The sequence below is a fragment of the Hordeum vulgare genome, chromosome 5H (assembly GCF_904849725.1).
Source record: "Hordeum vulgare subsp. vulgare chromosome 5H, MorexV3_pseudomolecules_assembly, whole genome shotgun sequence".
NCBI lineage: Eukaryota > Viridiplantae > Streptophyta > Magnoliopsida > Poales > Poaceae > Hordeum > Hordeum vulgare.
The window spans coordinates 335,982,425-336,054,513 of NC_058522.1; the positions used below are offsets into that span (position 1 = coordinate 335,982,425).

The 72,089-nt window shown below is 43.7% G+C and overlaps 1 long non-coding RNA gene across 3 annotated transcripts; it reads right to left on the reverse strand.

Moving 5' to 3' along the window:
- Positions 1 to 10,775: 10,775 nt before the first annotated feature.
- Positions 10,776 to 12,971, reverse strand: LOC123398850. 3 transcript variants are annotated; one of them, XR_006610270.1, is made up of 6 exons: positions 12,768 to 12,971; positions 12,485 to 12,628; positions 11,914 to 12,083; positions 11,552 to 11,824; positions 11,390 to 11,482; positions 10,776 to 11,315 (listed from the first exon to the last, which is right to left on the reverse strand). It is a non-coding gene; the product is annotated as an uncharacterized LOC123398850 (long non-coding RNA). The 3 variants fall into 3 exon arrangements; XR_006610268.1 differs by having other exon boundaries at positions 11,390 to 11,824; XR_006610269.1 differs by having other exon boundaries at positions 11,390 to 11,824; positions 12,485 to 12,651.
- Between the last annotated feature and the right edge of the window lie 59,118 nt (positions 12,972 to 72,089).

The window sequence follows — 72,089 nt, forward strand, 5'->3', positions numbered from 1 at the left end:
CTATTTCTCAAATGAACGGACCTTATAGTCAAAACCATTAGCGACTCGTCTGAGTTCGGCATCCATAGACTCTGAATTAGCCTACAAGTTTAATACGAAACGATTGTTGCATTAGCCGCAAGTTAGACCAAGAAATGAAATGGTCCATTATTGATAATTACCGTTTGTTTGAACCAAGAGATGAAACCGGGATAGCCGCCTCCTGTCTTTGACAGAAGCTCATACTCTTCGATGGAATCATTTTCGATCACCGCTCCATCCGAGAATTTGGCGACGTAACGGCCGTTTGAAATATCCGGGAATAAGAGCAGTTCAAATGAATTAGAAGTTACGGGAAAATGTGCCGAGAACTCACTCGATGTACGGCCGCACTTTTGTTAGGTTGTTGAAGATATACAACGAAATGTTCCGCCATTCTTCGACATCCAACGTTATTGGTTTCGAAGCACCGGCTGGTGCGAGCTTCCCTTTGAATAGGCTGAGGTTGGACCCACCTTTTTTAGGGTCTGCATAATTGTGCCGAGGCTTCGGATTATGCAAATGATGATTTTTGGCTTTGTAGTGTGCTGTCACAAAGTTTGCCACCTCCTCAGTAATGAATGCCTCAGCCATCGATGCTTCAATTCTACGCTTATTTTTACATTTAGCTCGAAGGGTCTTCTGCATCCTCTCAGTTGCATAGCACTAACGATCTTGCACGGTCCCACCCAATCTTGCCTCGGTCGGTAGATGTAAAATCTAATGCTACGTTGGATTAAAGAAGCCCGGTGGAAAGATCTTCTCTAACTTGCACAACAACTCCGGTGCAAACTCCTCCATGTCTTCTACCACGCCAGGCGACAATTCTTTTGCACAAAGAACACGGAAGAAATAGCTCAGCTCCGCCAGTACTAGCCATTCATCCTCAGGAATAAAGCCACGTAACATCATCGACATTACCCGCTATAGCCATATGTGCCAATCATGACTCTTGAGACCAAAGATTTTAATTTTTCAAGACTCGCTCCCCTCTTTAGATTCGTTGCATACCCATCGGGGAACATCAAGTGCATTTTGACCCACAAGATAATTTCCGTCATAGCTGGCCTTCCAAGATTGAATTAGGCCTTTGGCTTCGACCACTTCTGCTTTCCTTTGCCTTCTCGCATGTTTTGTAACGGTTTATGACATAGTGTCTCTTGATCGACTCTAGACATAGTATTATCCTTTGTCTTCCCATCTATGTCGAACAATGTACCAAAAATAGCCTCTCCGGTATTCTTTTCAGTGTGCATCATGTCGATATTGTGTGCAAGAAGGAGGTCTTTGAAGTAAGGCAGATCCCAGAAGCATGGCTTGTGAGTCCAGGCGTGTTTTGAATTATACCCCTTGAAATACCCTGGACGCTCTGGATCAGGATCGAGGGCGTTTAACTGATCCAGGATCTGTTGGCCTGTCAACGCAGGTGGTGCCAAGTTTTTGACAACTTTACCTTTGGTAAAGTTCTTCTTGCCTTTTCTGAACTGATGATCAGGATCCAGGAACTGTCTATGCAAGTCAAAGCAAGAATACTTCCGACCCTCCTGCAACCAATGAAACTGAAGAGGTGACTTGCATTGGGGGCACGGGAACCTTCCATGCACACACCATCCAGAGAATAGCGCATACGCTCGCAAGTCATGCATAGAGTACATGTACCACACATGCATTTTGAAGTTTTCTTTTCTAGCGGCATCATATGTCTTGACCCCATTATCCCAAGCTTCTTCCAATTAATCCTTAAGCGCTTGCAGGTACACATTCATATTCTTCCCCAGATAATTGGGCCCTAGAATTATCAACGTCAGAAATATGTTCTTTCTTTGCATAATCTGCCCGGGGAGGAGATTGAGTGGAATGACAAATACAGGCCAACAACTGTATTGGGTTGCCGTCATGCCGAAGTGATTAAAACCATCCGTGGCGGCACAGACTCGAGGATTCCTTGGATCTGCCGCTTTATCCTGATGCAATCCATCGAAATGTTTCCACGCTTCCCCATACGATGTGTGTACCACCATCTTATTCCCATCCGCATCTAGTTCGGTTCTTTTGCCCAATTTGTACCATGTCATCTGGTTGGTTGTCTCTTCGACCATGAAAAGACGTTGAAGTCTTGGTACGATTGGCATGTACCGAAGAACACTAACTGCGATTTTGGTCTGCCTCTTCTCACCCATACCGTTGTTTACCACAAGATACCTGCAAGACTCGCAACTGGGACAATAGTCCAAGTGTGCATACTCCTTCCTAAATAAGACACATCCTTTCTCACATGCATCTATCTTCTCATAGGGCATCTTAAGTACACGAAGTATTTTGTCCGACTGGTACAGATTTGCAGGCATGACATGGCCTTTGGGTAGGAAGCGTCCAAATAGTGTCATCATCGCGTCGTAGCATTCTCTTCCCAAGTTTAACTGAGCCTTCAAAGCCATTACTTGTGCAATTGCATCTAGCTGACAGAGCTCAGTGTGCTCATGGAGAGGATGTTTTGAAGACTCCAACATTTCATAAAAGGCCTTTGCAGATTCCTCCATCTCATCTTCCAAATCCCGAGCATCATCAAAGTCTTGCACCATGTCTTCGATCCCGGTACCATGCTCGTCCGTGCGACGACGGACCACCTCAACTCTTGTGCGTTGTGCAGACTCACCATGAAATGTCCACACCGTATAATTAGGCTTAAAACTCCTCCTCTGCAGGTGTTTAATCATTATAGCCTCTGTCGTCTTTTTATAGTTGTCGCATCCAGGACAGGGGCAATAGTTTCTTTCCTAGCCATTTGTGAATGCGGCTTTCACAAATTCCTTTGTTTTTACAAACAATTGTTTCGTCATCTCTTTCTGACTAGGATGACCGGTATACATCCACGCACGATCACTCATCTTGCCTAGCTACTAAAGACAGAAGAAATATATTTATATATAATTTAGCATTTATATTCATCGGTTAATCAGGTTCGCCATTTTTATTACGTCCAGGCAACCTACACGCTAATATGTAAAGATAGGTCCTAATCCCACCCGAGTATGTGTAGATTGGGTTCGTTTTCCCATGCTCTGCTCCGGATCCAATGCAAAATTTCGGCAGCACCTCCCCGCTCTTCTCCTGATACACGTCTCCGCAATAAACAGAGAGGATGTGCATCCGGAGGCACAGACGAAATTCCGCATCAGATCCAGAGCACATCATAGGGAAAACGAACCCAATCTACACATACTCGGTCTGTCCATGGATAATGTTGGACAATTCGAAAGGATGGTGGTTATAAATATGCAAAGACATGCATATTTATAGATGTCGCCCTTTCGAACGGGAGACGCATACTGGTCACGCATACTGATAAATTAATTTAATTACCTAAATCTAGAAAGTTTCATCCGGAAACCGAGCCACAGTAAATGAAGGGGCGGGGAGGAGATGAAATTTGTACTGACCCACGAATGCAGGGGCGGAGCTCGTACAACGCACGGGGAGGTCTTCGCACAGCAGACCTCACAGCGACGAGACAACTATCACATGTAAATCCACCCGATCAACACAAATATTCTAATTATGTCATTTTAGAGGAAAACAAGTTAAGAATATAATATTCATGAGCTAACCAAGGTTTTTATGCCATTTTGTAGCTAAATGGGCTAATTATCTCATTGTTGGGGAAAATAAGGTAAGGAGAATAAAATAGTGGAGAAGAAAGAGGAGGAGGAGAAGAAGAAGAAGAAATAAAGAAGAAGGAGAAGGAGGAGGAGGAGAAGAAGGAGGAGGAGAAGGTATTCTTCTTCTCTTCTTCTTCTCTTCTTCTTCTCTTCTTCTTTTCTTCTTCTCCTTCTTATTTTTGTCTTCTCCTCCTCCTCTTCTTCTTCTTCTTCTTCTTCTCGTCCTCCTCTTCTCCTCTTCTCCTCCTCCTCCTCTTCTTCTTCTTCCTATTCTTTCTATTAAGCTAACTAACTAACTAAGCTAACTAACCAAGCTAACTAAACCTATCGCTAAACCTAGATAGCACTAAATAGAAAAAAAATAACAAAAACAGAATCTACCACTAAGTAACTAAAAAATAATCTAGCTACCACTAAATACCAAGCAATAAAAATCAACTTCTTCTTCTTTTTTCTCTTCTTCTCCTTCTTATTTTTTTCTTATTCTCTTCTTCTCTTCTTCTTTACTTCTTCTCCTCCTTATTTTTTTTCTTCTCTTCTTCTTCTTCTTCTTCTTCTTCTTCTTCTTCTTCTTCTTCTTCTTCTTCTTCTCCTTCTTATTTTTTTTCTTCTCCTCTTCTTCTTCTTCTTCTTCTTTTTCTTCTCCTCCTCCTCCTCCTACTCATCTTCTTCTTCTCCTCTTCTCGTCCTCCTCCTCCTCCTCTTCTCCTCTTCTCCTCCTCCACCTAACTAACCAAGTAAACTAACTAACCTAACTAATTTAACAAGCTACCACTAATTAACAAAACAAAATCTACCACTAAACTACCTACTATTAACAAAAATAATGCGAGTGCGGGGGGGTGTGGGGGCTCACCGGGAGGGGCGGCTGTGGCGGGGCCGGGGCTGTTGGGGGTGCGGGGCGGCGCCAGGGCGGCGGCGCGACGGTGGTGGGGCAGCGGCGGGACGGTGGTGGTGGTGCGACGGTGGCGGCGGGGGCGACAGGGGCGGCGGTGGGGGCCACAGGGGCGGCGGCGGGGGCGACAGGGGCAGCGGCACGACGGGGGCGGCGGCGCGGCGGTGGTGGCGGCGGCCGGTGGGCGTCGGGGATTGGGAGAGAGAGAGGGGCGCGCGGGGTGAGCCGTTACAGAGAGAGGGGCGGGGTGGGGGGAAGGAGCCGGTAACAGAGTTAGTTCTTTGTCGTCTGCCGGCGGACGGCAAAGAGTCTAGACTCTTTGTCGTCTGCCTCCGGACTCTTTGCCATCCGCTAGCAGACGGCAAAGAAGGGACTCCAGTTTGACCTAACCACCCCGCGGTCAGGTAGGCCCATATACATCTTTGCCGTCCGCTGTGAGACTCTTTGCCATCTGCTAGCTGACGACAAAGATGTCCCTGATGGCAAAAACACTCTATGCCATCAGCCAGTGCTTTGCCGTCTGCTTTGTTGAAGCTGACGGCAAAGACACTCTTTGCCATCAGCTAGCAGACGGCAAAGACTAGGCAGATGACAAAAAACTATTTTCAAGTAGTGATGAGGTTAACCATCACTTCGACTAGTGTGTAGCAGGGCGCAGGAAGTTGTTCCTGTGGCGCCTACACCAATTGAAGTGGAAGCTGATGATAGTGATCATTGAGCATCAGATCAAGTTACTACAGACCTCGTAGGTCGACAAGGTCGCGTACTACTACGGAGTGGTACGGTAACCCTGTCTTGGAGGTCATGTTGTTGACCAACAATGAACCTACGAGTTATGGAGAAGCAATGGTGGGCCCGGATTCCGACAAATGGCTGGAGGCCATGAAATCCGAGAGAGAATCCATGTATAAAACAAAGTGTAGACTTTGGAAGAACTGCTTGATGGTAGTAATACTATTAAGTAAAGATGGATCTTTAAAAGGAAGACACACGATGATGGTGATAAGTCACTATTAAGAAAAGCTCGACTTGTCGCAAAGATGTTTTCGACAAGATCAAAGAGTTGACTATGATGTGACTTTCTCACTCGTGGCGATGCTAAAAGTTTGTTGGAATTATCTTAGTAGTTTCTTCATTATTTGTGAAATATTGCACATAGGAAGTCAAAACATTTTTTCCTCGACGGTTTCCTTGAGGAAAGATTGTATGTGATACAATCAGAATGTTTTGTCGATCCTAAGGATACTAACAAGTATGCAAGCTCGAGCGATCCTTCAATGGACTGGTGCAAGCATCTCGGAGTTGGAATATAAACTTTGATAAGATGATCAAAGATTTTGGGTTTGTACAAGGTTTATGACAAACTTGTATTTCCAAAGAAGTGAGTGGGAGCACTATATAATTTCTGATAAGTATATGTTGTTGACATATTGTTGATCAGAAGTAATGTAGAATTTCTGTGAAGTATAAAAGGTTGTTTGCAAGGAGTTTTTCAAACGAATACCTGGATTGAGCTACTTGAACGTTGAGAATCAAGATCTATGGACATAGATCGAAACACTTAATAGAAGTTTCAACAAGATGCATGCCTTGACAAGTTTTTGAAGGAGTTCAAAATAGATCAGCAAAGAAGGAGTTCTTGACTGTGTTGTAAGGTGTGAATTTGAGTAAGACTCAAAACCCGACCACGGCAGAATAAAGGGAATAGACGAAGGTCGTGTTCTATGCCTTGGCTGTAGACTCTAAAGTATGCCATGTTGAGTACCGCACCTGATGTGTGCCTTGCAGCAAGTTTGTTAAGAGGTACAAAGAGTGATCCAGGATTGAATCACTGATCAGCGGTCAAAGTTATCCTTATTAACTAAATGTAGTAAGGAATTTTTCTCGATTATGGAGGTGGTTAAAGAGTTCGTCGTAAAGGGTTACGTCGATGCAAGCTTTGACACTAATCCGAATAACTATGAGTAGTGAAACGGATTCGTATAGTAGAGTAGATATTTGGAGTATTTCCGAATAGCACGTAGTAGTAGCATCTATAAGATGACATAAAGATTTGTAAAGCTCACTCGGATCTGAAAGGGTTCAGAACCGTCGACTAAAACCTCTCTCACAAGCAAGGCGTGATCAAACCCCAGAACTGTAAGGGTGTTGGATTCATTAGAATCACATAGTGATGTGGACTAGATTATTGACTCTAGTGCAAGTGGGAGACTATTGGAAATATGCCCTAGAGGCAATAATAAATTAGTTATTATTATATTTCTTTGTTCATGATAATCGTTTATTATCCATGCTATAATTGTATTGATTGGAAACACAATACTTGTGTGGATACATAGACAAAAACACTGTCCTTAGTAAGCCTCTAGTTGACTAGCTCGTTGATCAAAGATGGTCAAGGTTTCCTGACCATAGGCAAGTGTTGTTACTTGATAACGGGATCACATCATTAGGAGAATCATGTGATGGACAAGACCCAAACTATGAACATAGCATATTGATCGTGTCGTTTTATTGCTATAGTTTTCTGTGTGTCAAGTATTTGTTCCTATGACCATGGGATCATATAACTCACTGGCACCGGAGGAATACCTTGTGTGTATCAAACGTCACAACGTAACTGGGTGACTATAAAGATGCTCTACAGGTATCTCCGAAGGTGTCCGCTGAGTTAGTTGATACGTCTCAAACGTATCTATAATTTTTGATGGTTTCACGCTGTTATCTTGTCATCTTTGGATGTTTTATGTACCTTTTATATCTTTTTTGGGACTAACTTATTATTTCAGTGCCAAGTGCCAGTTCCTGTTTTTTCTGTATTTTTGCCTCTTTTCAGATCTGATTTTGGAACGGAGTCCAAACGGAATAAAATCCCCGAAATGATTTTTTCCTGAACAGAAGAAGATCAGGGGGTCTGTGGGCCAAGCCAGGACGGCTCCAGGGAGCCCACAAGCCCCCACTCCGCCACTAGGGGGGAGGCGGCGGTGGCAGGGCTTGTGGCCTTCCTGAGCGCCTCCTGACCTAGATCTTTGGCCTATATATTCCCTAAAATACAACAAAAAATCAGGGGATCCACGAAAATACTTTTCCGCCGCCGCAAGCTTCCGTTTTCGCGAGATCTCATCTGGAGACCCTTCCCGGTGCCCTGCCGGAGGGGACTTTGGAGTTGGAGGGTTTCTTCATCATCATCATCGCCCCTCCAATGACTCATGAATAGTTCACTTCAGACCTACGGGTCCGTAGTTAGTAGCTAGATGGCTTCTTCTCTCTCTTGGATCTTCAATACAAAGTTCTCCATGATCTTCATGGAGATCTATCCGATGTAATCTTCTTTGGCGGTGTGTTTGTCGAGATCCGATGAATTGTGGATTTGTGATCAGATTATCTATGATATATATTTGAGTCTTTTATGATTTCTTATATGCATCATTTGATATCCTTGTAAGTCTCTCCGAGTCTTGGGTTTTTTTTGGCCAACTAGATCTATCATTCTTGCAATGGGAGAAGTGCTTGGTTTTGGGTTCTTACCATGTGGTGACCTTTCCCAGTGACAGTAGGGGCAGCAAGGCACACATTGAGTAGTTGCCATCAAGGGTAACAAGATGGTCTGTGTCGTTGATATGAGATTGTCCATCTACATCATGTCATCTTGCTTAAGGCGTTACTCTGTTCTTTTGGACTTAATACACTAGATGCATGCTGGATAGCGGTCGACGTGTGGAGTAATAGTAGTAGATGCAGACAGTATCAGTCTACTTGTTTTGGACGTGATGCCTATAGATATAATCATTTCCATAGGTATCGTCACGGCTTTGCGCGGTTCTATCAATTGCTCGACAGTAATTTGTTCACCCACCGTCTACTTGCTTTCATGAGAGAAGCCACTAGTAAACACTACGGCCCCCGGGTCTATTCACATCTATCGTTTACACCTCCGCTTTTACTTTGCTTTATTACTTTGTTGCTTTCAGTTCTCACTTGGCGAACAATCTATAAGGGATTGACAACCCCTTCATAGCGTTGGGAGCAGGTTCTTTGTGTTTGTGCAGGCTCTTGTGATACTCCTTCACTTGATCGATACCTTGGTTCTCAAACTGAGGGAAATACTTACCATCGCTGCGCTACATCACCCTTTCCGCTTCGAGGGAACACCAACGCAAGGCTCCAAGGCCACGGGGGAAATCCTTTGCATATTTGCCTAGGAAGTCCCTTAAGGCGTAGCCGTAGCAGAAGGATTCCTGGTGCCGTCGACACACCTATTTCTAACGCCATTGAAAGGTCTTTTGTTGCAGTAGCACAGCTGACATCAGAAGTATTTCTGGCACCGTTGCTGGGGAGGAGAGATCAAGATCTATCCAAACTCATCTCCTGCATTTACTTTTTTCCAGTTGCCTCTCGTTTTCCTCTCCCCCACTTCACATTTGCCGTTTTCATTTGCCCTTCTCCTTTCCCGTTTTCTTTTGCCTTTGCCGTTTTCCTTTGCCGGTTCTCTTGCTTGCTTGTGTGCTTGTTTGTTTGTTGAAGTCATCATGGCTGAAAACACCAAACTTTACGACTTCTCAAGCACTAATAATAACTAGTCGTCAACCCGTGCATCGCACGGGCTAGCATGTTTATCATTGTGGATAACACATAAACTTTCATAGAATACATTTCATGTTTATATGTTTATCTATCTACATCAGTACTTATAGTAATGAATTTAGATCGATTGTAAAAACATCTGAGTTTGAATATAGTACTTTTGAGTACAAAGATTGACAAATTTATTCTTTTGAAAAACAACAATCATTTTATATTTTTATTTTTATTGAAATTAGCATTACATTCCTTAACTTACCACTTTGGTCGATAGCAGTTGATTTTAGAACTCATTCGAAAGCTCTTGAGGCAAATTGGATAAATAATTATCCTGATTTTTTAGTCATTTTCCTATGTAGTTAAATTATATTGGTCCTATATAATTTAATTATACACTTTCTTTAATTTGTAACACCTAATTTACTTATAAGAGCATTTATAGATCATTAAAGACTAATTTTTTTGATTATATTTCTTTACAGAGGGGAGAATATATTTATATTCCTCTACACACTAATGTGCGCATTCTTATGAGTGGCAGATTTTTTCATAGGGTCATCGGCGGGTACGGCGTCCGCGGTCAGCGTTGCGGTCCTGTCTAGTTCGCTCACCTGATTGGTCCATGAGAGTGGCTGCGCCGGTAGCTCTAGTTGACGACTTGACGGTGTGCATCAGTAACCTTTCATTGGTCATTTGTCGCAACTGCATTGCAACACTGGCTAGAGCGACGGCCATTCAACTGTTCCCCTTTTTCGTGTGCTACGTCGTCCCTGCTTAATATGCAATATGAGCGGATTTTCCACATCCAGCAACACCAACGGCGACTCTTATCCATGCATCAAACAAATGAGCCTATCTTATCCATCTACTATAGGCATCGGCAGCAAACACGTATGGCAACCAGGTGACTGTTTGCTATATTTGTTCAGTAAAATCCCCAGCATGTTCTCTCTATTGATTATTCACATCTTCTCTCTTTTGGTTATTTCATTCTTTCTCAGAAGTCTAATAGGTATGAATGTGCGCCGATCCTTTGTACTCCCTCCGTTCCTAAATATAAGTCTTTAAAGAGGTTTCACTAATGGACTACATACGGATGTATATAGACATAATTTAGGGTGTAGATTCACTCATTTTGTTCTATACGTAGACTCCTAGTGAAATATCTTAAAAGACTTATATTTAGGAACGGAGGGAGTATATATGAAAATTTGTATATATTTTTTCTCTAAATATCTCCATTTATTTGTATGCTTTGTTCAATTAATAGAGATTTAGATGGCATGCATAGCATGGTTACCAAATTACTTTTTCTAATATTTTATTTAGCAATTAGTTTCTTCTAATTTTGTAGTATTATTTGTGAAATCTGATCTGAATTCCTAGGTAATAAAGAAAGGTCATCTACACTACATATTTAGGTGATACATATTTAATTTATTCTAGTAATGATCAAATCTCTGAAAGGAAAATGGTTGATAGAAAGTGTGTGTTCTAACTATTTTCCATGAGGCAGCATACATAGATGCCTATGTTCGCATTGGATCTTTCTCACCTGTGATACATAGAAAGCCGTCACTTATGAAATTGCACTACTCAACTCTGAAACACACGCAAGCTAATAGTAAAAACATGAGCTCCTTTAAAAAAATAGATATGTTTAGCACGTATAGTCAAACATGTTTCAATCAAGTTTCCTTTGCCACATCTGGAGACACGGGATGCAGCCAGTACGTTTACTCAGCATCATCTCATTAGGCAGGGAGGCCTTCATCGACACATCAACTCAACTAACAGGCTAACACAGTCCGATCTTCTTTCACATCCGATCTGCAGTTTTTTTTATCGTGAATGCACTATATATACTCCTCTCGAGTCTCTAAAACGTCTTATATTGATGAACAGAGGGAGTACTATATATATATATTTCCATGGTTATCTCTGTAGTCGCACCTGTAGATGACAGTAAGTACTCTGCATGCACTTGATATATCAAATTATGTATAAAAACATTCCTAGAAATACTTACCCATTGTTAATACAAATACAAACCTTCCAGTTTTCTGACGGTAGTTGATGTTACTATGACAACATGGCCCAAAGAGTCTTCATCAATTTGGCCAACCTTACTACCGCATAGTCTAATGTTATTTTTTTGATCCCTGTATGTTCCAAGAGAAATACCTATTAGCACCCATGATAATTGTAGTTACCTAATTGCTTTTAGTGTACTCACTCAATTTGAAGCACAATATCTCGAATCTTTGAAATCCCAGGGTTGTTTTTGTTTCTTCAATATGGCCTATGTAACTTGCTATGCCAATGACATCTGCTAACTAAAGTGGTATTAATATGTGGAAAACATGGAAATTAATAATCGAAACAAATAGAATCATACCAGATAAGTAAATATTCTGGTCATCTCTTGTGGAAAGAACTTCAATACTACAAAACGTGAAGCTTTGTTTTGCCATTCTGGTATTTTTTAGACCTTTTATCTCTTGAATTTTTGTCGTGTGCAAGAAATGTAAAATCTTTTCACTTTCAACTGGACGGAAATTCATTGCAGATGTAACCTTAAATTTTGCAATCATGTAGACTAAACTTTCTTGGATCAATGGTCTGAACTTGTTAACCATATGTTTCATTACCTTGCCATGTATCATAGTGCCTGAAACATTATAGTGCAGTGAGAAGATGCATCAGTATTATAGTAACTATTAAAACTCACAATTGTGTGTTTATGTTGGAAAATCATACCTCTTCATCAAGTAGTATCATGTCAAGGCTAATAACTTCATTGTTGTTGAGGTTAATGGCATCCCATAGCCTAATTACTCTGACCTTGACTTTTCAACGATCCTTGTATTTGCTAATATCATGGAGCACATCGTATGCCATTGTTTTGAACGAAAACAGAAGAAGTTGACCTGTAAAAACACAATTTTGAAGATCGTGACTTTCTTAGTCTCTGGCAAATCGAAGGCTTCAGTCGGAAAGAAAGATTAGATATTGGTCATCATGAAATTTGCAAGCGATATGAAGTGCATAGCCTAAGAATTTTACTGAACTGAACCAACGAAATAAATAATCTCTCTAAAAACTGGGCGAGGAAGCAACAGAAAAAAATTGAATTGTATGCAAACACAATTTTGTCGATTAGTACTTTCTTAATCTTTGCCAAATCCAAGGTTTCACTTGAAAAGAAAAAAATTATCTTGCCCATCAAGTTCGTAAGCAGTAAGATGTGAATAGCCTAAAATTACCATTTAATCAATGAAACAAATAATCTCTGAAAAATTAAAATTGGGCAACGACGAAGCTTTTGTACCAAACAGGAGAAGGTTCACCAGCGACGATGTTCATGGCCGACAGGAGCCTCCTTGATGTTGAGACTGTTTGTGTTAGGCTGCAGTTAATATATAAGCTAGCTGTATGGGCCAGGTCGAGCTCCATTGCAATCTCCACAAAGTGTCTAGAGAGGGTACATGAGAAAATCTAGGAAGTGTCAAGAGAGCGTACGTGGGAAAATCATTAATCCAAACACAATTGAAAAGATAAGGTCGATTCAAATTTTACATCAGGAAAAAAATCAAAACAAATCAGTGACGAACCTGATCTATATCCCAACTTGGATGCTCCAATTTGAGAGAGATTCGGTTTCTTTTCCCAAGGGGGAGGAGGAGAGATTCCATGGAGTGAGCGCACCGGATTGATTCCCCAATTTCCTTGCTACAATTTGAGAAATATTGATTTCTTTTCTGTGGGGAGGAGGAGACCATGGGAGGAGGAGGAGAGACCGTGGGGAGGAGGGGAGACTATGGTGGCGTACGATTGGTTTACTTTACTTTTTTTTACTTAGAGAGTAAGACATAGAGAAGATAGATTTTTTGATTGATTTTGAGGGCAATTATTTTAGACAAGTTTGAGGTTATATACGTGGAGTAGATATATTGTACAACCGTGATAGCATGCATATGTACTCGGCAGTTGGGCTTTGTATTTGATTTATTTTGGTCCAAATGGTTGTCTTTTGGAGAGAATCACGTGATTAATCTACACCGTAATAATACGGTCCCATCAGATTAACGGTTGGTATTTTCTGATTAATATGGTAATTTTTTGGGAGTCTCTAATTAGTATAAGTAAGTATAGATGATTTTATTAGTACTCCGATTGCTCTCGCCACTAGTGCGGAATCGTATGAAATCAACGCAGCTCTGCTGAATCTTGTTACGAAAGAGCAATTCTCTGGCCTTCCTAATGAAGATGCCGCATCCCATCTCAATACCTTCATTGAGCTTTGTGATATGCAAAAAAAAAGAGATGTGGATAATGACGTGGTTAAGTTGAAACTTTTTTCCTTTCTCGTTGCGAGATCGCGCAAAAACTTGGTTTTCTTCTTTGCCTAGAAATAGTATCGATTCTTGGGATAAGTGCAAAGATGCTTACATATTCAAGTATTTTCCGCCAGCTAAGATCATCTCCTTACGTAACGATATCATGAATTTCAAGCAACTTGATCATGAACACGTTGCACAATCTTGGGAGAGGATGAAGCTTATGATTAGAAATTGTCCCTCTCATGGCTTGAGTTTGTGGATGATTATACAAATCTTTTACGCTGGCTTGAATTTCGCTTCTCGCAATATCTTGGACTCCGCCTCAGGTGGAACGTTCATGGAAATCACGTTAGGAGACGCTACAAAACTCCTAGACAATATCATGACCAACTACTCTCAGTGGCACACTGAAAGGTCGTCTGCTAGCAAAAAGGTGCACGCTATAGAAGAAATTAACTCGCTTAGTGCTAAGATGGACGAGTTGATGGATTTGGTTGCTCACTACAAGAAAACATACTTTAAGTAACACAATCATGTAACATATTGAAAAATGTGTTACAAGTGAAATTGTTGTAACACATCATTTTGTGTCCAACGAGAGGCAGTAACACAGACTATAAAATACCTCAAAATGTGTTACATCAATATTACAACTGTAACATATAATTATGTGTTGATCGAATGTGTTACATAGATTTTGATATGGTAACATATAAATATGTGTTACTCAAATTTGTTACGTGTTAGTACGACATAAGCATGGCTGATATATAGTGTTACATGCTCTATTATTTATAGGGGAACTAGAAAACCTAGAATCAACTTCATACATAGATCACAAATACCTTTGACACATAGGGCCCATGTGTCAATATGATTTTTTATAAATATGTTCTTATCTTGGTAAATAGTTTCGCATTCTTTGGTAATATCGTATGAAAAAACAATACAGTTTGGTTGGTAAATACCACACTATTTTTGGCACAGTTGCAGTGTATTGACCATATTTTTATGTGAACTTTAGGATGACTCGGTGACCATAAATGTGAAATGCACACTTTGAAATGATCATATGAAATTTAGTATTCGATGTCAATACTCACAAAAAGGAGTGGAATACCAACAACACACGAGAGCTTAAATTTGGGCACCGTTTTAATAACTCGACCAGCGGCCTGACCGGAAAAAAGAAGGAACCAAGGCCTCGTCCGGGTTTTTAAGGTGTGTCGGTCTTTCAACGAAAAAATGGAAGTTATTAAAAATTGTGTTTCTTCAATGAATTAAAAAAATCATGTGAAACTAGGAATCAGACCATTGACCTTGAACCGCCGCATGGCCAACGACCCAATACTAACTGGGTTCGATTTTTATGATCGGTCGAGGGTGAACTAGAAAGTCATGCAATTTTTCAAAAGAAAATTGCCTCAAAAAGTATTCAAAAGAAAAAATTGTCTTTTTTTTAAAGATCCAGCAGCTGGCTGGCTTATATTGAACGAAGCAGGTAGAAGGCGGGATTACAACAAGATGGGGTCGATCCAGAATGGATCAAGGAAAAATTAAGAAGAAGCGAAGAAGAAAAATGGATACATCATCCCCCGTAGGGAAACATCTACGTGACTACTCCCGTTGGTTGCCCGAAAGGGTGCACGAGGCAGGCCGCACCTGCCTGCCTCCAAAGCTCCATGGTTTCTTGTATAGAATTTGTTATATTGTTGACGGCAGCAGTCTTCCCTCTGAAAGTGCAGTCGTTTCGCTCCTTCCAGATTTGTGACAAGATAATCACAATCATAGTCCTAATGCCTTTCTTGTGCTCTGGCCTGGCTTTGCTTATCATCTGCACTATGATATCCTCTGTCGTGGTCATGTCGTTCCATGCCGCTAGGTTTAGCGAGTCGCAACCGTTTCTAGCCAACGAGAACGTCCATACCTCAAGTACCTTCGTACATTGCCAGAACAAGTGTGCGGCCGATTCCAGATTTCGGACGCAAAGCTGGCAAAAATACCCATTTGGCCAACCGCTCCTTTGCAAGCGGTCATTGCACCATAGCCTGTTCCTCAATAGCAGCCAGCAGAAAAGTTTTAGTCTAGTCGGTGCCCAAGAAGCCCAGATCAGCTTTCTAAAAGGTGTTGTTGTGTGTCCCTGGAACTGGGCCTTGTACGCTGAGCTGGCGGAGTATAGCCCTGACGCCTCGTGTATCCAAGAGATGGTGTCCCTGGAGTTTTCCTAGAGGTGAGGCCCCCTAGTTTGCAACCATCTATGCAGTCTAAGCGCCTCGGCCCATACGTGAGCATTGTCACCGTGGGCAAGGTCCGCTATCCATGTGTCATTATGAAGAACCTCTCTCACTGATCGGTTCTTTTTTCTGGAGTGTTTGTGCAGCGTTGGAAATTCCGTTTTAAGGTTTCCTGCTCCCATCCAGGAGCAGTGCCAGAAAGAAGCAGTCGCCCCATCTCCTAGTGTAACTGTCGTAGAGGTGTTGAAGAGGTTTCTATCACCGTCATCGCATGGCAGTTGCGTGCCAATCCATGGTCTGTCTGGGCTAGTCCAAGACAGCCATAGCCATCTCAGCCTAAGAGCCCTGCAGAATCTTTGCAACTCTAAAATCCCGAGGCCTCCATTGTCGACCGGCGAGCAAACCCCGGGCCAGCTGACCTTGCATTTACCCCCGGTGATTGGGTCATCTTGTGCCCAAAGGAAGCGCCGTCTAGCCTTATCTATGTCGTCTAAGAATTTCTTCGGTACTCGGAGCACAGCAAGGGCAAAGGTAGGCAGAGCGGTGAGGACGCTACGAACCAAGACCCGTCTGCCTGCAATGCTCATAAGCTTCCCCTTCCAGCCAGCCAGCCGGCCCCCTATCCTATCAAGAATGTATTGTATGTGCACCAAACAAAGTCTAGCTATCGTCAAAGGCAGGCCTAGGTACCGTACTGGGAAGCCTACTGTCTGTCCCCTGAAGTTTGCAAGGACGTCGCTGAGGTTGATGTGTTGCAGCGTATAGTAGAGACTGTCGACTTAGCGGGGTTTACGTGCAGGCCCGTGGCATGGCCGAAGTCCCGCAGTATCTGTAACAGGGCGTCGATCTCCCCCTTGTCAGGGTTGGCGAAGATGACCGCGTCGTCCGCGTAGAGGCTCACTCTCAACGTGATATCTCTCCCTGGCAGTGGCGCTAGGATCTCTAGCTGTGTTGCTTTCTGTAGTAGCCTATGCAGCGTGTCGACGACTATGATGAAAATGAGGGGCGATAGAGGATCCCCCTGCCTGAGCCCTCTTTTATGTCTGAACTTTCGGCCGACGAAGCCGTTAAGCATGACGGCGGATGATGTGGAGCTGAGGAGAAGAGCTATCCAATCCCGCCAACGCGAGGGAAAACCTAGACGCTGGAGGAGCTCGATCAAGTACTCCCAAGATACGTTGTTAAAAGCCCTGGCCATGTCGAGCTTGAACATCAGCGCGGGCCTCTTCTTTCGATGTAGCGAGCGTACTGCGTTTTGTACGTACAGGAAACTATCTTGCGTTGACTTGTCATATATCTCCCCAGGAGAGCCCACATGATCTGCCTTGCAAGGTCTCACATAGTGGCCGGGATGCTTAAAAAACGTGGTGGCTTGGGATGTGGGAGTTGCGACCCATATGCAGGTGTACCCAAAATAATAGATGGAAAAATCAATGTACTGATCATAACTGTGTTGGCTGGGCTCCTCAATTAGTTCTTTTTTTGTGCTCCTCAATTTGAAATCCAAATGTTGTTATATTAAATTAGAAGAAGAAAAATCAGAACCCCATTCCTTACTTTCATTTACATCAACAAATGTTCACATGGTGATGCATCGTAGCAATATTTCTTCTAGTTCAAATATAACACATGTTTGTGTTTTGAATATTATTGCAGATATTACAGATACCAGATTAGTCAATAAGAATTTAAATAATTTACATATTTAACCATGGTTAATGCCATTCTACCTGTATTTAAAAGATTCACTAAGGCGAATTTGAGAGTGTGGCGTGCTTTCGTACAAGGTCTGTATGTGTGTGTGTGTGTTTTCAAAGAAATAAAATAATATGCTATACAAAATAGTGTCGTCCCTAAAAATATCCTATTATCATGTTATATCGTGTTATAGTGTGCTATTAACAAGACATTGTACATTGATCAGTTTAGCAACACAATTCTTTATACTCTATAGCGCACTATTAGCGGTGGTATAGCATGCTTTTTTACCGTGCTTCCACAAAAAAATAGTGACTATCATTTTCAAATAATGCATTCAGCCCCTTGCGTTTGCGACGTGCCCAGGCTTTACAAAAGTGCTAGCTCCGCCACTGGTTCACATTGTTCATGTAAATTGTATTATCATTGTCATTGAATGCTAATATTGATCATAATATAGGCTGGTGCCAAAGTAGTTTTGAAGACTTCAACATATCCCAACAAGAGGAAAGTTGCGTATGGTACTATTCGTAGTACTGATCCAAGAACTAAGGCGTGTGGTATTGAGTTAGGTGCTGAATTTTCCCTTGTGCGCATAGATCAACCTTTGCTTGATAATGAGGAGTTGGTAAGGGAAGATTCTCATTGCAAGACAATTGGTGAAGCGTTTTCTTCAGGATACTTAATTGCATGGCCTTCAGCTTTTGTAAGTTAAAACTTCTCTTCAACATTTTGAAATCATATTTGTGTGCATTTAATCACATATATCTAACGTGCAATTTTCTTTTACAGATTCGAGAGAAGGATAATTGAGTTATGGTTGAATTCTCGGATGCGGAAGAAAATAAAATCTGAAGATTTTATCTATCAATAGTTGTAGTTTAGATTGATATATTGAAAAATGTAATATCATCCACAAGTTCTTTTTCTTTCGTCCAGTTGATGCAAATTCTATGGTGTAATATTCTTCATAGTTGTGTTTTCTATGCTCAAAATGATATGAATGATACCTTTATTGTAATGCATATGTATCATACACTTGTATATTCTTAATCAGTATCTTCATATTGAGGATTTCTATATGTGTTGTGCTTCTATTTCTATACCATTTTGATGCTGCTGGCATAATGATAAACTGATCAACCACTTGTGCAATTGCATCAATTTTATTAAATAAATTTATATTCCATAAAAGAGGTACTGAATTTTGTGATTAATAATAAAAAATACACCAATTATGTTACCATATTGATATAGTATTGTTACTATAGTTACAAAATTTTGTTACTACAGTACTTACCTACTACTCCGATATTATCTTACTAGTTGGTGTGTACTGCTTGTGTTACTAGAGTTAGAAAAACATGTTACCACCAATGTTGTACGTTTGTGAAAATGTGTTACTCTCGATGTTACTATAACTACAAAAATGTGTTACCAGTGTGTTTGGTAACACATAATATGCATGTTACTATACTATAATTGTAACACTATTTTTAACATATGGTAACAATTACTATGTGTAACAGTCAACATCACTCAGTAACACGGCCTAATGGAACACATTTCAAATTGTGTTACTCTCTGACCTAGTAACACACTTTTGGGCCTGTAGTAACACAAGACGGTGTTACCAAAGGTCTGTCCTGTTGTAGTGGCTAGTAGAAACACTACCGTAGATCCTAATGACATGCCACTATCTTCTTTGATTGAGAGTAGCAACGCTAGTTTGGACGTGAATTTTGTTGGTAGGAACAATTTTGGCAACAACAATGCTTTTAGAGGAAACTATGTTCCTAGGACTTTTCCTAGTAACTCCTCTAACAATTATGGCAATTCCTACAACAACACTTATGGAAATCACAACAAATTACCCTATGATTTAGAGAGTAATATCAAAGAGTTCATTAACTCTCAAAAGATTTTCAATGCGTCCATAGAGGAAAAACTACTCAAAATAGACGATTTGGCTAAGAGCTTTAATAGGATGTCTTGTGATATTGATGCTTTGAAAGTTAGATATGCTCCTCCCAAGGTCAACTTGGATGAAACTTTGAAACCTATGCATATCTCCATGAATGAGAGCAAAGAAAGAACCGCCCAAATTCGCGCTAGACATAAATGGTTTAAAAGGGTGCATTCTAGTGATGCAAATCACGAAGATCTTAAAGTGCTTGGTGTGTCTCCTCTTGAATCTTTGTTTTCGCGTGTCAAACCTATTTATGGAGGGGCTGGATATGAATCCACTTTGGTTGAAAAACGCCCCAATGATTCAGAGTCCACCTATCTTGATGATAAAGGTGTGGAGAGTGGAGTAGAAGAAGTCAAAATTTTGGGTAGTAATGAAACTCCCACTTTGGATTTCAAGGAATTCAATTATGATAATTGCTCCTTGTTTGAATGCATTTCTTTGATGCAATCCATTGCAAACTCTCCACACGCTTATAGCCAAAGCAAAGCCTTTACCGCGCATATCATATATGCTATGATGAAATCTCTTGAAGAGAAGCTCGAACTAGAAGTCTCTATACCTAGAAAACTTCATGATGAGTGGGAACCTACTATCAAAATCAAGATCAAAAACTATGAGTGCAATGCTTTGTGTGATTTGGGTGCTAGTGTTTCCGCGATTCCAAAGTCTTTATGTGATATTCTTGGTTTTCATGAGATTGAAGAGTGTTCTCTTAATTTGCATCTTGCGGATTCTGCTGTCAAGAAACTCATGGGAAGGATCGATGATGTTCTTATTGTTGCAAATAAGAACTATGTACCCGTGGATTTCATTGTACTTGACATAGATTGCAATCCTTCACGTCCCATTATTCTTGGTAGACCTTTCCTAAGGACTATTGGTGCTATCATCGATATGAAGGAAGGGAATATTATATTTCAATTTCCTTTGAAGAAGGGCATGGAGCACTTTCCTAGAAATAAAATAAGATTGCCTTATGAATCTATGATGAGGGCTACTTATGGTTTGAGCACCAAAGATGACTATACGTGATTCCATCACTTTTTGCCTAGCTAAGGGCGTTAAACAAAAGCGCTTGTTGGGAGGCAACCCAACGAATCTATCATTTTTCTTTCTGTTTGTGTTTTCCACACTTCCATAATTCTTTTATGATTGTGTTTTTTGTGTTTCTTTTTGTGTTTGTGCCAAGCAAAACCGTTATGATTAGTCTTGGGGATGATCGTTTGGTCATGCTGGAAAAGACAGAAACTTTCTGCTCAAGGAAAGAATTTTCATTTTTTTTTCTGTAAGAGATTTTTAGTTGATTCTTTTTGCTGCTGATTGCTACGCAAATTCTTCAGACTGTCGTAATTTGTCAGAAATTTTGAAGTAACAGAAGTATACGAAATATACAGATTCCTACAGACTGGTCTGCTGTTAACAGATTCTATTTTTGTTGTGTTGGTTGCTTATTTTGATGAAACGATGGATAGTACCGGGGGGTATTAGCCATGGAAGATTGAAAATACAGTAACCCAACATCAGCATAAGTTGAATTTAAGTTTGCAACAGTACCTGATGTGGTGGTTTGCTTTCTCATACTAATGTTATCACGAGTTTCTGTTTAAGTTTCGTGTTGTGAAGTTTTCAAGTTTTGGGTGAAGTTCTTATGGACAAAGAGATAAAGAGTGGAAAGATCTCAAGCTTGGGGATGCCCAAGTCACCCCAAGAGATTAAAGGATGTCGTAAAAGCCTAAGCTTGGGGATGCCCCGGGAAGGCATCCCCTCTCTCATCTTCAATCCATCGGTAACATTACTTGGAGCTATATTTTTATTCACCACATGTTATGTGTTTTTGCTTGGAGCGTCTTGTATCGTAGGAGTCTTTTATTTTTTGTGTGTCACAATCATCCTTTCTGCACACCTAGAGAGAGAGACATGCACACACCATGATTTTGTCGAGCTTCACCTATATCTTTTGGTAGACAATTCAGCTCACATGTGCTTCACTTATATCTTTTGAGCTAGATACTTTTACTGTGTGTGCTTCACTTATATCTTTTAGAGCGCAGTGGTGCGTGGCTTGGTAGTTGATCTATGCTTTGAAAGTACTCTCAAAAGGGTTAGTTATCCAAAGGGATACGAAAACTTCCACTTTCATGTGCATTGAATAGTTAGAGAAGTTTGATTCATCTCAATTAGTTTTGAGTTGTGGTTTTGGTAATATTGAAGTTATGCTAGTAAGGTGTTGTGGATCTAGAAATACTTGTGTTGAAGTTAGTGATTCCCGTAGCATGCACATATGCTGAACCGCTATATGTTGAAATCTAAGCATGATTAGTATATTGATTGTCATCATTTGCGTGGCGGTCGGGATCGCGCGATGGTTTATACCTACCAACCCTTCCCCTAGGAGTATGCGTTGAATGCTTTGTTTCGATTACTAATAAAACTTTTGCAACAAGTATGTGAGTTCTTCATGACTAATGTTGAGTCCATGGTTTAGATGCACTTTTACCTTCCACCATCACTATCTTCTTAGTGTCGTGCAACTTTCGTCGGTGCACAAAACCCACCATTAGCCACCCTCAAAACAGCCACCATACCTACCTACTATGGCTTTTTCAAAGTCATTCCGAGATATATTGCCATGCAACTACCACCATGACATGTGCCACCACATCTACATTGCCATTGCATGATCGTAAGATAGCTAGCATGATGTTTCCATTAATGTCTATGCCATGCTAGATCATTGCCAGGGTACACTACCGAAGGAATTCCATATAGAGTCATTGTTGCTCTAAGTTTTGAGTTGAAAGTGTGATGATCATCATTAATGGAGCATTGTCCCATGTGAGGAAATAAAAGAGGCCAAAGAAGCCCACCAAAAAAAAGAGGCCAAAGAGCCCACCAAAAAAAATGAGAGAAAAAGAGAGAAGGGACAATGCTACCACCTTTTCCACACTTGTGCATATTAAGCACCATGATCTTCATGATTGAGAGTCTCTCGTTTTATCACCACCATATAGCTAGTGGGAAATTTTCATTATATAACTTGGCTTGTATATTCCAATGATAGGCTTCCTCAAAATTGCCTTAGGTCTTCGTGAGCAAGCAAGTTGGATGCACACCCACTAGTTTTCTTTAAGAGCTTTCACATACTCGTAGCTCTAGTGCATCATTTGTATGGCAATCCCTACTCATTCACATTGATATCTATTGATGAGCATCTCCACAACTCATTGATATGCCTAGTTAATGTGACTATGTTCTCCTTTTTTGTCTTGCAACCTCCACCACATTCCACACCATCTATAGTGCTAAAACCATGGCTCACGCTCATGTATTGCGTGAGAGTTGAAAAGTTTTGAGAAAGTAAAGGTGTGAAACAATTACTTGGCCAATACCGGGGTTGTGCATGATTTAAATTCGTTGTGCAATGATGATATAGCATAGCCAGACTATATGCCTTTGTAGTGATACCTTTCTTTTGGCCTTGTTATTTTGAAAGTTCATGATTACCTTGCTACTTTGCTTGAATTATTATTGTTTCCACATCAATAGCAAACTATTGTTTTGAATCTAATGGATCTGAACATTCACGTCACATAAGTGGAGTTACAAAGGACATCTATGCTAGGTAGCATGAAAGCATCAAAAATTCATTCTTTATCACTTCCCTACTCGAGGACGAGCAGGAGTTAAGCTTGGGGATGCTTGATACGTCTCAAACGTACCTATAATTTTTGATGGTTTCACGCTGTTATCTTCTCATCTTTGAATGTTTTATGTACCTTTTATATCTTTTTTGGGACTAACTTATTAATTCAGTTTCAAGTGCCAGTTCCTGTTTTTTCTGTATTTTTGGCTCTTTTCAGATCTGATTTTGGAACGGAGTCCAAACGGAATAAAATCCCCAAAATGATTTTTTCCCGAATGGAAGAAGATCAGGGGGCCTGTGGGCCAAGCCAGGATGGCTCCAGGGAGCCCACAAGCCCCCACTCCGCCACCAGGGGGGAGGCGGCGGTGGCAGGGCTTGTGGCCTCCCTGAGCGCCCCTGACCTAGATCTTTGGCGTATATATTCCCTAAAATACAGCAAAAAATCAGGGGATCCACGTAAATACTTTTCCGCCGCCACAAGCTTCCGTTTCCGCGAGATCTCATCTGGAGACCCTTCCCGGTGCCCTGCCGAAGGGGACTTTGGAGTTGGAGGGCTTCTTCATCATCATCATCGCCCCTCCAATGACTCATGAGTAGTTCACTTCAGACCTACGGGTCCGTAGTTAGTAGCTAGATGGCCTCTTCTCTCTCTTGTATCTTCAATACAAAGTTCTCCATGATCTTCATGGAGATCTATCCGATGTAATCTTCTTTGGCGGTGTGTTTGTCGAGATCCGATGAATTGTGGATTTGTGATCATATTATCTATGATATATATTTGAGTCTTTGCTGATTTCTTATATACATGATTTGATATCCTTGTAAGTCTCTCCGAGTCTTGGGTTTTGTCTGGCCAACTAGATCTATGATTCTTGCAATGGGAGAAGTGCTTTGTTTTGGGTTCTTACCATGTGGTGACCTTTCCTAGTGAGAGTAGGGGCAGCAAGGCACACATTGAGTAGTTGCCATCAAGGGTAACAAGATGGGCTCTGTCGTTGATATGAGATTGTCCATCTACATCATGTCATCTTGCTTAAGGCGTTACTCTGTTCTTTTGGACTTAATACACTAGATGCATGCTGGATAGCGGTCGATGTGTGGAGTAATAGTAGTAGATGCACACAGTATCGGTCTACTTGTTTTGGACATGATGCCTATAGATATTATCATTGCCATAGATATCTTCACGACTTTGCACGGTTCTATCAATTGCTTGACAGTAATTTGTTCACCCACCGTCTACTTGCTTTCATGAGAGAAGCCACTAGTAAACACTACGGCCCCCGGGTCTATTCACATCTATCGTTTACACCTCCGCTTTTACTTTGCTTTGTTACTTTGTTGCTTTCAGTTCTCACTTGGCGAACAATCTATAAGGGATTGACAACCCCTTCATAGCGTTGGGAGCATGTTCTTTGTGTTTGTGCAGGCTCTTGTGATACTCCTTCACTGGATCGATACCTTGGTTCTCAAACTGAGGGAAATACTTACCATCACTGCGCTACATCACCCTTTCCGCTTCGAGGGAACACCAACGCAAGGCTCCAAGGCCACAGGGGAAATCCTTTGCATATTTGCCTAGGAAGTCCCTTAAGGCGTAGCTGTAGCAGAAGGATTCCTGGTGCCATCGACACACCTATTTCTTGCGCCATTGGAAGGTCTTTTGTTGCAGTAGCACAGTTGACATCATTACTATGGATCAAGACTGGGATTTGTCACTCCGTGTGACGGAGAGGTATCTCGGGGCCCACTCGGTAATACAACATCACACACAAGCCTTGCAAGCAATGTGACTTAGTGTATGTCACGGGATCTTGTACTACGGAACAAGTAAAGAGACTTGCCGGTAAACGAGTTTAAATAGGTATGCGGATACTGACGATCGAATCTCGGGCAAGTAACATACCGAAGGACAAAGGGAATGACATACGGGATTATATGAATCCTTGGCACTGAGGTTCAATCGATAAGATCTTCGTAGAATATGTAGGATCCAATATGGGCATCCAGGTCCAGCTATTGGATATTGACCGAGGAGTCCCTCGGGTCATGTCTACATAGTTCTCGAACCCGCAGGGTCTGCACACTTAAGGTTCGGCGTTGTTTTATGCGTATTTGAGTTATATGGTTAGTTACCAAATGTTGTTCGGAGTACTGGATGAGATCACGTACGTCACGAGGGTTTCCAGAATGGTCCGGAAACAAAGATTGATATATAGGATGACCTCATTCGATTACCGAAAAGTTTTCGGCTGTTGGGGAACGTCGCATGGGAAACAAAAAATTTCCTACACGCACGAAGACCTATCATGGTGATGTCCATCTACGAGAGGGGATGAGTGATCTACGTACCCTTGTAGATCATACAGCAGAAGCGTTAGTGAACGCGGTTGATGTAGTGGAACGTCCTCACGTCCCTCGATCCGCCCCGCGAACAATCCCGCGATCAGTCCCACGATCTAGTACCGAACGAACGGCACCTCCGCGTTCAGCACACGTACAGCTCGACGATGATCTCGGCCTTCTTGATCCAGCAAGAGAGACGGAGAGGTAGAAGAGTTCTCCGGCAGCGTGACGGCGCTCCGTAGGTTGGTGATGACCTTGTCTCAGCAGGGCTCCGCCCGAGCTCCGCAGAAACGCGATCTAGAGGAAAAACCGTGGAGGTATGTGGTCGGGCTGCCGTGGAAAAGTCGTCTCAAATCAGCCCTAAAACCCCACTATATATAGGAGGAGGAGGGGGGAAACTTTCCTTGGGGTCCAAGGACTCCCAAGGGAGTCGGCCGAGCCAAGGGGGGAGGACTCCCCCCCAAACCGAATTGGACTTGGTTTGGTGGGAGGGAGTCCCCCTTCCTTCCCATCTCCTCCTCTTTTTTTTTCCTTTCCTCTTGATTTTCTTCTCCTTGGCACATAGAGCCCTTTTGGGCTGTCCCACCAGCCCACTAAGGGCTGGTGTGCCACCCTCAAGGCCTATGGGCTTCCCCGAGGTTGGTTGCCCCCCGGTGAACTCCCGGAACCCATTCGTCATTCCCGGTACATTCCCGGTAACTCCGAAAACCTTCCGGTAATCAAATGAGGTCATCCTATATATCAATCTTCGTTTCCGGACCATTCCGGAAACCCTCGTGACGTCTGTGATCTCATCCGGGACTCCGAACAACATTCGGTAACCAACCATATAACTCAAATACGCATAAAACAACGTCGAACCTTAAGTGTGCAGACCCTGCGGGTTCGAGAACTATGTAGACATGACCCGAGAGAGTCCTCGGTCAATATCCAATAGAGGGACCTGGATGCCCATATTAGATCCTACATATTCTACGAAGATCTTATCATTTGAACCTCAGTTCCAAGGATTCATATAATCACGTATGTCATTCCCTTTGTCCTTCGGTATGTTACTTGCCCGAGATTCGATCGTCAGTATCCGCATACCTATTTCAATCTCGTTTACCGGCAAGTCTCTTTACTCGTTCCGTAATACAAGATCCCGCAACTTACACTAAGTTACATTGCTTGCAAGGCTTGTGTGTGATGTTGTATTACCGAGTGGGCCCCGAGATACCTCTCCGTCACACGGAGTGACAAATCCCAGTCTCGATCCATACTAACTCAACGAACACCTTTGGAGATACCTGTAGAGCATCTTTATAGTCACCCAGTTACGTTGCGACGTTTGATACACACAAAGCATTCCTCCGGTGTCCGTGAGTTATATGATCTCATGGTCATAGGAACAAATACTTGACACGCAGAAAACAGTAGCAACAAAATGACACGATCAACATGCTACGTCTATTAGTTTGGGTCTAGTCCATCACATGATTTTCCTAATGATGTGATCCCGTTATCAAGTGACAACACTTGCCTATGGCCAGGAAACCTTGACCATCTTTGATCAACGAGCTAGTCAACTAGAGGCTTACTAGGGACAGTGTTTTGTCTATGTATCCACACAAGTATTGTGTTTCCAATCAATACAATTATAGCATGGATAATAAACGATTATCATGAACTAAGAAATATAATAATAACTAATTTATTATTGCCTCTAGGGCATATTTCCAACGTCGGCATTACCGGGAATGTACAGGGAGTGACGAATGGGTTCCGGATGTTCACCGGGGGGCAGCCCACCCGGGGGAAGCCCATAGGCCTTAGGGGTGCCGCACCAGCCCTTAGTGGGCTGGTGGGACAGCCCAAGAGGCCCTATGCGTAGGAGAAGAAAAAATCAAAGGAAAAAAGGGGAAGTGGGAAGGTAGAGAAGGACTCCACCTTCCAATCCTAGTTGGACTAGGATTGCAGGAGGACTCCTCCTCCCCTCCTTCGGCCGACCCCTTGGGGCTCTCTTGAGCCTCAAGGCAGGTCTCTCCCCCCTCCCTCCTATATATAGTGAGGTATTGGGGCTGATTTGAGACAACTTTGCCATGGCAGCCCGACCACATACCTCCACGGTTTTTCCTCTGGATCGTATTTCCGTGGAGCTCGGGCGGAGCCCTGCTGAGATAGATCACCACCAACCTCCGGAGCGCAGTCACGCTATCGGAGAACTCATCTACCTCTTTGTCTCTCTTGCTGGATCAAGAAGGCCAAGATCATCGTCGAGTTGTACGTGTGCTGAACGCGGAGGTGCTGTCCGTTGGGCACTAGATCGGAGCGGATCGTGGTACGGTTCGTGGGACGGTTTGCAGGGAGGATCGAGGGACGTGAGGATGTTCCACTACATCAACCGCGTTTCTTAACGCTTCCTACTGTGCGACCTACAAGGGTACGTAGATCCAAATCTCCTCTCGTAGATGGACATCACCATGATAGGTCTTCGTGCGCGTAGGAAATTTTTTGTTTCCCATGCGACGTTCCCCATCACTCCATTGGTCCAATTAGTTTTTTGCTCTAGTGCCTTATACTTTGCGTATTTTTGCTGCCTTGGTGACCCTGTTCTTGAGCTTTGCATGCTAATTTTAGCTGGTCCCAAGTAGTCTTGATGCGTAATATGGCCTCAAGGCACTTGACGGAGTAGTTTCTACGAGTTTAGTTGAGCCTTGTTCATTTTTTCCTTTGGGTCATTGAAAATTTCAGAAAAGGAAGATGTTCAGGAGAAACTATCATGGTGGTTCCTCAAGCAAGAGAGGTGCCCGTCTTGCAATTCGGGAGCCCGATCCTTACCAACCGAGGAACGCACAGGTACAACCATGTGAATGGCCTTCTGATGAATTCATGATTGAGGCAGGTTTCAAAGACGAGTTTCATACACTTGTTCACAACGTAGGACTCGAAGAATTCATCTCCGATAAATGTGAACAGTATGTTGCTCTCACTGCCTCTTTTTTCGTAGATTCAAATTTTCAGTTGGCCGTGATGCATCTGTACTGTTTGATCTTCATGACAAATCGTATACCATGGATTTAGAGGATTCCAATAGAATTTGCAAGATACCTATTTGGGGTAGTCTCACTGATCCTCCTAAATCTTCGGTTAGAGATTTTTTCTCTGGTATAACTGTTGGAGAAACTAGAGATATTACACAGGCTACCATGGGGAGCATTCATTTTCCCGCCTTGCATTATTTTGCCCTCTTCATAGGCAGATGCATTAATGGCAAGATTGAGCATTGTCACCTCTACGCACCCGACCTTAGTATTCTTAAGAGCACAGTAACGGGTGATAAAAGATTCAACATGGGAGCTATTATAGCAAGGACGCTGAATAATAATGCTAATGAAGGGGATTTCTTTGGTGGGATCTATGCCACTCGCATAGCAAATTTTCTTGGAGTACCTATCCGCGAAGGAGATCCCCTGCTTCATACAGCTTTCCTTGATCGCACCGCTTTGACACGCTATCAGTTCCTTGAGAGGGATGATGAATCCCTCCTATACCGTTTGATATTTAACTGGTAGCGTGTTTTCCATATTACCCTTCCTGCTCCTGCCTTCGTTGACTTTCAGGTAAAACGGAGATATTACATAACCAGAGGAGAGGCAGAGGAGTATGAGAGGGAGGCAAAGGCTGCTCGTCTCCGTGAGGCAGCTATTCAGGCAGTGGCTGCAGCGCTCCCGTACAACCCTCATTATGATTTTGGGTATCGCCTAGACCATCCATGGGAGTAGACCAACTTAGGCCAAAAGCCTAAGCTTGGGGGAGTATGTGTTTCTCACCGACTTTACATTCTTGGTTATGCTTTTACTTTGTTCGTCGGTGTTCACACTTTGCCACTGTATCATCCATGCTAGTTTATTTTCTTTTTCTCGTTTTCTTTTCGTGTGTCTGTTTAGTTTGAGAAAACCCAAAAAGATTTTCTGTTTCTTCTTTTGCTTGTTGGGAGCTTTCCCCTGTAAATATTTTTCTTTTACTTTGGGTCAACGTAGAAGACCATGGTTACAATGTTTAGTGGCTCTCGCATGCATACCTGTATATCTATTATAGAGCCATATTACTTTGTCTTCTCCTTTGGGTTTGCATGCAGCTTCCAGCTTATTCCAATGCACGGGCACTCTTATTATTCTTCGCATCATTCGGTCGTGCAAGTGATAGGCAATAATGACGATATATGATGAAGTGACTGAGCCTGGAAAAGCTGGTATGAACTCGATCTATTTTTTTTTTTTATAAATATGACTAGCTCATCGTTCCTGATTCAGCTTTGTTGTGAGAGAAACATGTTTGGAATGACAACTTAGAGATCATAGTTTTTGATGCCATGCTTAATTAGCTAGGAGCTTATAATGGTTTGTCTTGGTTGCCAACATGAATCTTGAGATGACTATGATGTAGTATGATAGGATGGTATCCTCCTTTGAATGATTCAAGTGGTTTGACTTGGCACATGTTCACGCATGTAGTTGAAACAAAATCAACATAGCCTCTATGATATTCATGTTCATGGTGATTTATGTCTTACTCATGCTTGCACTCAATGTTAGTTAATCTCAATGCATTTTGATGACTGTTGTCGCTCTCTAGTTGGTCGCTTCCCAGTCTTTTGCTAGCCTTCACTTGTACTAAGCGGGAATACTGCTTGTGCATCCACCTCCATAAACCCAAAGTTGTTCCATATGAGTCCACCATACCTACCTATGTGCGGTATCTACCTGCCGTTCCATGTAAATTTGCATGTGCCACTCTCTAAACCTTCAAGAAATAATCTATTTTGCATGCCCGAACCGCTCATGTGGTGACAGGGGGCTATCAATATCTTCCATGCTAGGCATGTTATCCTCGATATGTGTTTATTCACTATCATTCACGAGAAAGGGGCCGGTAATTGGAATTCCTAGTTCCACGCTCAAATCGAAAAGATAATTGCAAATAAAGCTCCCCTGGATTGGTATGGACGGTACCTGAGGATTCGGCTAGCCGTGGAGTGTGATTGTTCGGTGGTAGGGGAGTCAAAACTTTACTTTTCTGTTTGGGAACCGCCTATAGCATGTGTAGCGTGGAAGATGGTGAAAAATCTTAGTCATTGCGTTGACAATGAAAGCATGCGACCCAAAATTATTATCTCTGTTTTCAAAGCTTGAGCTCTGGAACCTATGCAAATCAATGCTTCCCTCTGCGGAGGGCCTGTCTATTTATGTTCCTGTTGAGTCATCTCTTCTTATAAAAGCACCAATTAGAGAGCACATCTGTCATTTTTATGCTTTGCTTTTAACTATGATTGAGTATGACTGTGACTGGATCTTCTTTGCCATGAATTACAATGTTTAGTCAGCCCTTGGTCTTCGAAGGTGCTCTACATTTATGTTTTGTGGTCTCAGAAAGAGCTAGTGAGATACCATCTGTTCGTATTGCATCATGATTGTTTTGATTGAAGTGTTGACGTTTGAGACTTATTATTATTTGCTTGCTAGTTGATTATGTCATTGATATGAGTTTACCGTGAGACCTAGATGTCATTTGCTTATGTGGTTTGCTTGTGATCTTGCTGAAACTCTGGATATGAGTTAGACATAGTTGCAACAACAAGATCAAATAGAGTTCGTCAAAGTTTTTCTTTTGTCTCTTTCAGTTTGTCAACTGAATTGCTTGAGGACAAGCAAGGCTTTAAGCTTGGGGGTGTTGATACGTCTCCGTCGTATCTACTTTTCCGAACTCTTTTGCCCTTGTTTTGGACTCTAATTTGCATGATTTAAATGGAACTAACCCGAACTAACGCTATTTTCAGAAAAATTGCCATGGTGTTGTTTTTGCGTAGAAATAAAAGTTCTCACAATGACCTGAAAATTTACAGAGAATTTTTCTGGAATTTATGAAAAATACTTGCGCAAGAATCAGCGAAGGAAGTGGAGCCCTGATCCCACAAGCCCACTAGGCGCGGGCCCCCCTGGCCGCGCGTGGCAGGATTGTGGGGCCCACAATGCTCCACCGCCTCCAAATCCAGCTCTATTTAGTTCGTCTCCCCAGAAGAAAATCAAGGAGAAGAGTTCATCGCGTTTTACGATACGGAGGCGCCGCCACCTCCTGTTCTTCATATGGAGGGTATATCTGGAGTCCGTTTTGGCCTCCGGAGAGGGGAAATCGTCGCCATCATCATCATCAACCTTCCTTCATCGCCAATTCCATGATGCTCTTCACCGTTCGTGAGTAATCTCATCGTAGGCTTGCTGGACGGTGATGGGTTGGATGTGATCTATCATGTAATCGAGTTAGTTTTGACGGGGATTGATCCCTAGTATCCACTATGTTTTGAGATTGATGTTGCTACTACTTTGCCATGCTTAATGCTTGTCACTAGGGCCCGAGTGCCATGATTTCAGATCTGAACCTATTATGTTGTCGCCAATATATGTGCGTTTTAGATCCTATCTTGCAAGTTGTAGTCACCTACTATGTGTTATGACCCGGCAACCCCAGAGTGACAATAGCTGGAACCACTCCCGGAGATGACCATAGTATGAGGAGTTCATGCATTCACCAAGTGTTAACACGTTGGTCCAGTTCTTTATTAAAAGGAGAACCTTAATATCCCATAGTTTCCATTAGGACCCCGCTGCCACGGGAGGGATGGACAATAGATGTCATGCAAGTTCTTTTCCCTTAGCACGTACGACTACATACGGAATACATGCCTACATTAGATTGACGAACTGGAGCTAGTTACATATCTGTCTGTGTTATAACTGTTGCATGATGAATCGCGTTCGGCATAATCATCCATCACCGATCCAATGCCTACGAGTCTTTTACTACTGGTCCTTGCTACGTTACTTTGCTGCTACTGCTGTCACTGCGGCTACTGTTACTCTGCTGCTACTGTTGTTACTCTGCTGCTACTGGTTACTGTTGCTACTGCTGCTATCACCCTACTTTGCTACTGATACTTTGCTGCAGATACTAAATCTTTCAGGTGTGGTTGAATTGACAACTCAACTGCTAATACTTGAGAATATTCTTTGGCTTCCCCTTGAGTCGAATCAATAAATTTGGGTTGAATACTCTACCCTCGAAAACTGTTGCGATCCCCTATACTTGTGGGTTATCAATGATTCAGCCTCCTCGACATGGATAGGGGTCTTTGGTTTATATAGATACCAAGGACGCTAGGGTTTACAAGTTACCCACCATAATCGGGAACAGATGAGCCGAACTAGTATTTTTAAGCTTGAAGTACACGCCAATGTTCGGGATATTACTTTGATTGTAGATGTCGTCATAAGGCCCGGTCTTCTACATCACGACCCAATGGGCCCACTCATCATTGACTAACCAGCCGCCCGAGGACCCCTGATTCCCAGACTCCCTCAATAGCCCTTGAACTATCCTTCAACACAGGTGTGTCTAGTCTCTGGCTTCCCCACATATTGATAGTAATCGGCTTGCAAGCTGAGTTCCACTCATGCTTGGATGACCCTGATTTGATCGCTTCAGTAACATACATGTCTTTTAAAACTAGCATCTTTTCAGTATAGGCATTTAAAAGCCCGTGTGTGAATAGTCGCTCAATCAGCAGGCTTTTCTGAGAGAGGTCTCCTCAAACCGTGGCTTAGGGCCATGTTTCAAGGGGCACGTCCTCTCGAGGAGATCGTGCTTCCGCATTTACTCGGATATGAATAACTGCATAGCCTTACCTACGCACACAACATCTCGATAATTTTACGGGGGAGGTTGGCGGAGCAACCGGCACAATAAAAGGGACTCTTGGTATTATAGTCCCTTATAAAAAGGAACAAAGATCTAAAGATCTTTACCATCTGCATCCTTGGCTTTTCTCTTGCCTCCTCCAAGCTTGAGCGCCTAGATCTAATCCCCTTTCCGCTTTCTTTTCCCATTGCTGTCTTTGAGCTTGCACCATGGCTAGATCTCATGGCAAGTGGGAGGTGTCGACTGTCTCCAACGCTAACATCTGGGAGCTAAAGCGCTCCGGGTACCTTTCCCCTGACATTGCCCACCGGGTGGTGGAGGCAGGCCAGGTGATCCCGACTCCAAGGCCGGGTAAGCAGGTAGTGTTCATTCCCCATTTCCTCCGGGGTCTAGGCTTTCCCCTTCACCTCATGTTCTATTATGGATTGGATTTACATGACCTCCCTCCCAACTCCATCATGCACATTACCTCCTTCATCATTGTATGCAAAGCTTTCTTGCGGGTTCATGAGCATTTCGGGCTCTGGCTCAAGACGTTCAACGTCAAGCCGAAATCATTGAACAACCAGCACGCTGACTGCGGGAGGGGGCGGTGGTAAGCAATATTTGCAAGGTAGTATGGCCAGAGGGCACCTTGATAGACACTACCAAGGGCTGGCAGAAGGAGTGATTCTATATCACCGAACCACGGGAGGCGAACTGGGTAGCACCCATCGATTTCAAGTCTACCCTCCAGTGAGGCTAACCTCGTGGGTCAATAAAGGCATAGACTGGGTTTGCTAGGTATGTGAAGATGATGCAAAAATGCCTTAAACAGATGGTGGACAAAAACATCCAACTGACCGACGTGATCCAAGTTGCTCTGCATCAGCTCATCCTACTGTGTTAGCATCGGGTAAACCCAATGTGGGTTTACAAGCCCAATGACCCCAAGGTCAACAAGGACTTCTTCTGTGTGACCCATGAGGACGTATGGCGGACCTTGTTCAAGACCCAACCAGCGTGGCCAGCCAAGGACGAAGAAAGAGGTCTGGACGACAAGACACCTCCAGTCGAGGTATGTCCGAGTATAATCTCGGTCCCAAAGTTCCGATTTCCTTTTTAGAGACCTCACCTCTCCCCAAATTGTTTCAACACAAGTGGTTCGCCATAGCCAAGAACATCGACGAACCAGCCCCTCTATGTAAAAAGCCTAGGTCTGACTTGCTGACCGCAATGTTGGTGTCGAAGCCGTATATGGCGCCGGAGCTGAAGAAGAAGGAGACTCGCGAAGGTCTCCATTCGAGGGGTCCCCGGGATACTAAGTGCGGAGCTCCCCCGGACACTAAGTCCGAGGACACGTGTGTTTGCTCTACCAGAGAGGTGCAGGACATGGAAGAGGAGGGGGATATGGACTCCTCCCAATCCAAGAAGAGAGCATTGCAGGAGGCGGAGAAAGAAGCCCTTCCTCCTAGGGTCCCGAAGAGGCCTTGTAAAAGCAAGGGCGCTTCTTTTGACCACTATCTAGATTCCGACGACGAGATCGGGGAGTTTGAGATGGTCCCCCGCCGAGCCCCCAGGGTCAAACCCCTGGCCCGAAGGTGTGGAACCCGATGAATTTATTGTGTGAATTTATACCAAATCCTATATTAATTGGCCTGCATGTATTTTTACTTCTCACAGCCCCATCCGAGGTCTGAAAATGGATCAGGTCTCAAAAGGAGATTCACTGCGAGCCGAGGTGGCGGAGAGTGGGAACACGTCATGCACCTCCCTTCCCCAAGCCTCCGTGGAGGATGTGGCCTACCACCCAACCTCGCTTAATGCAGGGGCGAGGAGGTGATGACCGAGGTGAATTCCTTGGATACCAAGGACCGAGAGGTCCCAGTTACCAAAGATGTGCCTACCATCGTGAACCAGGAGGCTCTGATTGGGGCCAACTCCCCGATCAATACTACACGGGAGGCCGACCCTTCAGAGGGTGGAAAGGAGGGTCAGGATTCAACCGAGCTCCCTCCAACGTCCTCAGGGCACCCTTGGTGCCACCCGTGCTAGAACGGGCCACAGTCAAGGGGTCGGCAGTGATGGAGGAGATCCTAGCCGATTCCTCCATCGCTGATTAACACCGCACCTTAATGGGTGTGGTTTTGCGGAGCATTCAGTCTGTTATCATCGGACTCAATGAAGCCTTTACATGCTTATTGACGAGTTTTAAGGTAGGCCACTGATACATCTCCATCGTATCTACTTTTCCAAACTCTTTTTCCCTTGTCTTGGACTCTAATTTGCATGATTTGAATGGAAATAACCCAGACTAACGTTGTTTTCAGCAGAAATGCCATGGTGTTGTTTTTGTGCAGAAATGGAAGTTCTCGGAACGTCCTGAAAATTTACGGAGAATTTTTCTGGAAAATATGAAAAATACATGCGCAAAGATCCACCGGAGCAGATGGGTAAGTGGGCCACAAGCCCTGTTGCCGCGGCCACCCCCCTGGCCGCGGCAACCAAGCTTGTGGGGGCCCACGTGGCTCTGCCGCCCCCAATCTCAGCTCTATAAATTCACTTTCGCCCAGAAAAAAAATAAGAAGAGAAGATTTCGTCGCGTTTGCGATACGGAGGCGCCGCCACATCCTGTTCTTCATCTGGAGGACAGATTTGGAGTTTGTTTTGGGCCATCGTCATCGTCGACCTTCTTCCCTCTCCAATTCCGTGATGCTCTTCATCGTTCGTGAGTAATCTATTCCTAGGCTCGCTGGGCGGTGATGAGTAGGATGAGATCTATCATGTAATCGAGTTAGTTTTGACGGGGATTGATCCCTAGTATCCACTATGTTCTAAGATTGATGTTGCTACTACTTTGCCATGCTTAATGCTTGTCACTAGGGCCCGAGTGCCATGATTTCAGATCTGAAATTATTATGTTGTCACCAATATATGTGTGTTTTAGATCCGATCTTGCAAGTTGTAGTTACCTACTATGTGTTATGACCCGGCAACCCCGGAGTGACAATAACCGGAACCACTCCCGGTGATGATCATAGTTTGAAGAGTTCATGTGTTCACCAAGTGCTAATGTGTTGTTCCGGTTCTTTACTAAAAGGAGAACCTTAACATCCCGTAGTATCCTTTTGGACCCCGCTGCCATGGGAGGGATGGACAATAGATTCCATGCAAGTTCTTTTCCCTAAGCACGTATGACTACACACGGAATGCATGCCTACATCACATTGACGAACGGGAGCTAGCCACATATCTCTCCGTGTTATAACTGTTGCATGATGAATATCATCCAAACGAATCACCGACCCATTGCCTACGAGTTTGTCCCACTACTGTTGTTACTTGTTTTGCTCTGCTGCTGTTACTACTGTTGCTGCTACTGTTACTTGCTCTGCTGCTGCTACTGTTACTTGCTTTGCTGCTACTGTTGCCACTACTGTTACTTGCTACTGTTGCTACTAGCTACTGCTGTCACTACTGCTGTTCCTTGCCATTGCTGCTACTCGTTACACTGCTGCTACCTGCTACAATTTTGGTTCGCTGGTCGTTGACGGGAACAGACAATTTCCGTCAACGGGCAACTTCTGGCGCCAAACAGTCGTTAGGAATAGTCTACCGTCAACGGATCGTTTTTGACACCGTTGTTATCATACTACTTTGTTGTTGATACTTTGCTTGCAGATATTAATCTTTCAGGTGTGGTTGAATCTGACACATTCAGCTGCTAATACTTGAGAGTATCCTCTCACTTCCACTTGGCGTACCAACAAATTTGGGTTGAATACTCTACCCTCGAAAACTGCCTCGATCCCACACGCTGGTGGGTTATTGCAAGACAATTTCTAATTGTTGACCAATCGAGAAGAGCATTCGTCCAGCCATTGCTAGAGATCTGCTAAACAACATTTTTCTGGCACTGTTGCCGGAGATTGCCATTAGCATTTTTCTGCCACCCATTTTTGATTATTGTTTTATATATTTGAAATATACTTTTACTGGTATGGCAGCCCTCGAGCGAGGGGGATTTCGAAAAGCTAATCCATGGCTCAGAGAAATGCACAAATATTTTTGTTCGAAAATGATGCTTGGAATACTTATTTTAAGGAACTTGACCAAGCAAGTTAGGCTCAATATGTTGAAACCGTAATGATTGATTGTGCGCCTTACATGCCTCCTCATCGACCGCCAATGCTAACACATTGGAAATAGCGGAACTCAATCGGAAACTGCAAGTGTCCGATGAAGAGTTTGACCGCCTCAAAGGAAGGTTTGACGAGAAGCAGGGTGTGTTTGTATAAGGGTACCCCATTTTAATTATATATAACAAAATGCCTTGGCCCTGCTGTCTGACTTTTGCCATTTTATCATTGATCAGCAGCTCAAGACAGAGAGTTGGAAAAACTTCGGACCGAGGTGGAAGGGCCAAACAAGAGGCCGTTTCTCATAAGGCGGCGGCCGAACAGGCGGCTGCCAAGCTAGAGGCCCTTAAGGCCGTGAGCAAGCAATATGAGGCCAGGGTGGAGGAGGTCCAACAAGAGCTGGAGGAGGCGAGCTTGAAGTGCGAGGCCTTTGAGAAAAAGCCAAAGATCAAGCAACCGAGAAGACCAAGCTATCCACCGAGCTCCAATCAGAGCGGGTAGAGCGGAGGTTCTTTGAAGAAGAAGTGTGCCAGGTCAAGTTTATGGCAACCAGTAAGCCATACTTACTCCAGTGTGCCTTTGGTGGGAACTGATTTGCCTTTCTTATGCGGACATGGCGTTCCACAGGCGCATTCACCAACCTCCCGCATAGCGCGACACATGCAGCCAAGTACTTTGCGGCTCATGGCGGGGATGCCGAGCAGCGCCTATTTTGGCCTCAATTTGAGGCCCCTCGGGCTAACCCTAGTCTAAGATACCAAATGAAGCAGCTCCTTGAACTACACAGGATGGCCGAGCCGTCTATGAAAGACCTGTGTGTTCGGTTGTGGCCTACCGAGCCCTTGCCGAACAACTGCTTCGCCCTGGTGCGGAAGCTAATCGAAGCCGCACCTCGGATTGAAGCCCTGCAGCGCTCAACATGTATAGAGGGGTCTCAGATGGCCTTCGTGTAGATGATGATGGACTTCCCAGTGATGAGGCCGCTGAAGATGGCTACTGATCAGCCGCATGCCGGAAAGGAGCACATGTGCCCCCGAGCTGTACTTCACTTCTGCCATGGAGGGTTCGTGGGCGATCGAATCACAATGCTCCACAGATGTATTATTAGAATAGATTTATGATGATGTAACCGAGAACGATCTGCTTGAAGTAGTATATGTCCTAAGTTAAGTATGTTTTATATTATTTTGATCCCTGTTGTGGTTGTTATAATCTGAAAGTTTCCAGTCGTCGGCTTCAGCCCCCATGTAGATACTACTTGTGGTATTTCATCGTCCGTACACAGCCCTTAGCCGATTTAGTCAGCGCCCGAAGGTGGTAGTGTAGAATGGAAACGAGGCAATCGGACTATGAGGCTTTATCATTTTCACTTAGCCTTAGGAATGTTATAATGCGGGGGCTAATGACAAGCCCCCAGGCCTTGTTGCGGTAGTTGAAAAACCAAAGATCAGAATGACTACCACGGGGTTTGTTGAATTGCAAACCCGTACGTATAACACGGAATAGGCACTATCGACTATATAAATAATCTCGGATTGCAGACCAGTTCTTGCTCATTATGACGATCAGTTTTTGGCTTTCTCCACGGAGGTATTTCAAGACCAGGGAAGTTGGGAATACAATCGCAATGGATCTCAATATACCCCTTTAGCCGAACTAGCGAAACGTAAGGGCGTAAGCACGGGATCAGGGCAATCCAACTGTAGACCCAAGACATAATTCAGAACCAATGCATATAATGCAAAATCGTGAGAGACCAAACACATGTATAAGAGTAAGAGTGAGAGTGTGCTGCTCGGGGCAGTCAATGTATCCTAGCCCCGGTTTAGTAGCCGTTCACACTTTTTTAGCATTCATAAAGTAAATTTGTCCTGTTAGCGCCACGTAGCAGAAAAACATGGATACGAATAAGTACATTTAAATAAAAGTATTTGTGACAGATATTGGCGAGGAATTTTTATAATTCTCGGCATCAGGGCCGTTGTGTGTAGGAGAGTATCAAAATTAAGCAATGCCTCCCTGCACCCTTTTTGCGAGTGACTTGACGTACACCTGGCTTCCTGCTGCATTAGCTCGAGACTTTAAGGGGGGGGGGTGGGTTTCCTTAAAAGGTTGTTGCATATATCATACGAGCTTTCAATCAAGGAGCCACGAGAAGCTACCGATGAAATATAACTTGATGCTTGGGAGGATCTTTACGATATCCCCAGTGTATCCGGGAAGAATTTGGCACCATAGTTTGGTCTAGCCGAGCATATGGTACCTGTTCGGATCTCCCACGGCATCCCATATTATTCGAAGAACAAAAATTGTGTACGCGAGAGACATACCTTGAAGGTGCTCCAGAGATGTTGTGGGAGGGGTGCCCTTATGTGTTGAGGGACGAGGAGCTCTTCGAGGGACCTGGTTGAGCTCGGGATCGCTTACCTACTTGTCGCAGCTTGACCGGCATGTGACTTGATCGTTCGTCGTCGTGCTCGCCTTCCGCTGCCAATGTAGCGGTGTGTTCTTTGGTCCGAAGAGATCGTTGTGTGTTAGCATTGACGGTGATGACCCCTCGGGATCTGGCAATAAAGTGCGTGTTCTGAGTGCTTCTCCCATGAATGAGAGGTGGGTGAAGGGGTATATATTGGCAACACACAAAATCCAACCGTTACACCAAAAATGGCAAACTCGATGACACCGAAGTCATAAACTTGATGGTACCGATTTGTTCTAAAGGCAGCAACTTTTGAATCTCGGTGAGACCGATATACACAACTCGGTGGCACCGAAAAAGTGACTAACGGCCAGATGAGCAAACTCGGTGGCACCGATACTCAAACTCGTAAATTCCGATTTTGTGTACCGAGGAACCCGAAAGTTGGTCACCCAAACTCGGTAGCACCGACTTGGTTTCGGTTGCACCGATTTTGTGGGAATGGCTATGGTTCACTGAGGTCAAACTCGGTGGGGCCAAAATGGAAAACTTGGTGGCACCGATTTTGAGTATGTGCTATTGGACATAATGGTTATGTATTTTGGTGGCTAACTTTGAGCACTTGAGCAACCAGTTCATTTTAATACCTCACTTGTTTTAATAGTATTGGATTTCCTATGGACTCAAAAGTGATTTCTCACAAATATAAAATGAATGGACTTCTAGCTTGAAGCTTGGGTCAATCATATTCCTTTCTTGCGTCAAGGGGCATCTCCACATAAGCCTTTAGCCAAAGCATGTTTTGAACTTTTCTAAAATATAATTGGATAAACATATTAGTCCAATGATGCATATGTTGTGATCAATTATCGAAACCACCCTAGGGAGAAATTGTGATTTCAATCTCCCCCTTTTTGGTAATTGATGACAACATATAGATCAAAGCTTCGACGATATAATCAATAATTAGCATCTACGCTTTGAGAAGTATGTGAAAAGCAAGAGCTCTACCTAAATTTGTGCATTACTTAGAAATTTACATTTGAATGCAAATGCACCATCAATTACGATCATGGGTCACTCTTCCATGTCACATACATCTTGGCGGTGCGCAAACAAGATAATAGTGAATACTAAGCACGTGATACCAACAAGATAAGTGAATGATCATCACATAGATAGCTAAAAGGATAATAATGTAGCATCAACCAATCAAAGCATATGATCAGACACAGAATCTGGATAAAGTCATCCAAAAATTAAAGTTTGTAAAACCAAATGAGAGCAAATAAAACCAAAGCTCTGTCTCTCGAAGCTCTATGATCTATACATTTCTCCCCCTTTGGCGACAAGTTACCAAAAAATTCAAAAGTATAGAGCTAATCGTCTCTCTGGGCAGCTGATGACAGAGTCGACAGGAGAGCATCCATGAAGGCTTCTGCTAAGGTTCTTGGAGCTGGAGGAGTGGATACTTGAGGTGCCTGAGATGGAACTGGAGCTAAAGGTGCAGATGCTTGAGCTGATGAAGCCTGTCTTGTCTCCGGAGCAGGTAAATCAGCTGATCTAGGTTTGGTGCTTAACTGATTAGTAGTGTAAGGAGGTGACTCTTCATCATCATCATCATCATCATCATTTGGGTGTGGAATATGCAGTGAGTCAACTTCGTGTTGAAGCTGTTTGACTATGGTGGTCAATTCTGTAACCTTCACATCCATTCCATGAAACTTTGTTTCCACGACCCGCTCTAGGCTCTTCTGATTTTGCAGAATCTCCATGATGTTCTTCTCCATACTTTGGACAGGGCTAACTAGAAATACCATTGGCTCAGCTTGAGTTCTGAGCTGTGGAACTGGTGGTGGTACATTTCTAGCATCCTCAGCTTCTCCTGCCCCTCCTGCCATTCTGGCTGCAGCTGAGCTGGGACCATTGTCATCCATTACCACTTCATTGTCCTCAAACTCTGGCTAAAGATATAGATGGGGACGATGAAGGAGATATACATGCTTGCGTAGCTTGGCATTGATTAGCATCTGAATGTAAGGGGCATAGCCACAAGATCTCTTCCGATCAGCAGCAGTCCTCCGGATAGTCTCTACTATTAAGTCCATCACTCGGAATCTGGTGTGAGTATCCAAAAGGTGCAGCAAGTTGATGGAGTGACCTCTGATCATCTTATTATCACCTGATTTGGGCATCAATGTGTGTCTCAGAATGGTGTTAGTGGTGGGTATTCCTTCTTGCAAGAAGTATACCGAGCCCAACTTATGATTTGCCAAGTACTTGTGAGGAATTGGCTTGTACATGTTGGCCAAAGAGTTATGACTCTTCTTTTCTTTAGAATACACATCAACATCACACTTTTTTCTGCTTAGGGGCACCAATGATAGTGGCCCACTCATCAGTTGTTGACTCATATTTGTGACCACCAGTCATCCAGACAATAGAATCATCTCCATAGAAATGAAGAGTCAAATAGAAATGCATGACCAGCTCATCATTCCATGGGGTCATCTCTTTTCAAACAAAATATTCAATGTCCATAGACTTGAAGTTATCTTGCAAAGAAATCTTCATTGGCTTTGATGTAACACCAGTCAACATATCTCATATCACTCACAACTGGAATCTTGTCATATAAGATAGCCTCATAGAAATCTTGTTGTTCCTTGGCGTGAAACCTTGGATCAACAATAGTTCTTCTCTGGATGTCATATGGATAAGTAGCACTCCATTTCCTCAAACTTGTATCTTTACTCTTCTTCACGTCTTCCGCTAGTGGATGAGCAACATTGTGCACTGGCAGATTTGGTCGGAGCTTTCTAAGAATAGGTGCATTCTCTTCTTCTTCCTCTGCAGCAAAGGCACTGGAAGCAGGGCCTTTCTCCTTGGCAGTTGTAGGAATATCCATTGTAGTCTTCTTGTGAGCTACATCCTTTTTAGCCTTGGAAGGAGGCTTAGGAGCAGATTTCTTGGGCATGGCATCAGCCATGAGCTTCTTATTCTTAGGAGGAGCTGGGATCTCATCTTCTTCAGCGGCTTCTTATGGGTCCTCATACATGGAGGTTTGTCTTCCAACAACATGAACTACCCTCTTCCTTTCTCTCTTTGCACCAGCTTTCTTGGTTGGTTTGTTAAGGGAAAGTGTTGTGCTCTGCCTTGCAAACATAGGGGCTTTAACATCAACAGGCTTAGTATACTCTTTCGTGACAGTCTTCTTGATAGGAGCTTTTGGAGGAGCTGAAGTTTCCTCTCGCACAAAGTCTGAGTCCTCTTCATCTGAGTTTAGTTTCTTCCTCTGCCTGGTGGCTACCTTGGGCAAGCCATGGGAGCTGTAAGATCCAGGGTCAGAGTCAGTCTTCCCAGGACTTCTACCTGAGTCCATCTCAACACTGTTTTATCTGAAATCATTCCGGCTATCATCAGATCCAGACATCTTGGCACACAAGCAACAACTCAGCAAACAACAATCATGTGAAATAGATATAGGAAAGGTAGAAGGGTTGAGCATCACAAAGCATAGAAGGATTTTTCAAAATTTGAATTCCAAAACTTAGGGTATGATCTTTTGCAGAAGTCAAATCAATAGCACCAGGTTGGTAATTTCGGAGTCACCGAGAAAGCTTACTCGAGTAACAGAAACTTGACAGTCTCTTTCAGCCTCACTGAAAAGATCTGCTTGGTCTCACCGAGTTGCTTCTCAGGAACCCTATAAGTGAAATTCGTGGAACTGATTCTACCAACTCGGTCTCACCGAGTTGCATCCTGCGGCAGACACATCCAAAATTTTGTCATTCTCTATGCTACAAGAAACTCTAGTGGAAGGGAAGGGTTTGCACACGATGGTTTGTAGATAAAATTTCCCAATACGCATGAGTTGGATAGAGGGAACTCAGAAGGACATCGGAACCGTACCCTACCTTGGTGGCGATCCGACTACAGCGGCGAAGGTTCCGTCGACAGTGGCGATTCCCAACGGCGGAGGCGCTCGGGGAGGCAAAGGCGACAACGAGGGGTCCTTTGGGGCAGCTTAGGGTTTGAGACGAAGAGTTTTTGAAGATCTTATTTCAAAGACTCGTCCTCTTGAATATATACCCATTCGCTGTAGGTGTCACCAAGATTACGAAATCGGTGTCACCGAGTTCCTCTACTGTCAGCTGATAGGGAAACTTGGTGTAACCGAGTTTGTGATTTCGAAGGTACCGAGATGAAAATCCAGATCAACTTTGGGAATTCTGTGGAGCCAAGTTTGTGAAGTTGGTTTCACCAAGATTCACAAAGAGGTTTTGGAAGGTAGCCTTTGACGATACGAAACTTCGAGTGCTCCTTCACACAGAGGTATCTACAAGTGCTTGTTCAAGTTTTGTGATGAAGCATGAATAGAACTTGATATGAGAAAAAAAACTAGAGGAGGGTCCTAGGCATTCTTTTCCATCCAATTGGTTAAAGATAAATCAAGAGCCAAATAACAACAATTGGATGTCCTCGAATGAGTAAACACATGCAGACCAACATGCTCACACAATAAGATGATAGATAAAATATGGTGAACATGCACAAACATCCTAACATCTATCAAGGACTTGGGCGATGGAAAAGTCATCTATATATGAGTATATTTACATAGGAGCCAAGTAAGAATACTTGATCATAGGTCATACTCATCGTTAAGCACAAGTGGGGTTACCACTTTTATATATAAGCATTTCATATCCTTAGGAGATGCTTATACTCAAGATTTAGAGAAAATATCGCCCTTGATATGACATCCCCCCTAAGAGGGATAAACTAACCTTGGGTTATGTCGTAGAAGACTTCAAGTAGGTTAAGTAGTGGTGGATGGTCAATGTTGATGAAGATCATCTTGAGTTGGGAGCAATCCTTGTTGTTTCTTACTCTTGTCACCTACATGGATTAGTCCCAAAGCACGAGGAACATATGCAAGAATAACTATGGTCATGGGGTGAAACAGAAATGGGATGATGTCCAAAGGTGCATTAGTTACGTTTTACCTTGCTTACCTTTGAGGGAATGTGTGACTCCTTGAACTAATGCATATGGTTAAGGTTGATTGCAAATAGTTCTTGCCAAAATGAATGAGAGTGAATTTCATTGGCGGAGTCAGCCCTCAAGAACTTTCAATTTCTTTCTTTTGGGAATCCACATCAACTTGATGGGGATCCTTGGAGTTGTGGAAGCACTAGATGAGGTAGTGCTACTAGTGTCCTTGGGAATGCACTTGACCTTGACTTGGGATTCCTCTTCAAATAAGTCAATGTCTTCTTGAAGCTTTCCCTTGCCCTTGTGGTCTTGTGGTAGAAGGTCATCTTGTGAGCTTGTTCCCTTAGGAGGAGTAGGATCATACTTCTCCTCCTCAGGAAGAAACTTAGGAATGGGACATGGACCTTCTTCCCAATCATCCCCTTTGATGTTGAACTAGCCAACACCTTGTTTCTTACGATGTCCACCTTGCTTGCACACAATTTCCTCAAATTTTTTACTTCTGGCAAGACTCTTGAAGACACCTCTCTCTATAATCCCTTTCAATAGATCATTTTCTTGCTCAAGTGTAACTTGGCTAAGAGAATCATTAGTGGAATCAAGAGAGCTACTAGCAACAACATCATTAGATTTGGCTGATGAGGACATGACTACCTTTGATATTATCACAATCATTGCATATGCGTATTTATTTGAGGTGATTTCTGATAAACTCATGCAATAATTTATTTATGTTATCTGGAACAAAAATACTTCACTTTTTTATTTTATGACTAAATGCAGAATGCCCGAACACTTGTATGAATCAGGTGTGATGACAAGGGAAGAGGAAATGGTTAGATGCTATTCAAGAGGTCCTCTCATTTCAAAGGAAATAATTATTTGATGTTCAAGAAGTTCTCTCACATCACTTTTAACCCAAGAGAAGATAGAGTACAAGTCTTTCACGTTCTGGACTCAGATTCGGACTACACAGACATACCTGTACAAAAACGCCTTCAACGTTTTCATCCGGATTCCGAATTGCATGGTTCTTTTTGGGATGCAAAGTATATTTTACTGTCTTTCAGGCCCAATTGCAATAACCTTCAAATTCGTCCGGAGCTTGGAGATATAGACCATACAAAATTATGTTGCACCAGAATCCGAGTCAAACAATAAGTCCAAAGGTGTTGCACCACCTCCACTTCGGTCCATAGGCTTTGTACGACCTAGAGTTAGTTTTAGGCTGCCTTGGGATGTTCTCCCACCTCCTTGGTCGCCACCCCTTGTTCCTATATAAGTAGATCAACCTAGTAGCTTTTTGTTTGGGTTTTATTTAGATAACAAGTTTGCCATAGATGCAACTTCGCGTTCTTCGTTTGTGTTCTACGACCAGACAAAGGTGTCACAGAACCCCACCTTCATCAATAAAGCTTTCCTCTTATATTCGCAATATCTTGATTGCATCTTAATTTCTTGCTTGTTCTTCGTTGGCGTGCAAGAAACAGACCTTCGTGGTCAGGTTGATCGTGCTCCAGCATGGTCAATAACCTCTCGGAGTTGGTTTAGCGATTGCTAAGGCACGACGTCCTCACACGTTCGTAGTCCGATCGTCAAAGTCGACTCTACCAAAACAATACCCACGATCTCATTGAAAGATAGGGACAACTTCACCTCTATCAAGTGGTATCCATCTCATCGAAAGATCGGGACCCTCGCCTCTATCAAGTGCCCTATCAAGTGGTATCAGTTTTCAGGTTACTCGGTGAGAATTTTTCTTTCCTATTACCCCAGAAAAAGCCAGAAAAAAAATAGTTAGATCTAGTCATCCTTTGTCCAAGCCAGTCTGAGCCTTTGCAATTTTCTTTTTAGTGCTTGCATAGTTGAATTATCGGTTGCATCGTCGTGTCAAGTTGCTGGTCTTAGCGTCTAGTCTTTTAGAGTTTCGAGTTATGTTCACAAGTTGTCACGCCGTCGCCGCACCATCCTCATCGCTGCTGCCATATACCACCACCACGCCGCCGTCATCCCTTCCGTTGTCGCCCACCACCATCCATCAATATTCACCACGTACTTCAATTGTTCATTGTCATTATCATACTCGAGGTCATTCGCATCTTTGCTTGATCCAATCTGCATCTTAATTGGTTGATCGAGAGAAGAGAAAAAAATTGAGAGCAAAAAAAGAGAAAAAAAGTGAGAGAATAATAGAGAGAAAAAAAGAAAAAAAGTGAGAGGAAAAAATATACAAATTTTGGATCTATCTAGAGTCAATCCCGTATGTGAATTCGCATTGAAACCCCGTGTTGCTAGTTGATGTCTACCACACAACCTTCTTCTTGTAGACTCGTGTTGGGCCTCCAAGCGCAGAGTTTTATAGGACAGTAGCAAATTTCCCTCAAGTGGATGACCTAAGGTTTATCAATCAGTGGGAGGCGTAGGATGAAGATGGTCTCTCTCAAGCAACCCTGCAGTCAAATAACAAAGAGTCTCTTTTGTCCCCAACACACCCAATACAATGATAAATTGTATAGTTGCACTAGTTCGGCAAAAGGATGGTGATACAAGTGTAATATGGATGGTAGATATAGGTTTTTGTAATCTGAAAATATAAAAACAACAAGGTAACAAATAGTAAACAACAAGAAAAATGTTGTATAAATGCTTAGAAACAAGGCCTAGGGTCCATACCTTCACTAGTGCAAGTTCTCTCAACAATACTAACATAGTTGAATCATATATAAATCCCTCACGTGCAACAAAGAGTCCACTCCAAAGTAACAAATAGAGGAGAACAAACGAAGGCATGATGATTTCAATGATGTTCACATAGGAATAATAATTATAACATGCAAAAGAGCATCATGAATGTCATGACAAGCACATTTAAGTCTAACCCACTTCCTATGTATAGGGATTTTGTGAACAAACAATTTATGGGAGCAAGAATCAACTAGCATAGGAAGGAAAAACAAGCATAACTTCAAAACTTTGAACACATAGAGAGGAAACGTGATATTATTGCACTTCCTACAATCATATGTCCTTCCTTCATAATAATTTTCAATAGCATCATGAAGGAATTTCACAATATAACCAGCACATAAAGCATTCTTTTCACGATCTACAAGCATAGAAATTTTTCTACTCTCCACACAAGAAAAATTATTCTCATGACTAATAGTGGGAGTATCGTGGGAGACTTGAATGCTATAAATTGTTTCCACACTAAAATAATAATGTTGAGAAAAAGTGTATTCATAATTGTGAAAAAAATTATAATAATAATCATCACTATTTTTTATAGCATAAGTATCATCACAATAGTCATCATAAGTAGCAACTTGGTTCTCATCATAAATGGGAGGCAAGCAATCATCATAACAAATTTGATCATTCGAAGTAGGGGGGCTAAAAAGATCATCTTCGTTATGCATAGCATCCCCAAGCTCGGAATACACATCAATTGCAGCAAATATATTCTCAAATATTTCATTCTCATCAAGCATAACATCCCCAAGCTTGTGGGTTTGCATATCATAAGAAGTATCATTATCTTCCCAATTTTAATTATCACAACAAGCAATAGGCATAACAAAATCATCCTCAAGTGTATCATCTTCCTCAACTATTTCTGATTCATTCTCATGAGGCCTATGAATGATGGGAGCAACATTATTTGGGAGAGATACGTCTTTACCTTTACTTTTCTTTCTTTTCTTCTTCTTCACCGCATTATTTGTGTGTTTATTTGATTCCTCCAAGCTCCATTTTGAAGAAGTTGGTTGAATTAAAAGCTCCTCCTCGTTACGTGATTCATCATAAGAAAAAATAGGAGGATATTGGGAAACCTCTTCCCCTTTGTTAGTATTCTCTTCATATTCTATTTGTTTTCTTGTATTTAAGTAATTGGTAATATAAGGATTCTCAATGCAATTTACCACGCAATACATATAGATTTCATTTTGATCAAAATCAATCATTTTCATGAGAACCCAAGCTGGAACATCCTTAGTTTTATGTTTCATTTCTTCATACCCCAAAAATGGACTAAGTTCATTATGATGCTCAAGGGTAATGAGGTTATCTCAATTTTTGGACACAATTCGACCATGAAGTAACTTACATTGAAAATTAAAGTGACCACTTTCATTGCAAAGTTCACACGGACGGCGAGAAATATTACGTCTTTCAGCACAAACATATGGCCTCTTTTGCAACCATTTAGTTTCCAAATACTTATGAGTCTTACAAAATCTATCTTCCATTTTAGGCATGTCTTCACAAACTCTATGCACTCCACAAAAATTGACATGCTTATAAGAAATATTTTTATATTGACTAGTGCAATCATCATTAGTACTATGGATATTCACAGAATTCATACTCACAACATTGCAATCATGCTCATCACTCAAAGATTTAGTGCTAAACATTTTAATAACTTCTTCTTCTAACACTTGAGCACAATTTTCCTTTCCATCATTTTCACGAAAGACATTGAAAAGATGAAGCTTATGAGGCAACCTCAATTCCATTTTTTTGTAGTTTTATTTTATAAACCAAACTAGTGATAAAACAAGAAACTAAAAGATTAAATTGCAAAATCTGAAGATATACCTTCACTAGTGCAAATTCTCTCAACAATACTAACATAGTTGAATCATATATAAATCCCTCACGTGCAACAAAGAGTTCACTCCAAAGTCAGAAATAGCGGAGAACAAACGAAGAAATTATTGTAGGGTACGAAACCACCTCAAAGTTATCTTTTTTGATCAATCTTATGAGCTATCCCTATAAGTGTCACGAAGAGCCCTAAAGTTCGTACTAAAATAACACATTAAGATGCACATCAACCAAAACCCTAATGTCACCTAGATATTCCAGTGTCACCACAAGTACCCATGGGCATGATCATAAAATATGCATCACATAATTTCAGATTCTTCATGTTCAATCCAACACAAAGAACATCAAAGAGTGCCCCAAAGTTTCTACGGAAAAGTCAAGAAGAGAACATGTGCCAACCCCTATGCATTCACTCCCAAGGTCACGGAACTCGCAAGTTGATCACTAAAACATACATCAAGTGGATCAATAGAACATCCCATTGTCACCACAGATATCCCATCGCAAGACATACATCAAGTGTTCTCAAATCCTTAAAGACTCAATCTGATAAGAAAACATCAAAGGGAAAAATCAATTCATCACAAGAATATAGAGAGGGGAGAACCCCATATGATTCATCTATATTAATAAAGCTCGCGATACATCAAGATCGTTCCATCTCAAGAACACTATAGAGAGAGAGAACAAACACATAGCTACTTGTACATACCCTCGGTCTCGAGGGTGAACTACTCCCTCCTCGTCATGGAGACCACTGGGATAAAGAGGATGGCCTGTGGTGATGGTTTCCCCCTCTGGAAGGGTGCCGAAACAGGCTCCCGGTTGGTTTTTCGTGGCTCTGGAGGCTTGCAGCGGCGGAACTCCTGATCTAGGTTTCTTTCAGGGTGTTTTGGTATTTATAGGAATTTTTGGTGTTGGTCTCACGTGAGGAAAGTTCCCAAGAAGGTGACAAGCCATAGGGGCACGGACTAAGGGGTGGCTGCGCCCAGCAGGCTTGTGGCTTCCTCATCCACTTCCTAGCCCAGCTCTGGTGCTTCGGGGGTCTCTTTTGGTCCATAAAAAATCACCGTAAATTTTCAGCCCATTCTGAGAACTTCTATTTTTTCACAAAAAATGACACCATGGTAGTTCTGCTAACAACAGCGTCAGTCCAGGTTAGTTCTAATAAAATCATACCAAAATCATATAGAATTATTGTAAACATGGCATGAATACTTCATAAATTATAGATACGTTGGAGACGTATCATTACTAGATGAAGAAACTTTCTTGCCTTTGTTACTAGTGTTCTTAGGTTTAAATTGTGGAACAAAAGTAGACAAGAGTAATCATTTGGCTAGATAAGAAGAACTCTTCTTTAGAAGATCATCATTGATCGCTTTTAGGAACTCATGCACTTGCTCCAAATTCAGCTTCTCGAAGCATAGCTTATCATGAGTTCTTGCAAGCTCTCTATGATCTTCTAGAGTAGTTTCATGAGCTAACATAAGAGTGTTTAATTCTTGAGTTAGTCGTTCCATCTCTTCCTTATCATCATCATTCGATTTCTCTTGACTAGCATGATAATTAGCAGGTTCATTTTCAGTGCATTCACTAGTTTTATCCAAGAGCAAGTCATCTTCTCCTAAAAATTCATCTTCATCACTGTTGAAATCAAGATACTCAGGGTGTGATACCTTGGGGCCTTTAGCCATGAAGCAGTTTCCGAATCCTTCATTTGGTGAATCCAATAAGTCATAGGAGTTGGAGGAAACAACTGCAATGCAGGCAACACCTTCATCTTGACTATAGTCGAAGTTGGAGTGGTAGCTTCTCTCGTATTTTGTCACACTCGGAGCCAGAGACCCATTCACCAACATGAGCTTCATGTCTTCTTCTTGAGCAGCTCTTGGTGTATTTGTCCTTGTTCTCTAATTCCTTACCTCTCCATGAGTGTCTTCATTCATAATGATCTTCTCTACACCTTCTCTCTCTGCGAGGTGACTTATCTCTTGATGTTCGTCTTCGAGGTGACTCTTCTCTTCGTTTCTAGGGAGCCGAGAACTCATTGGAGTAGTGTCCGGGCTTCCCACAGTTGTAGCAGTTTCGGCCATGACTAGATGAACGCTTCTCATCATGTCTTGAGATTGAGTTTTTCTCTTTACTTCTACTCTTGTAGAACTTGTTAAATTTTTTGACCATGAGGCTTATCTCTTCATCAGTGACAAGATTGTATTTTGAAGTAGCTGCAGCATCACATGAAGCTTTTTAAGCACCGCTTGACTTGTTCTGCAGCTCGTCTTTGTCCTTGAATGACATCTCATGAGCGACAATCCTACCAATGACTTCAGTTGGCTTGAGATCTTTGTAGTTTGGCATTATTTGGATCAATGTGCACACAGTGTCATGGTTTCCATCAAGATCTCTAAGTAATTTCTTGATGATGAATTTGTCGGTCATCTCTTCGCTTCCTAAGCCGGCAATCTCACTAGTGATGAGAGCTAGCCTATAGTACATTTCAGCGACACCTTCACCATCCTTCATCTTGAACTTGTCAAACTGACTTTGAAGCACACCCAACTTAGATTCTCTAGTAGAATCAGTACCTTCGTGCATATCGATCAAAGTATCCCAAATTTCTTTTGCATTCTCAAGGCGGCTGATTTTGTTTAATTCTTTGGGGCATAGACAGTTGAAGATGATGCCACACGCTTGTGCATTGAGTTGCAACATCTTTAGTTCATCGACTGTCGCATCACGATCCGGTTCACGCCCTTCTCCGAAGAAATAACCCCTCACACCAACATGAATAATAGCTCATACACGTCGATTAAAGCTAAGAATGTGCATTTTCATCTTATGCTTCCAACTAGGAAAATTAGTGCCATCGAAGTATGGAACTCTGCGGTGATAATTTCCCTCACTAGATGCCATACTCTCCTAGGTTGTGAAACCAATACAATGGATACCAAAGCTCTTATACCACTTGTAGGATTGAAAGTATGTCTAGAGGGGGGGTGATTAGACTACTTGACAAGATATATTTTTTGCCTTTTTCCAATTTTAGTTGAGGGGTAGTTTTGGTAGTTAAGGCAATTCAAGTACACACTACACATGCAGTTCTAAGAGTATAGCAGCAGAATGTAAAACATGCAAGTGTAAAGTAAAGGAGTAAGGTAGGGATATCAAACGCATGAGGTTGACACGACCATTTTTTGGCGTGGTTCCTATAGGTGGTGCTATGGTACGTCCATTTTAGTGGAGAGTTCAACCCATGGAGGGTAACGTCTACGAGAGTCCATGGAGGGCTCCACCCGCAAGGGGTCCATGAAGAAGCGGCCTTGTCTATTCCACCACCACTTCCGCCCACAAAGGACTAGCTTTACTCATGGTAGATCATCACGATTAGGCGATCTCCTTGTTGGAATTATGCCCTAGAGGCAATGATAAATAAGTTATTATTATAACTCCTGTATCAAGATAATCGTTTATTATCCATGCTATAGTTGTATTGAATGAAGACTTAGATACATGTGTGGATACATAGACAAAACACTGTCCCTAGCAAGCCTCTAGTTGGCTAGCCAATTGATCAAGGATAGTCAGGGTCTTCTGACTATGTACAAGGTGTTGTTGCTTGATAACTGGATCACATCATTGGGAGAATCATGTGATGGACTAGACACACACTAATAGACGTAGCATGTTGATCGTGTCATTTTGTTGCTACTGTTTTCTGCGTGTCAAGTATTTGTTCCTATGACCATGAGATCATATAACTCACTGACACCGGGGGAATGCTTTGTGTGTATCTGTCACATCCCTGAAACCCTAATCAAATATAGCATTGTGCTCATATCTTCTTTGCATTGCATCCAAGAAAATTGCAACAAGATCAAAGCAAGTGGTGAAGCAAAACTCAAAAACCCTAGCCACTTCTCAAATTCAAAGAAATTATAAACTTGTTCAAATTAATGAACCCAAAATGGCCTCAAGAAAAGTTCAACTTTTTTGATAATTCATGGAAGCAAATAAGCAATGAAGAAAACCATTTTCACAACACATTTGGCATTTTAAATAAATGCAAAAGGCTACTGGTTTCAAGTTTAAAATTTGAATTCAAAAACTTTAAGTTTTCAAAAATGTTGAAAACTTCAGGAATGGTTGGATATATTCCAACAAATATTCTAGTGTGTTCAAAATATTTTTGGTCAACTATTTTGGAGCTGAAATAAATAGCAAATCAAAACTATTAGTAAAATAGAAAACAAAACAAGAAAGAAAGGAAGAAACGCCTACGTGACGCTCACCTGGCCCAGGCCCAGTCCGTGTGTCGTCTTCCTCCTCGCCAGTAGGAGCAGGAGGTGGCCGCCGCGACGCCGCGCGCCTCCATGCAGCTCCCTACCTGCCTGGCCGCCGCTTCGCGCTGGCGCGCGCGGTGATAACATCCCCGAGCTCTGGCCTATCCATTCCCGCGCTCCATCTTCCCCCTCTCCTCTCGGTTCTTTCCTCCCCCACTGCCGCCATTGACAGGAGCTCGAGCTCGAGCTGCCCGTGCCTCTGGCCACTAGTTCTCTCCCCCGAGTGCCCCATTCGCTCCGCCTCGATGAGCTGGTCCTCCTTGTAGCAGTAGAAGCCTCCCCGAGCCCTGCAACACCCACGACACCGTCGTCTTCAAGCTTCGGCCGCCGGCGAGCCCCGCTCGATTCGTCGCCCACAGCGCTTCCCTGAGCCGTCTAAGCCCTCCACTGCACTCCCCGTGAGATTGCGATAATTTCCCCTCTTCTTCCCCTCGGTTTCGTGCCCCCTAGCCACTGGACTGACGAGCCCGAGCTCCGGGTGTCGCCTCCGCTCGTCGTCGGTGACCTCCGGTCCTCCCGAGTCCTCCCTGAGGCCAGTACTGGATGAGGCCGAGCCTGGGGATCCTCCCAGTGCTCTCGGCTCTCGATCCCGAGCACTACAGCCATCTCCGGCGACACTCCGGCACAGATCCGCCGCGGATTTGGTCGCCACCGGTCAGTCTCTGGCACGAGATGACCTGGCCTCTCTTATCTGCCATTTAAAACTCTAAGCAGTCGCTGATAGTGGGCCCCAGGCCAAGTCAAACACAATCAGGGGCTGGTCAGCGCAGGATTATCCCTGTGAGGCTGACCAGTGGGTCCCCCCTGTCGGGTTTGACCTGATCAGGTCAGCCGACGGCTGACGCCATGATGACGTAGGGCTGACGCAATAAGTGGATTTCTGATTTAAAAGAACTCCAGAAAAATTCCAAAACTTCTAAAAATCATAGAAATTAATCTGTAACTCCAATGAAAATAATTTATATATGAAAAAGTATCAGAAAAATCCAAGAATCTGAATATGTCATTTTCAAACATGTTTGAAAATGTTACTGGACCAAACATGTAGAATAATGAATAAGTTAAATTTAATAAATGCTATGGAGATGGAATTTCAAAATCATTTGAATTCCACTTCAAATACTATGATCAAACATTGTTCAATCACAACCAGCAACTTAACATGTCATTTCCATGCATGTTAAAAACAAGTTGATCTGAGCATCAGGTCGAATCAATTAAAATGGTTCGAGAATACCTCGTTTGAGGTGATATTTGAATCTGATTCAAATCAACTTCAAACCTAATAAATGTTAGCTATATTAGCATACCACCTTGCATCCTCATGCCATGCTCATGCATCATCTTGTTGCATATGATTGTTATTGATTGTTGTCATTTCTTTTGGTAGGCTCCACTCCTCCGGATTCCACTGAATATCCGACTGACGGATATTGTCCCTCCTCTGAGCAACAAGGCAAGCAACCATTTTGATCATCCCGATAAATCCCATGTTCTCGCTCCTGCACTTACTTATTGCATTAGGATCAAATGCTTCAAATGCTCTTGCCACGTTAGTTGAACCTACTTCCTTTGCATGACCTGTCTTTGTCACAGTAAATAGCTGAACCTTGCAACCTAGCATACCTGATAGATGCTTGAGCCATGATGTGCCTTATCCTGCTATGCATGCTATGCTCAGAGTTGTGTATGGTCTGTCATCTGGGAGATGAACAGAATTGTGAGAATGTGTTCAGTTGGTAAAGGTTGTGTGTTGAACCTGATTTGGTAAAGGTACCGGTGAAAGGCTATGTAGGAGTACATGGCGGGTTGTTTCATTGGAACCGTCCTTAGGAACTGAGTACCGTGTATGTAATCCAAGACTAGATACTACCACGCGTTGGGATACTTAATTGACCCTCTCGAATTATTAATCGCTTAGTACTCGGTCCAGGAGTTGCAAGTAGTTTCTGGTGTTTATAGTCATGCTGGAGGCCGTGCATAGCGCTGAGCTGAGAGGTGGGCTGTGATGCGGTAGGCAGTGGCACGGTGTACCAAGTGGCACCCGGATGGTGGGCTTGGGAACCCTGCGCACATCGTTTGGGGCCGTGGCGGAAACCTCGGCCGGACTTCCGTGCGGGTTACCCTCAGATAGGCGATAAACTTGGACTAAGTATTAGCGTGGTTAACGGTCGTGGCCGACTCCCTCGCTGGGCTTCCGCTTGAAGGTTGCCGAGGTGCATGACGTGCACATGGCGATAAGTGGCGAGAGCGTGTGTGAATAAGTACACCCCTGCAGGGTTATGATCTATTCGAATAGCCGCATCCGCGGATATGGACTACTTGGAGACATATGTTGTTCATAGATAACTTCAATGGCTACAAATAAAATTGTCTAGTTAAGCGTGAGTGTCGTGGACGACATTTCCGTATGGAGACGGAATGATTCCACGATGGAGTATTGTTGTGTTGTTAGTGGACTCGTGTGCGAGGAATCAAGTTGTCAAAAATTGTTTTAAAATGCAAGTTGTCTAGCCACGAGTCAAATGCTGGCTTTCCGCATGAAACCCCACAATTCCTTATTGATACATTGCATGAGTAGATAGTTATCCTAAAGTCTTGCTGCGTACCTCCGTACTCATGTTTGCTTAATATTTGTTGCAGAGGTTGTTAATGACCCTAACGGAGGGTTCTTCCTAGACATCGACAACGATGAGTAGCTGGTATCCCAGCTACGATCCGGCCCCAGGGTGGGTCTGTAGTATAGTTAGGCCATGTGCCTTCTAGTTTCATCTGTATGTACTCAGACAGTTTATCTACTTCCGTTGGCTTGTAACTTGAATGACTGCTATGATGGGTCGTGAGACCCCTACTGTGTAATATTATGTGTGTGGCTCTTCCGAGCCTTTTAAATAAAGCTTGTATGTTTATGGTTATCTTGTGATGCCATCGATGTATCTATACATATCGCTATGCCATGCGTACGTGTGCTATGCTTGATGTGTATGGGATTCGGTTACCTAGCCGTAGACTTTAGTAGCATTCCTTACAGGGAAATGCCCCTGTGTGATCCAACGAGCCATGGTAGCTCGCTACTGCTCCGAACACATTGGTTGACCGGCGTGTGTCCTTCTTAGCTGATGTGTCTGTCCCCTTTGGGGAAATGTCACGCGATGTAATGGAGTCCTTGTAGCTTGCTACGACTCGTCTACATTCGCTGGTGACCGACACCTGCTTTGCTGGGTCATGTATGTTTGTCCCTATGCGGAACTACCACTTTAGTTTATGACTAGACATGTCGATCCGGGTTCTTTGTCATTGGATTGCTAGCGACACAATTGCATACGCGAGTCAAAAGGCGCAAACGGTCCCGGCTAAGGTAAGGCTGCAGCCGTGGGGTTAACCGTGCGTGAGACCGCAAAGAGATGCGATGTGTTATAGGCTGGATTCCTATGGCTTAGGATCGGGGTCCCGACAGCGTTGGTATCAGAGCCTGACTGACTGTAGGATTACTAAGCCAAACTGGTCGAAGTTGAGTCTAGAATTGCTTTAGTTATATATAAGGGAATTGTTTGTGGAAGGGAACGTAAGACTCTTGTTCTCTTCTCAAGTTATTCTATTCTGGTTATCCTCGTCTTTTCTGCGGGAATTAAGGACTAGGTTACTCATCTTCTTCTAGGCTCGTGTTTCTGATTGGTAGATTATAGGACTACGGGTCGAGAGATATTTGGGTTTCCTTTATCTCTAGGAAAAAGGAAGTACGTTTGATGATCAGAGAATTGAACTTGATAGTTGAGTGCTTACGCTATTCTATTTTTGGGTTGTCTCAAAATTGTTTTTGAGCATTTACAACCGTTATGTTGCCCAATTTTGCATTCAGAGCTCTAATGCTTTTGCATTACTCTCTATTTTCAGATGCCTGGCCGTCCTTCTTGTCGGGTGGTTCGACTGACCAGGTGCATTGATGTGCCGGCTCATACGGCCATGCTCGTCACGGTGATGTCGGTGTGTGGTTACCGCTGGTACCCAGAGTACACAGTGGAGGAACAGTACCGAGACTTCAACCAGAGCGAGTATATCTGCACTGTTAGGGTATTTCCAGACTACCCTGGAGCTGAGGAGCCAATCCATTGGTCATATGGATTGGGAGTCACTGTTGACATGGCAGTACAAGATGCTGCCTATTCAATGCTGACCATTATGAGGGCGAGGCATGCACTGCAGCAAAATTTAGAGTTCTGCTATGTTCCTGCCTCTCAGCCAGGTGAAGAGGGATACCTCAGTGGGGTCTATTTTGATTCCTCTATGGAGGATCCGCTATTGCAGTCCACTGCTGAGATGCTAGAGAATAGAGACAGGGATTCTCGTGCCCTCCGCATGGAGCTTTATGCTACACGTGCCCGTCTGTGGACGGCTTTGACGCAGCTGGCACCGGTAGTCCAGACAGGGTACGGAGATATGGAGATGCTGAACCCTATTAGAACCCATCTTCCGGCCCATGTTGACTGGCCCGCTATAGGAGGAGTCCCCCTCTTCGGGGACCCCTACTACCACCTGTCAGGGGACCCAGGCCACATCCGTGTCCTTACGGATCCCAGGGATCTCAGGCCAGAGTATTTCCTGATCCGCAGGTGGAGCTTCCAGGCCATGGAGGCAATCTTTATGAGATATTCTATGAGGATGCCTGAGCTGTGAGTGGAAGGACAGTATGGTAGTAGTTGTACGTTCACAGTCCTGTGTGACTTGTGAAGTATGCTTGTGGTGTGAAATGAATTCCGGAGGCCTAGATAAATAATGTATAGGAAGCTTGTAAGCCTCTGCTGAGTAGTTTCATAATTTCAGTAGTTTGCTCTTTGGTTAAGGTTGTACTGAGCTACGTAAGGGTGTGTATGAACCATGGTGTATATATAGCAGTTGCTTGTTACCATGTTGTTCGGATATTCATTTCTGCATTCCATGTGTTCAGTGCATTCTTAATCCATAGCTAGCATTGATGATGATATTGGTCTAAGTTGTGAGTTTGTTTGTCAGGATGGTGTTCGCCAGGTTGAACCGTGCCCCTACTCATGAGAAAGGCGAGGGTAGTCAAGCGTCACAGGAAGACCTGCCTCACCCGCCCTCTCTCGCGGAAGTGATGCTTGAGGCAGAGAGAAACAAAAGGGATACCAACCGACTGTTAGAGCGTATTGAGCAGAATATGGCTCGTCAGCCTAGGAATGTTGCAGTGTCCCTCAATGACTTTGTGAAGCTGAATCCTCCAAAGTTCCATCACTCCATCGATCCCCTCAATGCTGATGATTGGCTGTGCAGTATTTCACGTAAGATTCGCTCTGCGAATGTTTCTGAGGCCGACAAGGTGACCTTTGCGGCGTATTTTCTCGAAGGACCCGCCAATCTGTGGTGGGAGAACTTTGACGCTATGCGTCCTGCTGAACCAGCAGCCACATGGGAAGACTTCAGTGCAGCCTTCCGTCTGCACCATATTCTAGAGGGCTTGATGGACAGAAAGAGAGAGGAGTTCTGTGCATTCACCTAGGGAAAGTTGACCGTGGATGCCTATAGCCGCGAGTTCGGTAACCTCGCCCGCTATGCAACAGAGGAGGTGTCTACTGATGCCAAGAAGCAAGCCAGATTCCGTAAGGGTCTGAGCCCTGAGCTTTGCTGTGATTTGTGCCTACACGAGTGTACAAGCTTCCAGGCCCAGGTCAACAAGGCGATTAGTGCCGAGACTGGTCATACCGACTTCGAAGCCACAAAGAAGCACTCCCGTGACTTTAGCTCGTCATCTGGTTCTGCGTTTCCAAAACGCAGGCTGTGGGTTCCAAACAATTCTCTGCCGCCAAGATACACTCCAAGGCCATCCTACGTGGCGCCTCAGACGAATCAGACCAACCCTCCAGCAAAAACCTATGGTGGTCCAGCTAGCAATGCTGCACCACGTGCCAACCAAGTGATATGCTACAAGTGTGGAGAACCCGGGCACTATTCCTAAGAGTGTCCTCAGAATGTGGGTGCCAAGCAACCCGGAAAGTCCGTCGGGCAAGGCAAGTCGGGCAAAGCTCACTATGTGAAGCCAACTCCTGCACGTGGCCGTGTGAACTATGTCTCAGCAGAAGAAGCTGCAGAGGATCCCGACGTCATACTGGGTACGCTTCTTGTTAATCATCACCCAATGTCTATTCTTTTTGACATTGGGTCTTCTCATTCCTTCATTTCAGAAAGTTATGCACAGGTGCATAACATGTCTTTTTGTGATATGCCAATTCCATTGGTTGTCCAAACTCCTGGTAGTAAGTGGCAAACCTCTAGGATAACCTATGACAATGAAATTCTAGTAGACAGGCTAGTTTTTCTAGCCTCATTGATAGCCCTGAAATCTTCGGATATTAATATCATCTTGGGTATGGACTCGATGTCAGCTCATTATGCCAAGATTGATACTCATTCTAGAAATGTTCAGCTTACCCATCCCTCGGGAGAGATAGTCAGTGTCTCTACTCGAGTTGCCAAATGTCAACACTATTCCCTCAATGCCAACCCCCTTCTGGAACTTGAAGACAATCCGGTAGTCCGTGACTTCCCGGATGTTTTTCCAGAGGAACTGCCAGGAATTCCACCTGACAGAGATGTAGAGTTCATGATAGATCTTGTTTCGGGAACTGTTCCAATAGCCAGAAGACCATATAAGATGGCACCCCTGGAGCTAGCTAAACTTAAGAAGCAACTAGATGAGGCCTTGAATAAAGGTTTCATTCGTCCTAGCTCTTCTCCTTGGGCTTGGTCCGTCCTATTCGTCAAGAAGAAAGACGGAACGGATCAGATGGTTGTAGATTACCGACTAGTTAATCTGGTCACCATAAAGAACAAGTATCCGCTCCCCAGGATCAACGACCTGTATGATCATCTTGCTGGATCCTCAGTCTTCTCAAAAATGGATTTGAGGTTGGGATACCATCAAATCAAGATCAAGAATGGGACATTCCAAAAACGGCTTTTGTTACTCGTTATGGCCAATACGAGTACACCGTCATGTCCTTCAGTTTAACCAATGCCCCAGCCACCTTCTCTCGTCTGATGAATTCAATCTTCATGGAGTATTTGGATAAATTTGTCGTGGTATACCTCGATGATATTCTCATCTACTCGAAGAACGAACAAGAACATGCCGAGCATCTAAGGCTGGTATTGGTGAAACTTCGAGAGCATCGCCTTTATGCCATGTTTTCAAAATGTGAATTTTGGTTACCAGAAGTGACCTATCTAGGTCACGTAATCTCTGGTAAGGGTATAGCTGTCAATCCCGAGAGAGTTCAAGCCGTCCTTGATTGGACTCAACCTGAATCGGTTAAGCAAGTTAGGAGTTTTCTTGGTCTAGCGAGCTATTGTCGCCGCTTTGTCGAGAATTTCTCCAAGGTTGCAAAGCCTCTAACTGAACTCCTCAAGAAGGATAAAAAGTTCGAGTGGACACCACAGTGTGAGCATAGTTTTCAGGAACTGAAAAGACGCCTGACTTCCGCACCTGTGTTGCTACCACCAGATTTTTCTAAGGACTTTGTTATCTATTGCGACGCCTCGCGACAAGGATTAGGTTGCATTCTCATGCAAGATCGTCATGTGATTGCATACGCATCTCGACACTTGCGTCCACATGAGGATAATTATCCCACACATGATCTTGAGCTTGCAGCTCTAGTCCATGCACTAAAAACCTGGCGACATTACCTTCTGGGTAATCATTCTGAAATTTTCACCGATCACCAAAGTCTGAAATATGTCTTCACCCAGCCAGATTTGAATCTCAGGCAAAGACGGTGGGTTGAGTTGATCTCGGATTACGACTTAGGGATAACTTATACCCCGGGGAAGGCCAATGTTATGGCTGATGCACTAAGTCGTAAATCTTATTGTAACAATTTGATGCTACAACAAGGTCAACCACATCTCTATGAGGAATTTTGGAAGTTAAATCTCCATATCGTTCCTCAAGGATTCCTTTCTACCCTGGTGGCGAAGCCTACTCTTAGGGATCAAATCATAGCCGTGCAGGCTTATGATAAGGGTATATCCCGGATCAAGGAGAATATTGCTAGCAGTAACGCTAGGGATTTCTCCATCAATGAGAAAGGTGTTGTGTTCTTTCAGAACCGTTTAGTGGTTCCTAAGAGCAAACGTCTGCGGCAATTGATCCTTAAGGAGGCTCATGATTCTCCTCTCACCATTCATCCCGGTAGTACTAAGATGTATCAGGACCTATGCCAGAGGTTCTGGTGGACTAGGATGAAGAGAGAAATTGATGAGATCGTTGCCAACTACGACGTTTGTCGTCGAGTTAAGGCAGAACATCAAAGGCCTGCTGGCACCCTTCGACCTTTAGCTATTCCTGAATGGAAATGGGATAAAGTCAGTATGGATTTCATTACCGGATTTCCCAAGACCAAGAAAGGAAATAATGCTATCTTTGTGGTCATTGACCGTCTCTCCAAAGTAGCTCATTTTCTTCTAGTTCGTGAGAGTATAACAGTTAGCCAGCTAGATGAGTTATATATCTCTCGAATAGTGTCTCTTCATGGTGTCCCCTTGGAGATTAACTCAGACCGTGGGAGTATCTTTACTTCTTGCTTCTGGGAAAGTTTTCAGAATGCTATGGGGACTCACTTATCTTTTAGCACTGCCTTCCATCCTCAATCAAGTGGTCAAGTAGAAAGAGTGAATCAAATCCTAGAAGATATGCTCCGAGCTTGTGTTATATCGTATGGTATGAATTGGGAGAAGTGCCTTCCATTCGCCGAATTTGCTTATAACAATAGTTATCAATCAAGCCTGGGCAAAGCCCCTTTTGAAGTTCTCTATGGACGAAGATGTCGAACACCTCTTAATTGGTCAGAAACCGGAGAGAGGCAACTCTTTGGCCCGGATATGATCCAGGATGCAGAAGAGCAAGTTCACATTATTCATGAAAAGTTGAAAACAGCCCAGTCTCGTCAAAAGAGCCAATATGATCGTCATCATAAGGCTGTGACCTTTGAAGTTGACGAGAAGGCTTACCTTCGGGTTACACCTCTGAAGGGTACCCAACGATTCGGTATCAAGGGCAAGTTGGCTCCTCGTTACATTGGTCCTTTTCGCATTCTTGCCAAACGAGGAGAAGTTGCCTACCAGTTGGAACTTACTCCACATCTTTCCAAGGTTCATGATGTCTTCCACGTCTCACAACTCGGGCGTTGCTTTTCGGATCCTATCCGTGAAGTGGACCACGAAACGCTTGATATCCAAGATAACCTTTCATACCGAGAATACCCTGTGCGTATTCTTGATCAAGCTGAGCGTACCACTCGACATCGAAACCTCAAGTTTCTTAAAAATTCAGTGGTCAAATCATTCTGAAAAGGAGGCAACATGGGAAAGAGAGGATTGTCTCCGACTTGAGTATCCCGCGTTATTCCCGACGACTTCTTTTGAGTGGGGGTGAGTTGTCACATCCCTGAAACCCTACTCAAGTATAGCATTGTGCTCATATCTTCTTTGCATTGCATCCAAGAAAATTGCAACAAGATCAAAGCAAGTGGTGAAGCAAAACTCAAAAACCCTAGCCACTTCTCAAATTTAAAGAAATTATAAACTTGTTCAAACTAATGAACCCAAAATGGCCTCAAGAAAAGTTCAACTTTTCTAACAATTCATGGAAGCAAATAAGCAATGAAGAAAACCATTTTCATAACACATTTGAGATTTTAAATAAATGCAAAAGGCTACTGGTTTCAAGTTTAAAATTTGAATTCAAAAACTTTAAGTTTTCAAAAATGTTGAAAACTTCAGGAATGGTTGGATATATTCCAACAAATATTCTAGTGTGTTCAAAATATTTTTGGTAAACTATTTTGGAGCTGGAATAAATAGCAAATCAAAACTATTAGTAAAACAGAAAACAAAACAAGAAAGAAAGGAAGAAACGCCTATCTGACGCTCACCTGGCCGAGGCCCAGTCCCTGTGTCGTCTTCCTCCTCGCCAGTAGGAGCAGGAGGTGGCCGCCGCGACGCCGCGCACCTCCATGCAGCTCCCTGCCTGCCTGGCCGCCGCTTCGCGCTAGCGCGCGCGGGGATAACCTCCCCGAGCTCTGGCCTATCCATTCCCGCGCTCCATCTTCCCCCTCTCCTCTCGGTTCTTTACTCCCCCACTGCCGCCATTGACAGGAGCTCAAGCTCGAGCTGCCCGTGCCTCTGGCCACTAGTTCTCTCCCACGAGTGCCCCATTCACTCCGCCTCGACGAGATGGTCCTCCTTGCAGCAGTAGAAGCCTCCCCGAGCCCTGCAACGCCCACGACACCGTCATCTTCAAGCTTCGGCCGCCGGCGAGCCCTGCTCGATTCGTCGCCCACAGCGCTTCCCCGAGCCGTCTAAGCCCTCCACTGCACTCCCCGTGAGATTGCGATCATTTCCCCTCTTCTTCCCCTCAGTTTCGTGCCCCCTAGCCACTGGACCGACGAGCCGGAGCTTCGGCCGTCGCCTCCGTTCATTGCCGGTGACCTCCGGTCCTCCCAAGCCCTCCTTGAGGCCAGTACTGGATGAGGCCGAGCCTGGGGATCCTCCCAGTGCTCTCGGCTCTCGATCCCGAGCACTACAGCCATCTCCGGTGACACTCCGGCACAGATCCGCCGCGGATTTGGTCACCGCCGGTCAGTCTCCGGCAGGGGATGACCTGGCCTCTGTAATCTACCGTTTAAAACTCTAAGCAATCGCTGACAGTGGGCCCCAGGCCAAGTCAAACGCAATCAGGGGCTGGTCAGCGCGGGATTATCCCCGTGAGGCTGACCAGTGGGTCCCCCCTGTCGGGTTTGACCTGATCAGGTCAGCCGACGGCTGACGCCATGATGACGTAGGGCTGACGCAATAAGTGGATTTATGATTTAAAAGAATTTCAGAAAAATGCCAAAACTTCTAAAAATCATAGAAATTAATTAGTAATTCCAATGAAAATAATTTATATATGAAAAGGTATGAGAAAAATACTATGATCAAACATTGATCAATCACAACCAGCAACTTAACATGTCATTTCCATGCATGTTAAAAACAAGTTGATCTGGGCATCAGGTCAAATCAATTAAAATGGTATTCGAGAATACCTCGTTTGAAGTGATATTTGAATCTGATTCAAATCAACTTCAAACCTAATAAATGTTAGCTATATTAGCAGACCACCTTGCATCCTCATGCCATGCTCATGCATCATCTTGTTGCATATGATTGTTATTGATTGTTGTCATTTCTTTTGGTAGGCTCCACTCCTCCGGATTCCACTGAATATCCGACTGACGGATATTGTCCCTCCTCTGAGCAACAAGGCAAGCAACCATTTTGATCATCCTGATAAATCCCATGTTCTCGCTCCTGCACTTACTTATTGCATTAGGATCAAATGCTTCAAATGCTTTTGCCACGTTAGTTGAACCCACTTCCTTTGCATGACCTGTCTTTGTCACAGTAAATAGCTGAACCTTGCAACCTAGCATACCTGATAGATGCTTGAGCCATGATGTGCCTTATCCTGCTATGCATGCTATGCTTAGAGTTGTGTATGGTCTGTCATCTGGGAGATGAACAGAATTGTGAGAATGTGTTCAGTAGGTAAAGGTTGTGTGTTGAACCTGATTTGGTAAAGGAACCGGTGAAAGGCTATGTAGGAGTACATGGCGGGTTGTTTCATTGGAACCGTCCTTAGGAACTGAGTTCCGTCTATGTAATCCAAGACTAGATTCTACCACACGTTGGGATACTTAATTGACCCTCTCGACTTATTAATCGCTTAGTACTCGGTCCAGGAGTTGCAAGTAGTTTCTGGTGTTTATAGTCATGCTGGAGGCCGTATATAGCACTGACCTGAGAGGTGGGCTGTGATGCGGTAGGCAGTGGCACGGTGTACCAAGTGGCACCCGGATGGTGGGCTTGGGAACCCTTCGCACATCGTTTGGGGCCGTGGCGGAAACCTCGGCTGGACTTCCGTGCGGGTTACCCTCAGATAGGCGATAGACCTGGACTAAGTATTAGCGTGGTTAACGGTCGTGGCCGACTCCCTCGCTGGGCTTCCGCTTGAAGGTTGCCGAGGTGCATGACGTGCACATGGCGATAAGTGGCGAGAGCGTGTGTGACGAAGTACACCCCAACAGGGTTATGATCTATTCGAATAGCCGCGTCCGCGGATATGGACTACTTGGAGACATATGTGGTTCATAGATAACTTCAATGGCTACTCATAAAATTTTCAAGTTAAGCGTGAGTGTCGTGGATGGCATTTCCGTATGGAGACGGAATGATTCCACAATGGAGTATTGTTGTGGTGTTAGTGGACTCGTGTGCGAGCAATCAAGTTGTCAAAAATTGTTATAAATGCAAGTTATCTAGCCACGAGTCAAATGCTGGCTTTCCGCATGAAACCCCACAATTCCTTATTTGATACATTGCATGAGTAGATAGTTATCCTAAAGTCTCGCTGCGTACCTCCGTACTCATGTTTGCTTAATATTTGTTGCAGAGGTTGTTAATGACCCTAACGGAGGGTTCTTCTTAGACATCGACGACGACGAGTAGCTGGTATTCCAGCTATGATCCGGCCATGTGCCTTCTAGTCTCATTTGTCTGTACTCAGACAGTTTATCTACTTCCTCTGGCTTGTAACTTGAATGACTGCTATGATGGGTCGCGAGACCCCTACTGTGTAATATTATGTGTGTGGCTCTTCCGAGCCTTTTAAATAAAGCTTGTATGTTTATGGTTATCTTGTGATGCCATCGGTGTATCTATACATATCGGTATGCCATGCGTACGTGTGCCGTGCTTGATATGTATGGGGTTCGATTACCTAGCCGTAGACTTTAGTAGCATTCCTTACAGGGAAATGCCCCTTTGTGATCCAACGAGCCATGGTAGCTAGCTACTGCTCCGGACACATTGGTTGACCGGCGTGTGTCCTTCTTAGCTGTTGTGTCTGTTCCCTTTGGGGAAATGTCACGCGATGTAATGGAGTCCTTGTAGCTTGCTACGACTCGTCTACATTCGCTGGTGACCGACACCTGCTTTGCTGGGTCATGTATGCTTGTCCCTGTGCAGAACTGCCACTTTGGTTTATGACTAGACATGTCTATCCGGGTTCTATGTCGTTGGATTGCTAGCAACACAATTGCATACGCGAGTCAAAAGGCGCAAACGGTCCCGGCTAAGGTAAGGCTGCAGTCGTGGGGTTAAACGTGCGTGAGACCGCAAAGAGATGCGATGTGTTACAGGCTGGATTCCTATGGCTTAGGATCGGGATCCCGACAGTATCAAACGTCGCAACGTAACTGGGTGACTATAAAGATGCTCTACATGTATCTCCGAAGGTGTTCGTTGAGTTAGTATGGATCGAGACAGGGACTTGCCACTCCGTGTGATGGAGAGGTATCTCGGGGCCCACTCGGTAATACAACATCACACACAAGCCTTGCAAGCAATGTGACTTAGTGTAAGTCACGGGATCTTGTATCACAGAACGAGTAAAGAGACTTGCCGGTAAACGAGATTGAAATAGGTATGCGGATATTGACGACCGAATCTCGGGCAAGTAACATACCGAAGGACAAAGGGAATGACATACGGGATTATATGAATCCTTGGCACTGAGGTTCAAACGATAAGATCTTCGTAGAATATGTAGGATCCAATATGGGCATCCCCTATTGGATATTGACCGAGGAGTCCCTCGGGTCATGTCTACATAGTTCTCGAACCCGCAGGGTGTGCACACTTAAGGTTCAACGTTGTTTTATGCATATTTGAGTTATATGGTTGGTTACCGAATGTTGTTCGGAGTCCCGGATCAGACCAAGGATGTCACGAGGGTTTCCGGAATGGTCTGCAGACGAAGATTGATATATAGGATGACCTCATTTGATTACCGGAAGGTTTTCGGAATTACCGGGAATGTACCGGGAATGACGAATGGGTTCCGGATATTCACCGGGGGGGGGGGGGGCAGCCCACCCCGGGGAAGCCCATAGGCCTTAGGGGGCCGCACCAGCCCTTAGTGGGCTGGTGGGAAAGCCCAAGAAGGCCCGTGCGTAGGAATAAAAGAAAATCAAAGAGAAAAAAAGGGGAAGTGGGAAGGAAGGGAAGGAGTCCACCTTCCAATCCTAGTTGGACTAGGATTGGAGGACGAATCCTCCTCCCCCCATTCGGCCGACCCCCTTGGGGCTCCTTGAGCCTCAAGGCAAGGCCCCTCCCCTCCCACCTATATATACGGAGGTTTTAGGGCTGATTTGAGACAACTTTGCCACAGCAGCCCGACCACATACCTCCACGGTTTTTCCTCTAGATCGCGTTTCTGCGGAGCTCGGGCAGAGCCCTGCTAAGATTAGATCACCACCAACCTCCGAAGCACCGTCACGCTGCCGGCGAACTCATCTACCTATCCATCTCTCTTGCTGGATCAAGAAGGCCGAGATCATCGTCGAGCTGTACGTGTGCTGAACGCGGAGGTGCCGTCCGTTCGGCACTAGATCGGAGCGGATCGTGGGATGGATCGCGGGATGGTTCGTGGGACGGTTCGCGGGGCGGATCGAGGGACGTGAGGACGTTCCACTACATCAACCACGTTTATTAACTCTTCTGTTGTGCGATCAACAAGGGTACGTAGATCTGAAATCCCCCTCGTAGATGGACATCACCATGATAGGTCTTCGTGCGCGTAGGAAATTTTTTGTTTCCCATGCGACGTTCCCTAACAGTGGCATCTTGAGCTAGGTTCATGTGTAGATGTCATCTCGAGTAGAACACAAAAGTTTTTGTGGGCGGTGATGTGCGATTTGCTGCCCTCCTTAGTCATTTCTTGATTCCGAGGTATTGTTGGATCGAAGCGGCTCGGACCGACATTACTCGTACGCTTACGAGAGACTGGTTTCATTGCTATGAGCAACTCCGTTGCTCAAAGATGACTGGCGAGTGTCGGTTTCTCCAACTTTAGTTGAATCGGATTTGACCGAGGAGGTCCTTGGATGAGGTTAAATAGCAATGCATATATCTTCGTTGTGGTGTTTGCGTAAGTAAGATGCGATCCTACTAGATACCCATGGTCACCACGTAAAACATGCAACAACAATTAGAGGACGTCTAACTTGTTTTTGCAGGTTATGCTTGTGATGTGATATGGCCGACGATGTGATGTGATATATTTGATGTATGAGATGATCATGTTGTAATAGTTCATATCGACTTGCACGTCGATGGTACGACAACCGGCAGGAGCCATAGGGTTGTCTTTAAACTAATGTTTGTGCTTGCAGATGCGTTTACTATATTGCTAGGATGTAGCTTTAGTAGTAATAGCATGAGTAGCACGACAACCCCGATGGCGACACGTTGATGGAGATCAAGGTGTGGCGCCGGTGACAGAAGATCGTGCCGGTGCTTTGGTGATCTAGATCAAGAAGCACGTGATGATGGCCATATCATGTCACTTATAAATTGCATGTGATGGTAATCCTTTTATGCACCTTATTTTGCTTAGAACGATGGTAGCATTATTAGGTGATCTCTCACTAAAATTTCAAGACGAAATTGTGTTCTCCCCGACTGTGCACCGTTGCTACAGTTCGTCGTTTCGAGACACCACATGATGATCGGGTGTGATAGTCTCAACGTTCACATACAACGGGTGCAAAACAGTTGCACACGCGGAACACTCGGGTTAAGCTTGACGAGCCTCACATGTGCAGACATGGCCTCATAACACATGAGACCAAAAGGTCGATCATGAATCATATAGTTGATATGATTAGCATCGGGATGCTTACCACTGAAACTATCCTAAACTCACGTGATGATCGGACTTGAGCTAGTGGAATTGGATCATGAACCACTCAAATCACTAGAGAGATGTACCTTTTGAGTGGGAGTTTAGCAACTAATTTTATTAAGTTAAACTCTAATTATCTTGAACATAGTTTACGTCCACTTTGAATATATTTGTGTTGTAGATCATGGCTCACGCGACAGTCACCCTGAATTTTAATACATTCCTAGAGAAAGCTAAGTTGAAAGATGATGGAAGCAACTTTGTAGACTGGGCACCTAATCTTAAGTTGCTCCTGCAAGCTGGGAAGAAGGATTATGTCCATAATGCTGCTCTAGGAGATGAACCACCCGCTACGGCTGACCAAGATGTTAAGAACGCTTGGTTAATACGTAAGGAGGACTACTCAGTAGTTCAATGTGCAGTCTTGTATGCCTCAGAGCCGGGACTTCAACGGTGTTTTGAGCGTCATGGAGCACATGAGATGTTCCAGGAGTTGAAGTTTATCTTTCATAAGAACGCCCGGATCGAGAGGTATGAGACCTCCGATAAATTCTATGCTTGCAAGATGGAGGAGAATTCGTCTGTCAGTGAACATGTGCTCAAAATGTCTAGGTACTCAAACCGTCTAGCTGAGCTGGGGATTGAACTCCCACAAGAGGCTATCACTGACAGAATTCTTCAATCAGTGCCGCCAAGCTATAAGGGCTTTGTGTTGAACTACAAAATGCAAGGGATGAACATGTCACCTGGCGAGTTGTTCGCGATGCTGAAAGTCGCAGAGTCAGAACTCCGTAAAGAGCATCAAGTGTTGATGGTGAATAAGACCCCTAGTTTCAAGGGAAACGACAAAGGAAATAAGGGTAATTCGAAGAAGAGCGCAAGCCTGTTGCCAATCCGACAAAGAAACCCAAAGCTGGACCTAAGCCTGAAACGGAGTGCTATTATTGCAAGGGTATGGGTCACTGGAAGCGCAACTGCCCCAAGTATCTAGCTGATAAGAAGGGGACCAAAGAAAAATCAGGTATATTTGATATACATGTTATTGATGTGTACTTAACCAGCTCTCGTAGTAGTGCCTGGGTATTCGATACCGGTTCTGTTGCTCATATTTGCAACTCGAAACAGGAACTGCGGAATAAGCGAAGGCCGACGAAAGATGAAGTGATGATGCGCGTGGGAAATGGTTCCATGGTTGATGCAATCGCCGTCGGCGCAGTTTCACTTCAGTTACCAGCAGGATTAGTTATCAACTTAAAAAATTGTTATTTAGTGCCTGCGTTAAGCATGAACATTATATCTGGATCTTGTTATTGCGAGACGGTTACTGGTTTAAGTCAGAGAATAATGGTTGTTCTATTTCTATGAGTAATATCTTTTATGGTCATGCACCCAATGTGAGAGGATTGTTCATATTGAATCTTGATAGTGATAATACACATGTACATAACATTGAGACCAAAAGAGTTAGAGTTAACAATGATAGCGCCATGTTTTTATGGCACTGCCGCTTAGGTCATATTGGTGTAAAGCGCATGAAGAAACTCCATGCCGATGGAATTTTGGAGTCACTTAACTTTGATTCACTTGACACGTGCAAACCATGCCTCATGGGAAAGATGACTAAAACTCCATTCTCCGGAACAATGGAGCATGCAAGTGACTCGTCGGAAATCATACATATCGATGTGTGTGACCCGATGAGTGTGGAGGCACGCGGCGGATATCGTTATTTTCTCACCTTGAGTGACGATTTGAGTAGATATGGTTATGTCTACTTGATGAAGCACAAGTTCGAAACATTTGAAAAGTTCAAGCAATTTTTGAGTAAAGTTGAAAATCATCGTAACAAGAAGATCAAGTTCCTACGGTCTGATCGTGGGTGTGAATATCTGAGTTTCGAGTTTGGTGCTCACTTAAGACAATGTGGAATTTTTTCACAGTTGACACCGCCTAGAACACCACAGCGTAATGGTGTGTCCGAACGTCGTAATCGTACTTTATTAGAGATGATGCGATCTATGATGTCTCTTACCGATTTGCCGTTATCGTTTTGGGGTTATGCATTAGAAACAGTTGCATTCACTTTAAATAGGGCACCATCAAAATCCGTTGAGACGACAACATACGAACTGTGGTATGGCAAAAGACCAAAGTTGTCATTTCTTAAAGTTTGGGGATGTGATGCTTATGTCAAAAAGCTTCAGCCTAAAAAGCTGGAACCCAAAGCGGAAAAGTGCATCTTCATAATTTACCCAAAAGAGAAAGTTGGGTAAACCTTCTATCTCAAATCCGAGGGCAAAGTGTTTGTTGCTAAGAACGGAGCTTTTCTCGAGAAGGAGTTTCTCTCGAGAGAATTGAGTGGGAGGAAGGTAGAACTTGATGAGGTTGTCGAACCTCTCATCCCTCTGGATGGTGGCGCAGGGAAAGGGGAAACCCATGTCATTGCGACGCCGGTTGAGGAGGAAGTTAATGATGATGATCATGAAACTCTGGATCAAGTTCCTGTCGAACCTCGCAGGTCGACGAGACCGTGTACTACTCCAGAGTGGTACGGTAATCCCGTCTTATCAATTATGTTGTTAGACAACAATGAGCCTACGAATTATGAAGAAGCAATGGTGGGCCCGGATTCCAACAAATGGCTGGAGGCCATGAAGTCCGAGATAGGATCT